Source organism: Oryx dammah, unplaced genomic scaffold, assembly GCF_014754425.2.
Source record: "Oryx dammah isolate SB20612 unplaced genomic scaffold, SCBI_Odam_1.1 HiC_scaffold_4, whole genome shotgun sequence".
Classification (NCBI taxonomy): Eukaryota; Metazoa; Chordata; class Mammalia; order Artiodactyla; family Bovidae; genus Oryx; species Oryx dammah.
The window spans coordinates 83,036,273-83,108,361 of record NW_024070188.1 but is presented as its reverse complement, the minus strand read 5'-3'; the positions used below and the strand labels follow the sequence as shown (position 1 = coordinate 83,108,361).

The following is a 72,089-nucleotide window of genomic DNA, read 5'->3' as shown; positions in this document are numbered from 1 at the left end:
GCAACTTTATTTAGACTGTAAAATACTGATCCCCTAAAAAAATGACTTTTAGAGATTACTTTTTTTTGGGGGGGTGGTTGTCAAACTTTTTTTTCCCCCAATAGATATCAGCTTTAATGCTGAATTTAGTAACTCTTTCAAAGGAGAACCTTCAAATATGCCCGAGAGAACCGGTCTCAGCAGGGTGAGTGGGTGTCAGCAGGGTGAGTGGGTCTCAGCAGGGTGGGTGGGGCCCAGCAGGGTGAGTGGGGCCCAGCAGGTGAGTGGGTCTCAGCAGGGTGAGTGGGGCCCAGCAGGGTCAGTGGGTCTCAGCAGGGTGGGTGGGTCTCAGCAGGGTGAGTGGGTCTCAGCAGGGTGGGTGGGTCTCAGCAGGGTGAGTGGGTCCCAGCAGGGTGAGTGGGTCCCAGCAGGGCGAGTGGGGCCCAGCTGTCCTCATCTACTGTTGGAAGGGTGTGGTCAGCAGCTGGTCAGATGCTGGGAACTCAGCTACCATCCCCACAGCACAGGGAAGCTAGGAACCCAGCCAGGAGGTTGCTCGTGACCCTTTTTCCCCCAGTCACAAGTCCAGATTCTGTGCGTTTCCACCAGCCCTGTTCATCAGGTGCTCCACCCTCACTGGAGAGCTTGCTGAGTCAAACTTTTAAGTTAAATCCTTGCATGAGTGCTCAGGCGCTTCAGTCGTGTCTAGCTCTTCACAACCCTATGGACTGTAGCTCATCAGGCCGCTCTGTCCATGGGACTCTCCAGGCAAGAACACTGGAGTGGGGTGCCATGCCCTCCTCCAGATAATCTTCCCAACCTGGGGATAGAACTCACTTGTGCCTGGGTCTCCTGCACTGCAGTCAGAGTCTTTACGCACTGAACCACCTGGGAAGCCCAGATAAATCCTTAGGAGCCCACAAGACACGGGGCTGCTCAGCTGGCCAACATTTAGTCAGCTTGTGCCTTGACGGGAAGAGAAAACACAAAGGAAGCCTCCTCCCCTCTTCCCGAGGGTGCAATATTGCTCACCCCACCCACGTGATGGGAAAGCTAGATTGGTTGAATTTGCAAATACCAAAATTAGGAGGAAGATTTTGCTTGAGCACTCACATTCCCTGAAGAGCCCCAGGATGGTGTGAAGGAGTTCCAGGAGATGAGGCCCTTGTGATGTCCAAAAACAATGGAACAAAGCCGCTCCTCCTCTGCCCCCACCAGCTGGGCTCCATCCATGAACAGTGTGGTCTGACCCCTAGGGAGCCGCCATCTGGTAGGAACGGCAGGAAACCCCAAGCCCTCTTCCCAGCCTGAGATCAGATGCTGAGACGTGTGATAGGTTTCTGGCACTAAGAGCTGCAGGGACTTGAGAAACACGAGGTGCCAGGCACCTGGCTGGCTGTTCCGAGGGCAGGCGATAAGTGTGGCTGTAGCAGCCGGGGAAGGCTTCATGCTGCAGGCAGAAGCCGCTCTTCGAAAGGTGGCTTTTCCGCAGGGGAAGGAGCACAGGCAGGGCAGAGTCTGCTGCATTTGGGGGCGCTGGGAGGAACTGGGCTGGCAGGATGAGCTATAGGAGGAGGTGGGGGCCCTGATCCCCAGTGGAGAGGGTGTACTCTGGGCACACTCCTGGTCACCTGTTTCCTTCGTGGGACACACCCTGGCTCTCCTCTGCCCGGCTGGCACCTTCCTGATCTCCGAGACTAGGGTCACTCCCCTGGGAAGCCCTCACCACCCCCCTTGACCTCCTCTGCGTCTGAGCTGCCTGTCCCGTGTCACCAGGGCCCCCAGCTCAGGGGGTGACAAGGACTGGCTTTCTGGTCAACCTCCCCTATGTGCAGTCAGCAGAGCCAGGCTGCACCCCAGTGTCCAGCAGAGAGTCAGCTTTCAAGTCCGCAGAACGTGGAGCTGGGTGAGGAGGGAAGGGTAGTCTGGGCAGTCTGGCAGCTGGGGGGATGGGGGTTCACTCGGCCCCTGATGGGGACCCACAGGATTGAAAGGGAGTTTCTTGGCTGGCACGGCTACTGGAGAACATGACATCATCTCCCCACTTATGCAACTGCAAGCAGGCTCAGCTGAACCCCACCGGGGCGCAAGGGCTACCAAAGATGCCAGATACCATGTGAAGAAACTAACACTCAGCCTCTCAGCCACAATTAAATAATTAATTTTCAATTACTTAATATATGATTATATATAATTAAAATTAATAAATTTATTTAATAAATTTAAAATTATTTAGTAGATTATTTAATAAATTTAAAATTATTAATAAATTTAATAAAATCAATGGTTTTATGTATTAAAATGTTTAAAGAACAGTATGTGTCAAGTGATAAATGCAAAATATTTTAAGCTGAAATGTACATTATTGCTTTAGTTTCTGGGCACTTAAACTTGTGCTATAAGCAAACAAGGGAAAAAGCCTACCTAAATGAAGTACAGTAAATGTGTATTTAAAAAAAAATCCCCCAGTGCTGCGATTCATGGGTCACAAAGAGTCGGACACGACTGAGCGACTGAACTGAACTGAACTGAACTGAATATTCACAATATTTTAACTGCAGACTGTGAACGGCTGATTGTGTAAAACTGCTTAATAAAATTTGTTTTTGAAATACAAATAAAAGTCAGATATAATTAAAACCTTTACCTTTGACCCAGTAATCCCACCCTTTGGAATCTGTCCCATAGAAATAAAAGTAAAACCCAGTGTATATGCAAGGATGTTTACTGCAGCTTGTTTGTGACAGCAAAATATCAAAGAAGGAAATGGCAACCCAGTCCAGCGCTCTTGCCTGGAAAATCCCATGGACAGAAGAGCCTGGCCAGCTACAGTCCATGGGGTCGCAAAGAGTTGGACACAAATGAGCAATTGAGCAACTGAGCATATACCCTGAGAAAACCATAATTTGAAAAGACACATGGACCCTGATGTTCACTGCAGCACTGTTTACGACTGCCAGAACATGGCCATTGACAGATGAGTGGATAGAGAAGATATAGTACAGATATACAGTAGACTATTACTTAGCCGTAAAGAGGAATGAATTTGAGTCAATTGAACTGAGGTGGATGAACCTAGAAGCTGTAACGTGGAGTGAAGTAAGTCACAAAGAGAAAAACACTGTATATTAACACGTATATATGGAATCGAGATGCATATATATGGAATCTAGAGAAATGGTACGGACTGATCTATTTGTAGGGCAGGAATAGACACAGACGTGGAGAGCAGACTTGGGACACATCAGGGGACAGAGAGAGTGGGACGAGTTGAGACAGCAGCACTGACAGATACACACGGCCGTGTGTGAAACAGAAGCTCGTGGGGAGCTGCTGTGCAGCCCAGGGGGCCAGCCTGGGGATCGGTGACAGCACAGAGGGGTGGGACGGTGGGGAGAGGTGAGCAGGCTCCAGGGAGGGAATATATGTACACGGATGGCTGACTCACGTTGTACAGCAGACATCAACATCACATTATATTAAAATTTAAATTATTAAAATTAAAAATAAATAAAGGTTTTTGCTCTATGGCTCCGGAAACTCAAACAGAGACTCCAATTAAAAATAAATAAAGATACTTGCTGTACGGCTCAGAGAACTCATACAGGGGCTCTGTATCAACCTAGAGGAGTGGAGTGGGGCGGGAGATGGGGGGAGGGCTCAGAAGGGAGGGGATATATGTATACCTATGGCTGATTCATGTTGAGCTTTGACAGAAAACAGCAAAATTCTGTAAAGCAATTATCCTTCAACAAAAAAATAAAAGAATCAAAAATAAATAAATAAAAGTAAATTTTAAAAAATGGAAACAAACAGACGCCAACGAGGGGCCTGTCGGCTGATATAACACACGCACAGTGTGAGGCAGAATGCCCACCTCCACGAAGAGACGTGGAGTGATTTGCCAGGGGTCCTGCCCATGAGGGTAGCACAGGTGGTCCTCCCTTCCCTCGCCCATTCTCTTCCTTTCCAGAACAACTTCGTGCGCAGGGCAGGCAGCCATACCCAGGCTGCTGGGGCTGGTCAGGGTGAGGAGAGGGCCTTGCTGGCCAAGTCAGGTTCCTAGCAGAGTGTGGATGGTGAGGTGTAGGAGGAGGCCGAGGGGAGGCACAGGGCCAGGGAGAGTGAGGAGGGGTCACTTAGGGGGGCTGCCCGACAAGGGGTGTTGGAGGCCCTGTGGAAAGGAGGATCCGTCGAGGGGCCCTGGCTTGGGGCTCAGAGCCCCAAAGGGTGAGCCAAGAAGTCCTGGAGGACTGAAGGGAACTCTGCCCCGGGATCAGCCCAGGCGGCTCACTGTCAGAGACGGGAGGTTTTGATAAGGACAATTCAAACTTGAGTAAACCCTGTGGCGTTAAATGGAAGTGGGGGTATGGGTATGAATTCACGGTTTTCAGTAAACCTAAGAAGTATAATTCAGACGTATGATGCATAGATGCATGTGTACATGTGTGTGAATGTGTGTGTGTGTGTGTGTGTGTTCAGTCACTCAGTTGTATTCCGCTCTTTGTAACCCCATGGCCTGTAACCCACCAGGCTCCTCTCTCCATGGAATTTTCCAGGCAAGATACTGGAGTGGGTTGCCCTTTCCTACTCCAGGGGATCTTCCCGACCCAAGGAAGTGTCTCTTGCATCTCTGCATTGGTAGGTGGATTCTTTACCACCGCACCACCTACACAGGTGTATATAAATATATATGTGTGTGCATGTGTGAGTACATAGATAGATATATGTGTATGTCTATACGGACTTCTCTGGTGCTTCAGCTGATACAGAATATGCCTGCAATGCTGGAGACCTGGGTTCGATCCCTGGGTTGGGAAGATCTCCTGCAGAAGGGAATGGCTACCCACTCCAGTCCTCTTGCCTGGAGAATTCCATGCATAGAGGAGCCTGGTGGGCTATAGTCCATGCGGTCCAAAGAGTTGGATACAACTGAGTGACTAACACATTCACTTTTCATATATCTAAATAATCTCTAACTCTAGGGAGCCGTGTCCCCCATAGTGATGAGTCTCTTCACTTCTGGAGGTCCAATTTAGAAGGCCAAGATCAAGGCATGGGCAGGGTCAGTTTCACTCTGATGGAACTGTGGTGTTGGAGAAGACTCTTGAGAGTTCCTTGGACTAGAAAGAGATGAAATCAGTCAATCGTAAAGGGGATCAGTCCTGAATAGTCATTGGAAGGACTGATGATGAAGCTGAAGCGCCAATACTTTGGCCACTTGATGCGAAGAGCTGACTCATTGGAAAAGACCCTGATGCTGGGAAAGATTGAAGGCAGGAGGAGAAGGGGGTGACAGAGAATAAGATGGTTGGATGGCATCACTGACTCGACGGACATGAGTTTGAGCAAGCTCTGGGAGTTGGTGGAGGACAGGGAGGCCTGGCATGCTGCAGTCCATGGGGTTGCAAAGAGTCAGACATGACTGAGTGACTGAACTGACCTTCTCCTTGGGCCTTCCCTCGGTGGTCTTCTCTCAGTGCACACACGTGCGTATCCCTGGAGCTTCTTTGTCCAAATTTCCTCTTCTCTGGTCACACTGGATTAGGGACCACCGAAACAGCCTCATTTTAGCTTAATTCCTTCTATACAGGCTCCATCTCTAAACACAGTCACATTCTGAGGGACTAAGGGTTAGGAACTGGGAGGGACATGATCCAGCCTGTATCCGTGTGAATGTATGTGTGTACACGTATGTATATGTATGTATATGTATGCATATATGTTTGTGGATGTAAATGTAAAAGCCTTGACTGATCATCCCGTGTCATCCCAATTGTAGCAAACATCCGCTATGACTTGTTCTGCCCTTCTTGTTGAAGGACTTTTGGTGACTTTTGCTCTTTAAAAAAATATTTTTATAGGATTGTGTTTCCTGAGTTCTCTTAACTCCCAAAGCAACAGCAATTCTATTGCTTCATTTTAGGTTAACCCAGTTTGAGGAAATGATGTGGGTTCGGGTAATCCTCTCTGATAACAGGATGTTGATGAAACATTATATACAGTCCTCTTCCACTAGGGGTCAAATGATCAGAGATCAAACTGGCTTCTCATGACAGCTCCGCTTCTCAGGAAGTGTCTACAGTTGTCCCTGTGGTTTATCTTATATGACTCTCTGTGGCCTTGTCAAGACATTTCGTTCCCCTCTCCCCAGCTTAATTTTCTTTCCCCTACGCTTTTTGGTTTCAGCTAATTCAGTCTGTGCATTTGGAATTGTCTTCTCCCGTAAAAGAAAGTCTCAGATACCCATATTGAAAGGACAGTCCAATACGACCTCAAGAAAGGAAAGACACACCAGCTCCAATGCCTGATTTAGAAAAAGAAGAGTGTGTGTTTTCTTTGGAACACTCTTTGCACATTTGCTGCTGCGGCTTCTCAATTCCTGTGTGATCAGGCCCACAGAGATGTGGGAAGTGTTTTGCTTGCTCTAGAAATGCCTCGAATAAACCTTCAGATCTCTTCTTTTTCTAATCGCTCTAAATAAGCTGCCAAACCATAAAGTGGCCCTGCATGGCCTGCTAGATGGAGCAAGCTGTACCAGATACGTGTTGTCTTTGTCGTTATTTAGTCACTAAGTCGTGTCTGACTCTTCGCCACCCCCAAGGACTGTAGCCCACCAGGCCCCTCTGTCCATGGGATTTCCCAGGCAAGAATACTGCAGTGGGCTGCCATTTCCTTCTCCAGGGGATCTTCCTGACCCAGGGAAGATCTTTACCACTAGCACCACCTGGGAAGCCCCAGTTACATGCGTACATCAGTCCTCAAATCAAACACTGAGGTTACAAGACAGCACGGATGATGGATTCTGAGAGCTTAGTCTCTGTTGGGGGTGCAGCGCACACTGCCTTGGGCTGGTCCCACTCCACTGGTCACTGCCGGGGTGAACTCACCCGTCTGCCTTCCCATGGACAAGGGCACTCCTCATCTGTCCTCACTGGATGGCCAGCTAGGTTCCAGTTCACACACGAGTGTGCCCTTTAAGTGGTAGAGCCCCGTGTACACGGAAGCTACGAGGCAGCGTGGGCATAGCAGAGATGGGAGGTTAGCTGGGAGGTGGGAGACCGGGGTAAGACGTCTCCCTTGAAAGTTCCCTCTACACGTTCCCTCAGACCACCCACTGGGAAAACAGAGGTCCAAGAGCCAACCCCACAGCTGGCTAGTCATAGCTGGACCATTCAGGGGCATGTGGATAGCGTTTTCCCAGAATGCGTTATTACTATGTTTCAGTGAGTAAGACAGCTGTCTCCCTGGGGATGCCGCTCTCTAGGGTGGGATCAGGGGAGAAGAGCCCACCTCTCCTGGGAGTTTTGGAGCCCACAGTTTTGGAGCTTCTCGGAGTCACCCAGCCCCCAGCCTCTCTTTGGGAGTCTTCCTCCTCACGAGATCCAAACGTGAGGGGCCAGCCACAGGCACTGGCTTCTCCTGGCTTCGATCAGGTAGGTGAGGTCTCTGCAGACACCACCAGGTGGAGTCCACGCCTCAGTCTCCCTCAGGGAGAGGCTAGCTCCAGAGCTCTGCCCCTGAGCTGAGTGCCATCTCCCTGCCAAGTGTGATTCTCTCGCTCCAGCACACTCCAGAAAGCAGGGGCAGGGAGCCCTGTCCCACCAGCCCATCGGCGCCGATCCAAGTGTGCAAAGCTACGGTAGCCAGCAGGGCACTGTCTCCACCAGCTCCCAGGGGACAGGGCGGGAGCCGTGAATTTCCTCAATGTCCTTCTCATGCTGGGAATTCGCTCACTCAGTCATTCAGACTTTGACTGAGACCTCTCCTCTTCACTCACTCACTCACTCACTCACTCTCCTCGTCCCAGAGCAGCGCTGGGGACTGAGCTACATATAAGACACCTGCCTTGCCCTCAGGGTATCTGCGGTCTAGTGAGAGGTAAGCACACAGGGCCCTGAATACATACTTGATTGCTGTGTGAATATAAGATCACACTTTGCATACCGCCCCCGCTTAGCATGAAATATCGACATATTCACTAAAAAAAATTAGAGGTTACAAACTGTAGCTATAGAATAATCCATTCCAACGGACCTAAATGAGGAGTTGATCCTTGACCTTGATCCCTTGAGTCCAAGGTTTCTGATCATCCATGAGACAAATTACTAAAACTTTAAAACTTGTAGGTAGAAGGGCTGAATATGGATTGTGACTAAAAATCACACTTCAACTTCATTTTTCTTATGGGAAAGTATTCCCTTCTCCCCTGTTCCACAGTTGAAGCCAGTGATGGCACAGGAGACCACACGTCTGTGTAGCTTTACGGGGCATCTGTATGTTTGATGCCTATGTATGAAATCCATTACCAGGACACCACCTCCACCTTGGAGTGCCGAGGGCTTACTCTGCTACCCAAAAAGGAGACTGAAAGGCTCCTGGTAAGAGTCTATGTCTCAGGGTTTCTACTGTCTCTGTCCCCTTTTGGCTATGCCAACAACCACTTCTTCCAGGAAGTCTCCCTGGGTCATTGTACTTATGTAACCCATCGGGGCCTTGTGGCATATACGCACCTGGTTTACATGTGTTATGAGTGTTCAAAATCATGTGAGTGGCAAGAACAGAGATTCCAGGTGTTCTGGAATATCCCATTCTTGGTGTTTTGATATATCCCATTATTTTTTGCCTCTTTATAACTTCATGATATATACAAAGGCTACTATACGCATTATAATATACTCCTCTCAAACTACTCTACTTACATCATATCCAGCACAGTGCTTGATGCTTGCGAGTGAAAATAGCAAAGGCTGTCATTGAAGTGAGTCTCTCCCAACCTGCTGTCCACACTTAGATGATGAACGGCCCCCCTCACCCTGAAGCTGAGACCTTCTGCAACCTTTGTAACTTGAAGTCTTGGACACACAACTAATTCACTCTGCATTTGTTGAATAAGTTCATGAGTGTTTTCTGTGAAGGTGAAGATATGGTCCCCATTTCCTTTTATGTGAGCTTTGGAGATGATGCTGCAAAATAAATGGGTTGTCCTCAGCCGTCTTGGGAACTTGGCTGCACTTGACCTTGATGTCAGGCTCATTTCTTCCCCACCCAGGAACTGCTCTCAGGGGGCTTTCGAGCCATGACAAGAGCAAAGATGGCAAGAAGAGGGGCAGGATTATTCCAGGCTGGTGGCAAATGATGAGAAAGGTCTGTGTTATCTGTCTCTGATCTCAGCCACTTTGCAAGGCTGGCTCCTCCAGGAGATTTGGATAAGGGCCCATCTTCCAAGGCAAATAAATGGGATGTGCTTGCAGAGTTCTTTAAAGCATTTTTTGGTGGCTTTAAGCATACATGTTCCCACCAGGGTCCATCTCCACGGAGCTGCTCTGAGTTCCAGGCACCCACTGTGTCCCCCTACACACACGGGACTCTAGAGCAGCAGGTTACCTCTTGGAGGTTCATGGTTTGTTTGTATTGTCCATTCAGACCTCCTGCGATGCGGCCAGTCCCAGGGCTCTCCCCACAGCTTGCTGTGTGCTTAGAAACCAGCTTCAAAAAACAGCCTGGGGGAGCAGGTGGAACCTTCTTTTCTGCCTCTGTTCTGATACAAAATGTGCCATTTTATACAAAAGGGGGCAGTGTTGATAGCCTTTATGAGGAAAATTACAGGTAATGAAAGTGTCGCGTTACCAGGGTACTGAGACTGGTGGTTGCTCCTTATAATATGGTCACTAACGTTTCTTTCCCCTCTCTGCCAGTATCTAACATCGCAACAGCGACAGAGCAGACACTGTTTTATTCTCTGTAAGTGAAAGAATTAGACTGATTATACCTAAAGATTTACTCATCTCTAAGGATTTCTAGAATTTTATAACAAAAGACATCACATACTGAGGATATTCTAGAAGTCTAGGGTTAGTATTCTCTCTTCTCCAACTCAGCATTTCATAGAGCTTCCTGGTATTCATTAAACAGAATTATAATCAAGAGAATATTAAGAGTTTCAAGTGACCCATTGATTCAAAAAAAAAGCAAAACCCACTGAAAACTACAGGATATATTTAAAGGAGACCAATGGAAAATGCAGAGACATCAATACCTTTTCTATCAACCAGCAAAAATCGGTTATAAAGTCCAGTGTTCGCACCCACAATAGCAATAATAACAAAAGGAAATAATGAGGGAAATCTTATTTAAAATACACAGGGAATATATGTCTATCTTACTAAATATTTACATATTTACCAAGTGACATAATTGAGTTGTATAAATTGACAGAGAAAATATTTCTGATGGATAAGATTAAGGAGATTGAAGTATTATCAAAACAGCAGTTATTCTCCCAAAGAGCTGAGATGTTCTATTTGATCTCAAAGAAAATTTTAATGGTTTTTCTGAACTTGAAAAAGTTGGCATAAAGCCTCTTGATGAAAGTAAAAGCGGAGAGCAAAAAAGTTGGCTTAAAGCTCAGCATTCAGAAAATGAAGATCATGGCATCTGGTCCCATCACTTCTTGGGAAATAGATGGAGAAACAGTGGAAACAGTGTCAGACTTTATTTTTTTGGGCTCCAAAATCACTGCAGATGGTGATTGCAGCCATGAAATTAAAAAACGCTTACTCCTTGGAAGAAAAGTTATGACCAACCTAGATAGCATAGTCAAAAGCAGAGACATTACTTTGCTAAGGTCCATCTAGTCAAGGCTATGGTTTTTCCAGTAGTCATGTGTGGATGTGAGAGTTGGACTGTGAAGAAGGCTGAGTGCCGAAGAATTGATGCTTTTGAACTGTGGTGTTGGAGAAGACTCCTGAGAGTCCCTTGGACTGCAAGGAGATCCAACCAGTCCATTCTGAAGGAGATCAACCCTGGGGTTTCTTTGGAAGTAATGATGCTAAAGCTGAAGCTCCAGTACTTTATCCACCTCATGCGAAGAGTTGACTCATTGGAAAAGACTCTGATACTGGGAGGGATTGGGGGCAGGAGAAGAAGGGGACAACCGAGGATGAGATGCCTGGATGGCATCACTGACTCAATGGACGTGAGTCTGAGTGAACTCCAGGAGATGGTGATGGACAGGGAGGCCTGGCGTTCTGCGATTCATGGGGTCGAAAAGAGTCAGACACGACTGAGCGACTGAATTGAACTGAACTGAAATGAAAGCTTATCTGGAACATGGATTGAATAAAAAAGAACATTCAGTGAACAAGAATAGTGTGGGTCTTATCTACAGAAGACCCTGTCTATGATTCAGAGTAGCGTTATAGAAGTATAAACAGAAAAATAAGCACAAGAGAACTAAGAATCCATCAACAAATCTTAGTACCCATAAAAACTATATATTTTATACATATGGAATCACAAATAAATGGTGATGGGTATTTTTTAAAGTAATAGCACTGGCAAAATTTTTTGACATTTTGGAAAAAATGTTTGGCTTCTTATCTCACATCCCTAATAAATTTCATAAGAATTAAATAATGATACAGGGGAAATAACCCCATAAAATAACATGTTAAAACGTTATGCCCTCTCATAATGCAAGTAAAGGTATAAAAGTAATGGAAGAAGTAAGAGAAAAAAAATGTAAATTTTGAACACCTTTGTAAGGTTAAAACTCTTTAAAATAAAAAGGCCAAAAATAAGCTGGGAAAGAATTGTTGGCACAAATGTCCAGCTTCTTAAAATGTACTGGCTTAACCTTGGCTCTCCATTCCAAGAGAGAACAGGCTATTTCTGTGTTGGTGTGGGTTGTCCTGTTCTTATTCCTGCTTTGAAGACTCCCATCCGTCCATCAGAGACATGGGAGCACCTCGTGTGGAAATTCCACCACTTACTTTCTGAACATCTATGGAAAATATCTAAGTATTTCCATGCTTAAGAAACTCACTATGGGAAGTATATTCTTAGAAGGGCTCTACTTCAGATTTCAATTTTAAAGCTAGAAAAGTGACAGCCCCATTAAGAGAAATCTGTTCATAAAATTCTCAGAAAGGCAAAAACTGGAATTTGAAAGAGTGAACTTCCCCAAATTTCCAGTGGATACTTGATGGGAGCAAAGAGCTTCACTGGGGAGGGATATGACTCCCTTGATCTGGAAGAAGTCCCTGAATGCACGTTAGTGACAGGAAGACAAGTGAGGGCAGGATTCTCTAACTTCATTAGTACCTGGCAGGTATGGTTTACCTAGCAAACAAAATCTATTTATTATTCATCTATTCAGCTCCAATATAAAACTAGGATCAATTGTACTTACAGCAAATATTTATTAGATGTGTGCAATATATTAATAAAATCATAGCCACATGCATACATGCTTGTTAGGAGGAAATAAACCTAGTTAATTTGCAACCTCTGCTTCTGATCAAGATGGAGTAACAGAAACCAGACTTACCCTCTTGCCCAAAACAATTGTAAAAACCCAATGAAACATATCAAACAGCTGTTTTCAAGGCACTGGACACCAGGTAATGGAGAACAGTACTCCTAAGGGCTTGGGAATAGACAAAGTGAGCTTTGTAATGACCCCAGCTTACTTCCATGAGAGAGTTTCCAGGCCATGGTTCGGAGACTGTGAATCCAGGTGGTACCCAGTGGACCTCCATAGTCAACAGAGCTCTATTGAATTAATAGAGCTGAGAGTATGGGCAAATGGGGTGCCTAGAGTTTGCAGAATTAAAGACCAGGGAGGAAAGTTGCAAGGAGAGAGAGTTCCTTAGATCTATGGAGAGGCTCCCTCAAGAATTCAGCAGAGTACTGCTAGGCACAGGCTTCCCTAATGGCTCAGTGGTATAGAATCCGCCTGTCAAGCAGGAGAGGAGGGTCCGATCCCTGGGTTGGGAAGATCCCCTGGAGAAGGAACCTACTTTAGTACTCTTGCCTGGGAAATCCCATGGACAGAGGAGCCTGGTGTGCTGCTGTCCGTGGAGTCTCAAAGAATTGAACACAACTTAGAAACTAAACAACATCAACTGCTAGGCAGATGCATGTGAGGAACCTGTGAGGCTGGGTAAAGACCTGCCTGAGAGGGTGAGTTACTCACACAGGGCCAGGGAAAGTGCCTGTCCCCACAGCAAGACATCATAATGTGTGGGTCATTGGGCAGAGCACTCAAAGGCATGTTTTGTTCGTAATGTGGAATAATTCACCTGAGACTAAATGCGGCTCTGTTTCAACCAAATTCTTAAAAGCAAGACCCAAAGCAATCAAACTTTTTCCGAGTAATTTAACTGCATCCCAAAACAAAGCTCAAGAATATTTAGAAGTAGAAAAATATTCAGCACCAGAGTAAAATTCACCAAGCCAGAAAGAAACAACAAAATAATTATAAGGAGAAAAATCAACCATTCAAAACCAACACAGAACCGATTAAATGTTAGAATTGGCAAATAAGGACATAAAACAGTTATAACTGTACAACTGTATTCTAGATGTTCAAGAAGTATCATAACTGTATAACTGTGTCCTAGATGTCCAAATCAGACATTTAGAGATGAAAACTACAAATTTCAGATAAAAATTTTTAACTGCAGAGAAAAATGTATTTTTAACTACAGATAGTTTCTATAAAGAAAGCTGAGCACCAAAGAATTGATGCTTTTGAACTGTGATGTTGGAGAAGACTCTTGAGAGTCCCTGGGACTCCAAGGAGATCCAACCAATCACTCCTAAAGGAGATCAGTCCTGAGTGTTCATTGGAAGGACTGATGCTGAAGCTGAAACTCCAATACTTTGGCCACCTAATCTGAAGAACTGACTCATCTGAAAAGACTCCAATGCTGGGAAAGACTGAAGGCAGGAGGACAAGGGGACGACAGAGGATGAGATGGTTGGATGGCATCACTAACTCGATGGACATGAGATTGAGCAAGCTCTGGGAGTTGGTGATGGACTGGGAAGCCTGGAGTGCTGCAGTCCAGGGGGTCGCAAAGAGTTGGATACGACTGAGTGACTGGACTGAACTGAACTGTAGATAAAAATATCCTGGATGTGATTAACAACAAGGAAGACATTGCAGAATATAAGATAGTGACTTTAAAAATAGAGCAATAAAAACTATCCAAAATAAAATATATTTTTAAAAAAGAACTTAAAAAGATGACAAAATCATCAGCAAACTTTTGGACAACTTCAAATGACCTAATATATTTGTATTTAGAGTCCCTGAAGGAAAACATAGAGGGATACATCAGGACAACTATTTAAAGAAATAATGGGGGCTCACCTGGTGGCTCAGTGGTGAAGAATCCACCTGCCAATGCAGGCGACACAGGTTCGATCCCTGGTCTGGGAAGATCCCACGTGCTGCAGAGCAGCTAAGCTCTTGCGCCACAAGCACCAGAGCCCACGTGCCCTAGAGCCTGTGGTCTTCAGCAAGAAAAACCACCACAGTGACAAGCCCACGCGCTGCTACTGGAGAGTGTTCCCTGCTCACTGCAGCTAGAAAAAAGCTGCGCAGCAACGAAGACTCAGCACAGCCAGCAATAAACTTAAAAAATTTTATAAAAAAGAAATAATGAAAAATTTCCAAATTTGGTGAAGAATACAAACTCATGGGGGTGGCAGAGGATGAAATGGTTAGAGAGCATCACTGACTCAATGGACATGAGTCTGAACAAACTCCGGGAGATGGTAAAGGACAGGGAAGCCTGGCGTGCTGCCGTCCATGGGGTTGCAAAGAGACAGACATGACTTAGCAACTGAAAAACAGCAACAACATAAACCCATATATCCAAAATGTTTATCTAACCCTGAGCTCAAAAGGATCACACCAAATTCAGCTCAGTTCAGTCACACTTGGTCATTAAATTTCACAAGCCACTGACTAAGAAAAAAATCAGAAAAACAGCTGAGGAAAAAAAGACATATATAGAGAGGAACAAAGATAAGGCTAATAACAGATTTTGCACTAAATAGCAAAACAAAAAGCTTTAGCTAATAAGTCAATAAAAGGGACTTGATGGAATAATAACAAACAATTAATGGAAAAGAAGGGTGAACAGAGGAAAAATGGAACAAAAAGCCAATGGGATAAATAGTAAGATGCTAGATAACTATAGTTATATAAATTGTCACATTAAATGTAAATTAACTAAAAAGTGAAAGTGGTAGTTGCTTAGTCGTGTCCAACTCTTTGCGACCCCATGGACTGTAGCCCACCAGGCTCCTCTGTTCATGAAATGCTCAGCTAAAAGAGTTAAAAGTTTCAGCTTGGCAGAGCACATAAACAAAGCAAAATCCAATTAAATGCTGCTTATTAAAACACATTTTTATATAAACAATCAAATAACTTAAAAGGGAAAAAATGGGTGATTTGCTAACCCTGGTTAAAAAAAAAAACAACTCCGAAGTAGATATTAATATCAAAGTAAGTTATAGAGCATATATATACCACCAGAGGTGAAATGGTTATTTCAGTAAGATAAAGAGCTAACTTATCAAGAGGACAATCCTAAAAGTTTGTATATCTAACAAGAGAACTTCCAAAAAAAAAAAAAAGCAAAAAATTATATATGTGAAACAAGAAATTTAAAAAGCTTACAGTAAATGAGATTTAAATACTACTTTCTCAATAACTGATCAAATGAGTAGCAACTAAATTATATCATTTAAGAACTATAGTCTTTCATTACAAACAGCAGTAGCAACCAACTGACCTAGTTGTCATTTATTGAACACTCTATCCACTCTACCCCAAAATAGCAGACTACACATTCCTGTCAAGTATATACAAAGCATTTATCAAGAGAGTTACATTCTTTACTATAAAATATATCTTGGTAAAGCTAAAAGCAAGTCACACAAAGTAGTTCTCTGACCACAATGAAATTAAATTAGAAATCAATAACAGAAAGAGCATTGGAAAATCCCCAAAATGTTTAGAAACTAAATAACACATTTCTAAATAATCCAGGAATCAACGAAAAAGAAACTGAAAGGAAGATTAAGGATTATTTTGAACTGAATGAAAATGAAAGCACAATAGTTCACATTCGTGCGGCGACACTAAAGCTGTAATTCTGGGAAAATTTACGGCACTAAATGCCTGAATTTAAAAGGACATACGGTCTCAAATCAATAACCTCAGATCTGAGGACTTCCCCTGAGGTCCAGTGGCTAAGAATCCGCCTTCCAATGCAGGAGATGTGGGTTCAGTCCCTGGCCTAGGAACTAAGATCCCACACACTGTGCAGTGTGGCCAAAGGATCAAAATAAATAAATAAAATGAATACGAGGAAGAAGGCTTTTAAAAAAAGAGCTGTTGTTCAGTCACTAAGTCATGGGCAGAGTATCCCCTCCACCCTACCCCCCAATAAAAGATTACATTGAACCCTTTGGTTGGTTTTTCAGCCAAGGCAAGGTCCTGCAAGAGGCGCCAGAGAGCAGGAGGTAGGTGAAACTGTGGGTGTTGGGTACCGGGACAGGGGAGACCCTGAGGATCTTATCCCAGACCAAGAAAGAGCACCATGCTGATTCACGTTGATGTATTGCAGAAAGCAACACGGTATTGTAAAGCAATTATTGTGTCTCCGATTGTGTCTGCTCAGTAGCTCAGTCGTGTCTGACTCTGCGGCCCCGTGAACTGTAGCCCACCAGGCTCTTTTGTCCATGGAATTTTCCAAGTAAAAATACTGAAGCAGGTTGCCATTTCTTCCTCCAGGGAATCTTCCCGACCCAGGAACTGAATCCATGTCTCTTGTATCTCCTGCATTGGCAGGAAGAATCTTTACCTTTTGCACCACCTGGGAAGGCCCTATCTTTTGATTAAAAATAAATAAATGCTTAAACAATAATTGAAAAAGAGAAAGAGAGCCATGGAGGAGGAACGGGACCCCTTTGTTTGCCAGATTAAAAACAGCAGATGGCAAAGGGCCTGGGGGAGTAGGGAGACCGAGTGGAGGTGCCTTGCCACGCCCCACCACCCCCCACCACCCCAAGACCGCACGGTGGCTTAGGCCAGGACTTCGGCAGGGGAGGTGCTGAGAAGAGTCCACCTCTGCGTATTTTGCAATTGGTTACCTGTGTGTGCAAGACAAATAGGGGTCAGGACTGACATTAAGTTTGGGGCCTGAACAACAGGAAAAATGGACTCGCATTAACCCACAGTTCAGAGGTCTTAACTTGCATGTGCTTTGCTTAGTCGCTCAGTTGTGGGGATTCTTTGCAACCCCATACACCGTAGCCCGCCAGGCTCCTCTGTCCATGGGATTTTCCGGCAAGAATACTGCAGTGGGTTGCTATGCCCTCCTCCAGGGGGTCTTCCCGACCCAGGGATCAAACCTGGGTCTCCTGCATTGCAGGCAGATTGTTAACTGTCTGAGCCACCAGGGAAGCCCCTTAACTTGCAAACTTGCTTCAAAATTCCTTTCAAAAAGTTGAAACTCTGAACCTGTTTTAAAAAGCCAGTTAATGGAGATATTTTGAGTTTTAAAATAAATGACTTCATTTGCTACTTGATTTTGTCTCCTTAAAAATTGGCAGTGGACAAAGAAACCTGTGGACAATAGCAGGGTGCCCTCTGCTCCTGGGCAGCCTCCAACATCTGCTCCAGCCTTCCGCAGACCCCCTTCCTGGAGACTCCAGCAGGGCCTCTGCTTCAGCCCCCCAGAGTGCAGGCTGACCAACGTCCACTGGCTGGTGAAAGTTTACACACTCAACAAGGAGCAGCCATGGCACAGCCAGGGCACCGGGCATGTCAGCCAGCTACGCTGAGTGGCTGAAGGGCACACCCCTGCTAGTCACGGCCTGGCGAAACATGGTCCATCAAAGAAAGGAATGGCAAAGCACTTCAGTATTCTTTCCTTGAGAAACCCACGTACGAAAAGGCAAAAAGATATGACACTGAAAGATGAACCCCCACCCACCCACGTCAGTAGGTGTCCAATGTGCTACTGGGGAAAGGCAGAGAAATAGCTCCAGAAAGAATGAAGAGGCTGAGCCAAAGCGGAAATGGCACCCAGCTGTGGATGTGACTGGTAGTGAAAGTAAAGTCCGATGCTATAAAGGACAATGTTGCTAGGAACCTGGAATGTTAGGTCCATGAATTAAGGTAAATTGGATGTGATCAAACTGGAGATGGCAAGAGTGAACATCGACATTTTAGGAATCAGTGAACTAAAATGGACCGGAGCAGGCAAATTTAATTCAGATGACCATTATGTCTACTACTGTGGCCAAGAATCGTTAGATGGAATGGAGTAGCCCTCATAGTCAACAAAAGAGTCTGAAATGCAGTACTTGGGTGCAGTCTCAAAAACAACAGAATGATCTCTGTTCATTTCCAAGGCAAACCATTTAACATCACCATAATCCAAATCTATGCCCCAACCACGAATGCCAAAGAAGATAAAGTTGAACAGTTCTATGAAGACCTACAAGACCTCCTAGAATTAACACCAAGAAAGATGTCCTTTTCATCTTAGGGCTCTGGAATATGAAAGTAGGAAGTCAAGAGATACCTGGAGTAACAGGCAAGTTTGGCTTTGTAGTACAGAATGAAGCAGGGCAAAGGCTAACAGAGTTTTGCCGAGAGAATGCACTGGTCATAGCAAACATGCTCTCCCAACAACACGAGAGATGACTCTACACATGGACATCACCAGATGGTCAACACCGAAATCAGATTGATTATATTCTTTGCAGACAAATATAAAGAAGCTTTATACACTCAGCAAAACAAGACCAGAGGCTGACTGTGACTCAGATCATCAGCTTCTAATTGCAAAATTCAGGCTCAGATTGAAGAAAATAGGGAAAACCACTAGGCTATTAAGGCATGACCTAAACCAAATCCCTTATGATTATACAGCGGAAGTGACAAATAAATTCAAGGGATTAGATCTGGTAGACAGAGTGCCTGAAGAACTATGGGTGGAGGTTCGTGACATTGTACAGGACGAGGTGATTAAAATCATCCCCAAGAAAAAGAAATGCAGGAAGGCAAAGTGCTTGTCTGAGAAGGCCTTACAAATAATTGAGAAAAGAAGAGGGGAAAGGCAAAGCAGAAAGATATACCCAACTGAATGCAGAGTTCCAGAGAATAGCAAGGAAAGATAAGAAAAGCTTCTTAAGTAAACAATGCAAAGAAATAGAGGAAAACAATAGAATGGGAAAGACTAGAGATCTCTTCAAGAAAATTAGAGATACCAAGGGAATATTTCATGCAAAGATGGGCTCAATAAAGGACAGAAATGGCAAGGACCTAACAGAAGCAGAGGAGACAGAGAAGAGGTGGCAAGAATCCACAGAAGAACTGTACAAGAAAAGTTCTTAAACCCGGATAACCACGATAGTGTGTTCACTCACCTAGAGCCAGACATCCTGGAATGTGAAGTCAAGTGGGCCTTAGGAAGCATCACTACAAACAAAGCTAGTGGAGGTGATGGAATTTCAGCCAAGCTATTTCTAATCCTAAAAGATGATGCTGTGAAAGTGCTTCACTCAATATGCCAGCAAATTTGGAAAACTCAGCAGTAGCCACAGAACTGCTGCTGCTGCTGCTGCTGCTAAGTCACTTCAGTCGTGTCCAACTCTGTGCGACCCCATAGACAGCAGCCCACCAGGCTCCCCCCGTCCCTGGGATTCTCCAGGCAAGAACACTGGAGTGGGTTGCCATTTCCTTCTCTAATGCATGAAAGTGAAAAGTGAAAGTGAAGTCGCTCAGCCGTGTCTGACTCTTAACGACCCCATGGACTGCAGCCCACCAGGCTCCTCCATCCATGGGATTCTCCAGGCAAGAGTACTGGAGCGGGATGCCATTGCCTTCTCCAGCCACGGAACTAGAAAAGGTCAATTTTCGTTCCAATCCCAAAGAATGTTCAAACTACCGCACAATTGCACTCATTTCACATGCTAGCAAAGTAATGCTCAAAGTCCTTCAAACTAGGCTTCAACAATACATGAACCTAGAACTTCCAGATGTACAAGTTGGATTTAGAAAAAGCAGAAGAACTAGAGATCAAATTGCCAACATCCACTGGATCATAGAAAAGGCAAGAGAATTAAAAAAAAAAATCTACTTCTGCTTCATTGACTACACTAAAGCCTTTGAGTGTGTGGATCTCAACAAACTTGAAAATTCTTAAAGAGATGGGAATACCAGACCACCTGACCTGCCTCTTGAGAAAACTGTATGCAGGTCAGGAAGCAACAGTTAGAACTGGACATGGAACAACAGCCTGGTTCCAAATTAGGAAAGGAATATGTCAAGGCAGTACATTGTCACCCTGCTTATTTAATTCATATGTAGAATACATCATGTGAAATGCCAGGCTGGGTGAAGCACAAGCTAGAGTCAAGATTGTCTGGAGAAATATCAACAATCTCAGGTATGCAGATGATACCACACTAATGGCAGAAAGTGAAGAGGAGCTAAAGAGCCTCTTGATGAAGGTGAAAGAGGAGAGTGAAAAAGTTGGCTTAAAACAACATTCAAAAACTAAGATCATAGCATCCAGTCCCAACACTTCATGTCAAATAGATGGGGAAATAGTGGAAATGGTGACAGATTTCATTTTCTTGGGCTTCAAAATCACTTTAGATGTTAAATGCCCCCATGAAATTAAAAGATGCTTGCTCCTTGGAAGAAAGCCATGACAAACCTAGACAGCATATTAAAAAGCAGAGACGTCACTTTGCCAACAAAGATCTGTATCGTCAAAGCTATAGGTTTTCCAGTAGTCATAAACGGACGTGAGAGTTGGACCATAAAGAAGGCTAAGCACTGAAGAATTGATGCTTTTGAACTGTGGAGAAGACTCACGAGAGTCCCTTGGACAGCAAAGAGATTAAACCAGTCAATCCTAAGGGAAATCAACCCTGAATATTTGTTGGAAAGACAGATGCTGAAGCTCCAATACTTTGGCCACCTGATGCAACTCATTGGAAAAGACCCTGATGCTGGGAAAGATGGAGGGCAAGAGGAGAAGGGAAGAACGGGAGATGAGATGGTTGGATGGCATCACTGAGTCAATGGACATGAGATAGAGCAAACTCAGGGAGATAGTGAAGGACCGGGAACCCTGGCGCGCTGTAGTCCATGGGATCACAAAGAGTCAGACACAATTTAGTGACTAAGCAACAATAAAGAAATCTAAGGGAAAAAATTGCTAGAGAAAAAATTTGAAAACAAGCATCTCTTGTCTGATTAACAACAGGGAGAGTCTGGCCTTAGCTGCAGCTAAAATGGATCCAGTTTGGGCAAAGACATTGCTTTCCAGGGAATATACTTGGAGAAGATCTGCGTTTGTATAATTTCATGTTAGTGCACTCATGGGTTCTGCTGCCCATGTAAAACTGATAAGCAGAGCAATAGGGAAAAATAAGTTGGACCATCTCCGGTCCTGACAAGAGTAGCTAAGAGAGGCAGCGTCAGGGTGAGCGAGCAGCCTTCGAGGGAGAAGCTGTCTAAGCAGCAGAGAGCTTGGTCAGGGGCTACAGAGCTGCTGATTGCCATGTAGGCAGAGCTGGAGGGGGCTCTCTGTAAGGTGTGGAAGGGAAAGAGGTACGGGAGCAAACTGTGCCGGTCAAGAATGCGTAAGAGGTGACGAGCTTTGCTGTCCGCCTGCCCCTCCCCCAGCTCCCAGGCAACTTGTTGCTGTTGTTGTTTAGTCGCCAAGTCCTGTCCAACTCTTTGTGACCCCAGGGACTGTAGCCCGCCAGGCTCCTCTGTCCATGGGATTTCCCAGGCAAGAATTCTGGAGTGGGTTGCCATTTCCTTCTCCAGGGTATCTTCTGATCCTGGGATGGAACCCGGGTCTCCTGCATTGGCAGGCGGATTCTTCACCACTCAGCCAGCAAGGAAGCCCATGAGCTACTTACCCGAACTTATCAAACTGTCAGGGGATGAATGGACTCCAGATCTTGAGACCCGCCTTTGCCAGTGCTCTTTTGGCTATGATGTACTGCCACATCTGACGCTGTGCTGTGTTTGAATAGGGACCAGGAAAGCGTCCTTGCCCACCTGGACTTAATTACAGCATGGCTGAGTTCACAACACAGAAGATGTGTTAATAGTAACTCAGGGGACAGAGATCAGTGGTCTGCGGGGCCTCCAGACGTCCTGACCCTGCAGAACTGACCTGATTTTTTTCCCCACCCCCAGTTTCCAATTTGACTGGATATTTCTAGGTTCTGCACAAAGCCAGGTTAAAATTCGTCATCTGGCACCATGACGTCATCTGGTCCCAATACGGAAACATAGCTGCCTGCCCTGACTGGCAGGGTGGTAGCGTAAGCAGGTAGGGGTGCTGAGCGCTTGGGTGGCGTCAGCAGCATTCCTGAGTCATCTCTCAGAGCTGCGGGCATTTCAACAACGAGCACGAAGCAGCACCTGCTGTGGCTGCTGGCACCGGCTGTCGGCAAGGATTTGCCCCATCAGATGGCCAGCAATGAATATCGTCACCGGCACAGTGACATAAATTGGAATTGGGCTTGCATGTCACTGGCCATTTGCTGGCTCGGGTGGTCTTTTCCAACTGCAGGCTGCTAGACTTCAAAGACAACAGCTCTGCAGGGTCAGAATCTAAGTCAGGCCTGTGTCACTAGACGCCCAGTGACCCCGAGCAACCTGTGAGCAAGGGAGCATCTCACTAACCAGGAAGGGCCGGGTCACGGTGGTACAGCTCCCAGGGAAGGGCACTCTGCGGCCTGGTTTCTCCCACCCTCCACCGTCTCTCTTACTTAAATGTCAGCATGGTGAGTAAAAGGCCAACAACAGGACCGCAGGGTTTCAAAGTGTGAGTTATCAGGTTTTTTCCTCCAGGTGTTAGAATATACTGACCAGAAGGAAAGATCCCAGATAAAAACGGATGTTTTCATGGAGTAAGCCTTAACTTTGTATATATCACACCCAGTTATCAGATGAACAAAAGCTGTGGACGGATTTATTCACCATTTGGCAAGCGTTCCGCCACCCAATAACCGGCACCGTGGAAAAGAACCAAGCGCACAATCCCCTGGGCCTGGCTCGAGGCATTTATTTTTTTCACAAGTGAAGGAGATGGAGAGAGAAACCGATACTTTCTCAAAAAATAGAAAATGTGAGCTTGGAAGGAACTTTTTGGTTACTGAGAGCGAATTCAATGAGTATCATTGAAATTTCACAAAAATCTTGGTACTGAAGTACTATGTTGGAGACAACTCGAAGAGTACAAGCTTGCCAAGCCTGAGTTTGTCAATAGAAGCTACATTATGTTGAGGGTCTGAGCCCAGGCCTGTGCTGCAAATCAGACTGAGCAGTTAACTAATACTAGCCTGGAGGCTGTATTGTAGTTTCTGGGGAAAGTGCCTGAGAAGAGGTGGCAGGAGACCAGGGACGCTCTTGCAGGAACGGCCTCTAATTACCCGTGTCTGGTGACATGGTCCATTCTCTGGGCTTCCACTCCTCATCTCTGAGAGAAAGGATGTGGACCACGAGCTCTCATCCAGGACATTTAGCAACATCTGGGTCCTTTGGTCATGGCTTGGAGTGGGGGTTGCGTTGGTGGCATCTAGTGAGTAGAGACCAGGGATGCTGCTAAGTGGGAAACCTGGTTTCAGCTAGATCAGACTAGATTTCCAACAAGGTAATATACAGTTCAAGGCTTCCCTGGTGGCTCAGTGGTAAAGAATCCGCCATTCGCCATCTGCAATTGCAGGAGACTCAGATTGCATGCCTGGGTCAAGAAGACCCCTAGAGGAGGGCATGGCAACCCACTCCAATGTTCTTGCCTGGAGAATCCCGTGGAGAGGAGCCTGGCGGGCTGCAGTCCGTGGGGTTGCAAAGAGTCGTCAGACATGACTTAGTGACTAAACAACAATATGCAGCTCAAGCATCCTATGGATCTACAGATAGTTCGCTTTTTTTTTTCCATTTCAGATCCCTTATTTCCAAATTGCCCCAGACTATTTATCTTCAATATAAGCAATAATTTTCATATATTGCAAGCAATATGTGGATTAATAGCACTTTTAATTAAAAAAATAAAATAAAGCTGCCTAAATCATTGGAAACAGCCTCTTAACAAATATTTATGATGCCAGTTGGCAGTGATTCCAAGTCTTCTGGGGTATAATCTATATCCCAGCAGTAAAATTAATCTTTTGAGAAACTGCCTTAGTAGCTGTTTGGATGATGTTTGCTGAATAAATGATTCATCAAACAATGTCTTTGGTGTTGAAAGAAAAATAAAGCTTGTGGGAAAGTCCTAGACTGTGGGAACTAGCGAGGCACGGACTTCCATGTGTGATTGTGATTGCTGGGTCCATGAGTAGCTTTTTAAAATAAAATAAAGCCAAAAACCTTTTCCCCAGAAAGTGCTCTATTACATCCGTCTTTTCCAATATAGTCTTTGTTTAGAAGAACATGCATTTTCTTCGCTGACCCTCACCCTCCCCTTAAAGCCAGAGTCAGATGCCCCCAACTTGGTGCTTCTATAGAATTCTATGCAGCATTGAACTTCTCGTATTTTAATATAAATGTTTCATTTGTCTGTCTGGCCTTCTGGACTCTAAGTTCCCTGAAGTAAAGGTCTGAGTCTTATTCATTTCTCATCCTCAGCACCTAGTCGTGTATACAATAGGCACATCATAAATATTAGTTGATGCTGGTCAATATGGCAGACTTACAGATCTCGTCTGCCATGCTCTTCACATGGGAAAATGCTGGAGAGAACCGTTGTTGGACGGAGAGCCAAGCTCGAGAGCAAGAGAAGGATTTCCCTAGAGGCTAGAGTCATAGAAGAAACTCGAAATCAGAGAGGTCGTTCTTGAGTTTCGACATGAGTTGCAAAGAGAGGACCGTAAATCCCTTGGCGCTGCAGTCTAACACTAAAGAAGCACAGAAGTCATGGATTCAAGCCCTGTAGGTGATGAGCAGCTAACACTGAATTCCTCAAATCAAGCTAAGGGTTAGAAAACTGACTTCCAGAAACACATACACAAAAACGAAATCCAAAAGATATTTTTATTTATTTACTTTTAACCTTCTTTTTAATTGAAGTATAGTTGCTTTACAATGTTGTGTTAATTTTAGGTCTACAGCAAAGTGAATTAGTTACACAGGCTGCAGTCCATGGGGTTGCAAAGAGTCGGACACAGCTGAGCGACTTCACTTTCACTTTTCACTTTCATGCATTGGAGAAGGAAATGGCAACCCACTCCAGTGCTCTTGCCTGGAGAATCCCAGGGACAGGGGAGCCTGGTGGGCTGCCGTCTATGGGGTCACACAGAGTCGGACATGACTGAAGCGACTTAGCAGCAGCAGCATATATGCATATATACATATATCCATTTAAAAGATATTTTAAAATGAATAGGTTTTAAAAGTTCGAAGTATGGCAAGGAAGTATTTGAATGTGTGGTGTAAGAATACAAAATTACAATGAGGAAAAAATAAACAAACAAGGAGACTGAAAAAGCACCAAATAGAAATTTAGCCATTAAAGTAAAATGCTATAGACAAATTGCTGTCCCTTGATAGATGCCATTGATGATAAGATACACCCTGATACCAGAGGTCAGAATAGAGGAAAAATGTATATATTAGAATCTATAAAAAAATTACTTGTTTGAATGAGTGAAGTAGGAAGGAGTCATCTCCCATGACCTCAGAGTTTCTAACTTGATTCAAAGAATGATTATAAATACAGAATACAAGAGAAAGAATAAGATTGATAGAGGAAAGGATTCCTCCTCACATTTGTGTAACTTGTGTGGCAGAAGCAAGAAAAATCTTGCAAGAAGGGGGAAGAAACATATGAGACATATGAGCTATCTAGTCTGAGACCTAGAGTCTATTCCTGAAGTCATCCACATTTTAACACTCTTATTACTAGGCCACTTTGTCTCTGAGCGTAAACACATCTCCAGATTTCTCAATTACTGTATGATCCTTGAATTAATCCTTGAATTGCTTGTATTTCTTACTGCTAAGTCGCTTCAGTTGTGTCCGACTCTGTGCGACCCCATAGACGGCAGCCCACCAGACTCCCCTGTCCCTGGGATTCTCCAAGCAAGAACACTTGGACTGGGTTGCCATTTCCTTCTCCAGTGCATAAAAGTGAAAAGTGAAAGTGAAGTTGCTCAGTCGTGTCCGACTCTTTGTGACCCCATGGACCACAGCCTACCAGGCTCCTCCGTCCATGGGATTTTCCAGGCAAAAGTACTGGAGTGGGGTGCCATTTCCTTCACCAGGGGATCTTCCCAATCCAGGGATCAAATGGTCTCCCGCGTTTCGGGCAGACGCTTTTACCATCTGAGCCACCAGGGAAGTAAGCAGAGGACCGATGCATATGGGCATATAACATAAGCCTCAACACAGAGAAAGAGAGATGGAGAATAGGCGGAGGTTGAAAGAAATGGAGGAAGGAATGAAAAACCCCAGCTTCTTTATGAGAATTCCACTTGAGAGAGTCAAGAGAATGGACTAGAAATATAACTGAAGGGAAAATAGAGAATTTTCTAGAAGAATTCCTACCAGACATCTCACCTCACATTGACAGAACTGTTGCTCTCTGATCCGCCAGGTAAGCCTGATTGCTGATGTCACTGTTACTGCTATCTCAGAGACCCAGTCTGGGAGATTCCAGAAGAAAGTTTCCCACAGGCAAATTCTCTCTGCTCTTGAGACTACACTCCCAAACATGATATCATGTCTTATCATCCCATCACATTGCTATGTTTCTAATCATTTCTGGTTTGGTTTCTTTTCAGAGAGTAGTTCAAGCTTTTCCTAACAAATCACTAGCTTATGAGAGATGGAACTTACAAACAGTAATGACCAGGTTGGGTATAAAGATAGAACTTCTGCAGCCATCAGTCCAGAAAGCCAAACAATAGCCTTCAGCAATCACTTTGCCAACAAAGGTCCATATGTTCAAAGCTATGGTTTTTCCAGTAGTCATGTATGGATGTGAGAGGTGGACCATAAAGAAGCCTGAGGGCCAAAGAATTCACATTTTCGAATTGTGAAGCTGAGGAAGACTCTTAAGAGTCCCTTGGACAGCAAAGAGATCAAACAAGTCAATTCTAAAGGAAATCAACCCTGAATATTCATTAGAAGGACTGATGCTAAAGCTGGAGCTCTAATACTTTGGCCACCTGATGTGAAGAGTTGACTCACTTGAAAAGACCCTGATGCTGGCAAAGATTGAAGGCAGAAGGAGAAGGGGATGACAGAGGATGAGATGGTTGAATGGCATCATCAACTCACTGGACATGAGTTTGAGCAAACTCTGGCAGATGGTGAAGGACGGCGAAGTCTGGTGTGTTGCAGTCCATGGGGTCACAAAGAGTTGGACATAACTGAGCGACTAAACAACAACAATTGAACCAAAATGGCCAGGACTTGATTAATAAGTGACAGCATCTCTAATTTTTGCCCTGGCTTCTAATTTAGGATCCACCATAGAAAACAAGGGGTTTCCCTTGTGGCTCAGCTCATAAAGAATCCACCTGCAATGTGGGAAACCTGGGTTCAATCCCTGGGTTGGGAAGATCCCCTGGAGAAGGGAAAAGCTACCCACTCCAGTATTCTGGCCTGGAGAATTCCATGGACTATAGTCCATGGGGTTGCAAAGAGTTGGACACGACTGAGCAACTTTCACTTCTATAGAAAACAAAATATGCACCCAAAACCAGTCACAGGGATGCTCTGCTTCCGTTCAGCCGCCTCCAGCTTCCCCACGCCCCCAGCCTCCATCAGGACACACCTGGAGCCATGCCTTTCTCCACTAAGAAGCCCCCCAGCACTCCTCTGCCTACCCTGGAGTCTCTGCCAGAACGCAGGTGGTAGTGGCTGACTCCGTTGCTACAGCAAGCTCTGAATAGAGAGCCTTTGCTTGTCCTCACCTGGGCTTCCCAGGGGTTGCACTGGTAAAGAATCTGCCTGCCGATGCGGGAGATGTGGGTTTGATCCCTGGGTTGGCAAGATTTCCTGAAGCAGGAGATGGCAACCCACTCCAGCATTCTTGCCTGGGAAATCCCATGGACTGAGGAGCCTGGAAGGCTACAGTCCAGGGGGTTGCAAAGATTTGGACAGGACTGAGTGACTGAGCGCACACATACACTTGTCCTCAATTGCATCATTTTGTTCATTTCCATATTGCTTATTTTAGCTTTTAAAAAATGAATTTTTTCCCTCTAAAACTGAACTATTTCATCCTCTAAAAATAATATGAAGAAAATATGTAAATTTTAAATTTTAATTCTTGGTTATAGACAATTTTCTTCACACTGCATTCTTTTTTTGCTTGCCCTGGGTACATAAATTTGGCTTGTAGGTCCACCAACTTGCTTCTAGTCCTATGAAAACCATGACCTGCTTGTTATTTTTATTCCTGAATCAGAGAAACCTAAGTTCTGAGACTCTGTCTTAAGGAAATCTCATCTATAAACAAGGCATCTTGATCACTTGCCATCATCTCTCGTTTCAGCCAGAAGTTGACAGGCCTTTCCTTCAACTTCCAAATGAAGTTGTCTTTGTGGGAAGGTGAAGAATTTTTAGAGGAATTAATTCTGTTGGTCATATACTCGACACTTTTTCTCTTTATTAAATGAGAGTGTAATACAAAGAGATGAAAAGCTAGTAGCTGACCCAGGAACCACACACTTCACACAGCCCAGCTTGGCTCTGCCTGTATTAAAGTGGAAGTCTGAGAGAAAGACAGGAGAGTTTATATGTATTTTTGCTGTGACTCGTTGGAAAAGACCCCGATGCTGGGAGAGATTGAAGGCAAAAGGAGAAGTGGGTAGAAGAGGATGAGATGGTTAGATAGCATCACCGACTCAATGGGCATGAACTTGAGCAAACTCTGGGAGATAGTGAAGGACAGAGGAGCCTGGGATCCTACAGTCCACAGGGTCACACAGAGTCAGACAAGACTTAGCGACTGAACAAAAACAATGTGCTGTGATGATACAGCTGTATTAATGGCACACTAAGCGTTACGTGGGTCTCTGTGCATGGCACAGAGGACTTTGGATTTACCACTAGCAAATCACCGAGTCCTTAAACTATGACGTCCAGTTCAGTTCAGTTCAGTTCAGTCGCACAGTCGTGTCCAACTCTTTGCAATCCCAGGAACTGCAGCACGCCGGGCCAGGAGCCTGGTGGGCTGCCGTCTATGGGGACACACAGAGTCGGACATGACTGAAGTGACTTAGCAGCAGCAGCAGGCCTCCCTGTCCATCACCAACTCCCGGAGTTCACTCAAACTCACATCTATCGAGTCAGTGATGCCATCCAGCCATCTCATCCTCAGTTGCCCCCTTCTCCTCCTGCCCTCAATCCCTCCCAGCATCGGAGTCTTTTCCAATGAGTCAACTCTTCGCATGAGGTGGCCAAAGTACTGGAGTTTCAGCTTTAGCATCATTCCTTCCAAAGAACACCCAGGATTCCCTAAAGGTTTAGTCTGCTCCCTATAGATGGGGGGAGAAGGCAATGGCACCCCACTCCAGTACTCTTGCCTGGAAAATCCCATGGATGGAGGAACCTGGTAGGCTGTAGTCCATGGGATCGTGAAGAGTCGGACACGACTGAGCGACTTCACTTTCACTTTTCACTTTCATGCTTTGGAGAAGGAAATGGCAACCCACTCCAGTGTTCTTGCCTGGAGAATCCCAGGGACGGGGAAGCCTGGTGGGCTGCCATCTATGGGGTCGCACAGAGTCAGATACGACTGAAGTGACTTAGCAGCAGCAGCAGCTGCAGCAGCTATAGATGGGGGCGTCTAGGTGGTGGCAGCCTGACGTCCCCTCTCCCCGCCCACAGAACCAATGTAAAACTCCTTATCACCATTGCGCCTAATAAATTTAGTGTCTGTTGAAGATTAATGCCCAGATTCAAAAAATCATTATAAAGTAACTGATTTCTTAAGACATACACATTTCAACCCATTTTGGTTATTATTCTTTTTGGTGCCCAAATTGTCCTGTTTTAGGCCAATATGGGAGCGCCTTTGGGGGCCTCTTTGCCCTTTCAGCATGACCAGCACTCTGTATTTTCTGACCTGGCAGGATGTCCCGGTGCCTCATCTGAATTTACTCCCCCTGATCTGAAATCAGTGGTCTTTCTCCCAAGGAGACGCCTCTCCCTTTTAAATACTGCACCCTGGCCCTGAGCCGAAGTCCCAGGAAAGTTAAGATGTCCTGGCCCTTTCTCTTTAACCAGAACTCTTTGAACCTCGGGCATAACACTTTGAACTGGAAAGTTTAGCTTTGCTGTGAACCACAAGCTCTATTTCTGACACCTTTTTTTTTTTTAATTGGCTTGGGATTAATTGATATTTGCATGATTTATTCCCTCTGAGCCTGGCACACATATCTGTGTAGAAATCCCTGCCTAAGAATCAGATGAAGAGGATTAACAGGCAGCCTTGTCCTCAGAGCTCTGGATAAACAGTCTGAAGAAATAATAACTTGGTGAGATGAGGAGGAAATTGATCACTAATCCAACCCTTAAGAAAAAAAAAGTGAACGCTAAGAATAATGGAAATGAAAATCTTAAAGATTCCTCTCTTCTCATTTTCCAGGGGCACCCAGGTAACATTAAAGGGTATCCCTTCTGGCCAGACCAGACTCATGCTCTCTTTGAAGAGAGCAGTCCATTCTTAACTGACTCATTCCGGGGGTTTAGTTAAGTGCCCATGAAAGTTTGATCGTATCCGGGCATTAGTAAGGCGTGTGTTTTGGCAAACAATACCTCGTGAAGGCTGATCTGCCCGATCACTCTCTGATCAGGCCTGTCTGAGCCTCAGGTTCAGCCTGACACAGAAGCCAAAGGCCAAAACCGAATTCTCCGCACTATTTACATAACAAATAGTACAGCTTTGAAAACAAGTGTTGTCCCTGAGAAAGACTGTGAGATTAACTGTCCGGTGTTTTAAAAATTACGTTTCCCTGCAGCTCTTTAAAGGAAGCCGGAGAAGTCAGCCAGGCTGTCTTGAGATTTGCTGTCAGGCAGGTGTCTTGCAGTTTAACACTCAAGGTCCAGGCTTTATGTAGCCCCCAGAGCTGCACCCCTCTCACCCAATCCTAGGTGTGGAAGCTGAACTAAGAGGAAAGAGAAGGTGTTGTAGGCAGGAGGGACCCCCGAAACCTCAGCCACCTCCTCGTTCCTGCCCCTCCTAAGAAGGCACCCTGATCTGATGGCCAGTCTGAGCCCACCTTCCTGGAGTTGAAGGAAATAAGCACAGAGCATCCTTTCGTGGGGGAAACAGACCCAATAAAGATAAACAAAATCAGAGACTTCCTCAACGCAGGAAGCCCAAGGAGAGGACCCGTCAGCCCTCCCTTGGCAGGAGGGTTGACAGAGGAGTTGCCCGCCTGCTGGGGTCGGCCCACTCCTGCTTGAGCAGGCAGCACCCAGCTCTCCAGCACCCCAGGGACCCCACTCAGAGTGGTGTGCCAGGCCCTGGACTCTGCAAGTTAAGGGAAGAGAGAAACCAGAGCTCACCTTAGGGCTGTTCCCGGTAGTGAGGAGAATAGACCCCCTGCCACCAGGGATTGGGGATGTTTACTCTGGAAAAGAGAATATTCTGAGGTCAAAGAAAGCCCTCTTCCAATACGGGAAGTTCTGCATAAGAAAGTTTTAACCTAACCTATCTGACCCCAAAGGAAAGAACAATGAATGTCAAAGCATGTGGAAGGTTCTGGAAGATGACTCCTGATGCTGGATGAGGAAGATCTTTCCAGCAGTTGTTAAGGCCCAAACGCACGGTGGGCTCACCTGTACATGAAGGGAACCGGGCAGGACAAACATTTCTGAGGAACTGACATATCAGACGGTGCTGTTTCGATGTCCTCTCAGGTCCTTCCTTCCAGAGGGCCTGAAAGATAAAGTGTTAGTCACTCAGTCGTGTCCGACCTCATAGACTGTAGCCCACCAGGCCCCCCTGTCCATGGGATTCTCCAGGCAAGAATACGGGAATGGGTAGCTATTCCCTTCTCCAGAGGATCTTCTAGACCCAGGGATTGAACCCGGGTCTCCTGAATTGCAGGTGGATTCTGTATCAGCTGAGCCACCAGGGAAGCCCCCTGGGTCAGGGTTGGTCTCCTACCACTGTGGCCCATGTCTGCAGGTGGGCAGCCAGGCAGTGAAGAGGGGCAAGGCATGTTCAGGACCGGGAGGGGATGGTGGGGAGGGGGAAGGCAGAAGGGAGGGGTGAAGCACATCTTGTGGGTGAGGCTGATGGCAGAGGCCACGGCACTGGGGGGTCCCGAGTGGTCCTGCTCAAGAGCTCTCTGACTCAGGCATAGTCACCAGACTACAAGTTAGGAACTGTTGGGACCTAACAGACGCCATGATAGGCTTTAGGGACTAAGGTAGGACTCACGGGAAAAGCTGAATCATTGCCCAGTGAGGTCATCCCCATGGATGCCAGGACTTGTCTAATCAGCATACTCCCCGTAACCTGGTTTGAGTTTATCAGGACGTAAAAGACATCCCTCTGCAGCCAATAGCCAATTAGTAAATACCAGGAAACCCCTGCAGCCAGTAAAGATTAGCCAAGTAGTAAATACTAGGAAACTCCTGCAGCCAATCAGCCCTTGCCAACTCTCTGTCTTTGTTCTAAAACCTATAAATACTGCTGTAAATCTGGGCTCGGGGCTCTTGCTCCACTCCACTGCGTTGGATGTGGTGGGAGCCCTAGCTCGAGCTAGAAATAAAACCCCTTCATGCTTTTGCATTGCTGTGGACGTCTTATTCTCTCAGTTTTGGGGACTCGGACTCTGGGCATAACAGAACCAGCCCACAGACATGGGTGCTCGAGGGCAAGGATGGGCACGGTCTGGAAGTGTGGACTCCCCTTCCGGTCCTGCCTGGTCTGGTGCCATCATTACCCCTGTGACCCGCCTGGAGAACACACAGCCCTCATCACCCCAAGATGACCTGCCTCCAATCTTCCTGGTCTCGGGTGGGCTCCAACTTACCTAGGGGGCACCACTGGCTGGAGGCCACATCGCCCTTTTTCTCTCTGCCAGGAGTCTACTGCCTATACTCTGGCTTGTCCCTGGGTAGGACTCACACCTCCAGGTGCCCACTGGTGCTCTGGTGGGGAGAGCTCAGAAGTCAGCCTGGGTGCACCTAGCCTTCCTGGGTGCTGTCAGAAGACAGCATCTGGGGACAGTGTTTATTTACATTTCAAAAGAGCCTGATAAAAGATCGAGAAATACTTCCGACTCAATACAATGACTCATCCGATTATACGGATTAAGTGATCCTTCAGCATGGGATCGTGTTAGCCTCGTGCCCCACTCCTGGGTGTGTAGGCACCCCCAGAAAGGAAGTGGTGGGGACCCAAGAGACTCAGGCAGTAAGCGGGGAGTTACCCCATCGCCCTGTTCCCCCCCGCACTGTGACTTTCCTGCTCAGGGCCCGTGTGGCTTTGCTGTAGGGTCCGTCTGTCCCCCTAGAGGATGGGTTTTACAGTGGCCATGCTGTGGGCTTTGCTCCTGTGCCAGTCCTTCAGTGGAAAAGCGTCACATGGCCAAGCTGTAAGTGATCTGAGGTCCTGCCTTCTCCTTATCTGGTCGTGTACTGTAAGTAATTCACAGCGAGTTTCAACATCTTTTCTCCGAGGCAAGCAACCTTCTGGCCCCTCACCTGGTGCCCTCTGGCTCATGGCGTGAAGATCTGGTCTCTTGAAGTGGACTGTGTCAAACAGTCAAATCCAGGGTGCAGGGGTTTGTAAGAGGCGGTCAGGACCACCTCTGGGTCCCTGGGGGTAGAGTTGAGTTTTAGGACCTTGCTCACTTTTGAATTCACCCGTTCTCATGTCACTGGGCATCCCTGGTGGCTTAGCTGGTGAAGAATCCGCCTGCAATGTGGGAGACCTGGGTCCAATCCCTGGTTTGGGAAGATCCCCTGGAGAAGGGAAAGGCTACCCACTCCAGTATTCTAGTCTGGAGAATCCCATGGCTGTATAGTCCATGGGGTTGCAAAGAGTCAGACACGACTGAGTGACTATCACTTCACTTCACTTCACTTCATGTCACTTCCAGCAAATGACAGAAGGCAGGGGAGATGTGGGGACATCTTTGCCTTGGGTCTGATTCATCCTTAATTTACTGGCTGACATTTAGGAAGTCTGTAAACCGCTCTGACCCTCAGTGTCTTCTTCTGTAAATCAGGGGCACTCACACCCTGTGGAAATGATCTCCTTATTACAGGAAAGACTTGGCTCCTCAGAGGCTGCCTGGAGCAGAGCACACGCTCAGCAGACCCGAGGGTCCTTCTTTCCTCCCTTCCTCCCCATCACACTCTCTGCCACCTGATGGTCCTCCTCTAGTTTCCACCATCGGCACCTGGGGTGAGAGAAGAGGCTGGATGTGGAGGAGCAAGACCAAAGCCCCAGCTGGCCCTGCTGGACTCCTGCCAGCCGCTCCGGCCTCCCTGAGTCACTCTCGGCAATGCACAGACTTCGATGGTAGGATGGAGGGGTCCCCTCAGGGAAGTGGAGTCTTGTTCTGGTAGTTCTGGAGGCGAGAACCAGGCTAGTAGGTAGAGAACATGTGGACAGGCACGGTGAAGATGGATCTGCCCATCAGTAGCGAGTGTTGGGCAGTGAAGGTGGCAGCTTCCAAGGTCCACTGGCTGTGTGTTGAGGATCCTGTTGAGAGATCCACAAGTTTAACAGTGGTGAGGCAAGGCAATCGCTGGTCCCTGCTAATTATTCTCAGCCGGGGAACCACGTCCAGGGTGCTCAGCATCCTTGTTCAGAGGACAAGATCACACCGCAGAACTGCAGACTGCAACTCTTAAAGCGGTGCTTCATCTTAATGGAGTTCTGGGATTGCTTAAGAGACAATGTGATCTCCTATATATAGATGTCCATTGCAGTCATGATAAAGCTCCAACTTACTCCCAGGAATCTAGAGAGAGCAGGCCTGTGTTGGGGCTTCGCATGGTACTGGGTTGGGACCACTGGTATTTCTGGCTTGTTGCTTCTCCAGCACCCGGTCTGGGCCCATGTCACTTTCTGGGCCCAGAGGTGCCCTCCGGGTCTGCCTCCTCTCCAGTGTACAGCGACTCCTGGTGATTGTTTTACATAAATTGTCCATGGGTTTTTGTTGTACTCAGTGGGAAGAAAAAGGCTATCTACTGCATTTTCTTGGAAATGGAAGTTCAAGCCTTGTTTTTCTTGCCCAGGATCACCTTATCTTTTCGCTGGTTGGCATTATTTTTCTGCTGTTTATGTTATTCATGACTTTCTCATCTTTGAAAAATCCCTTCGCCTCTGGAGATCTCCTGAGCAAAGAGCTGGAACTCGTCTCCAGATTCAGGCAACTGGCTGTGGCCTCATCTCCCTGGAAATCCTTCCCATCATCTATTATCCAAGACGGATGCAGATCAAGCCGTGGCCTTGCGGGGCTGGTGCTTTTAGGTCATGACAATTTATTCCCTCAGAAGCCGAGACCCCTGCTCAGCATGGTCCAGTCTTGGCCTTGGCCACTTCGGGTACAGCCAGCAACTCAATTCAAGTCTCACTTCTTCTGTTCTCTTTTTTTCTTTGAATGGGCTTCCCTGGTGGCTCAGTGATAAATAATCCACCTGCCAATGCAGGAGACATGGGTTCCTTCCCTGGGTCAGGAAAATCCCCTGGAGGAAGAAATGACAACCCACTCCAGTACTCTTGCCTGGAAAAGTCCATGGACAGAGGAGGCTGGCAGGCTACAGTCCATGGGGTCGCAAAAGAGTCGGACAAGATTGAGTGACTGAGCACATCAAACAGTCAGTGGGTAGAGCTGCATGGATAAGCTTTGTGCTACAACTTTGTGCCAGAAATACTGCCAGTTCTTGGTTCTAGAGTCTGAATCCACTCACTTAAATGGGGGTCAGTGATGGCAGGAGCCCCACCCCCAGCCCATGACCATCAAGCAGAGCCCCTCCAGGAGCCCGGCAGGACCCAGAGGAGGCAGACAGGGACCCCACAGGCACCCGGGTTCTTGCTTTGTTTAAATAAAGATGTTTGCAGCTGCTTTGAGGAGAAGGACTTCTATGAGTCACTACTTTTAGACACATGCTGCTCTAGCCACAGGAAAACAGACCCTAACAGAAAAAGAAGAAGAAAGTAAACAGGATTAGATTTATGGTGTTCTAATAGGCAGATATATCAAGAAGTCACCTTCCTAAAGTGGCAGCTGCCCACCTTGGTGAGGATCCTTCCACCCCCACCCAGGAAAGATGTCTGCCTGCTTCCCTTGCCCTTGGATGCGGCCAATGCCATCCTAAAGAGTACCCTCCACACCAATCACAGGCAGAAATAACAAATAAGACAAAAAGGCAGCAGAACAAGACCACCCCTGCCTGCATCTCCACTTGACCTACATGTGGAGAGGACGTATTATTCTTTCCTCACAATCGGGTCAAGCAGTTGCAGGGTTCAAAGGCAGGAATGCCAAATTGTCCTTGAAAGAGCAAGATGGGGAAATCCGGGGAAATCAACTGGGACTGGCAGCCCCAGCTGGTGCCAAGTCACGGGCTGTGGTTGGTAGTGGGAGTCCAGCGATCCAGTTTGCGGACCCCCCAAATCCAGACAAGAACTCTGGTCGGAGACTGTGATTCACACCGCACCCGGGGAACATGGCCAAAATCCAGTTCGTTTCCCTGCAACACCTTAGTGAAAAGGTCGGCTGTGTGGGTGAGATATGAATGTATTAATTTCCTGGATGCTCGGTTTACTAAGAGAAAGATTAACAGGGCTGTGATACGTGAAAGCTCTTGGATTTCTCCCCGTGGGGGACATAGGAAGGATCGTTGGTGGGGCTGGGTGAGGGAGCGACCCACACACACGGGAGGGATGCGATAGTAAACACAGCATCTCACCCTGGGATTCTTCCGGGTAGCAGCAGGGTTCAGGGGCCAGGGAAGCGCCTGGCTGGGAGCTGGTCCCACCAGCAGAGGTCTGGACCAGAGGCTGGTCCCCTTTCTAGAGTACACTCACCCTTTGACTTTTGGTCGGGGCTTTGCTGAGCTGGCTGCAGCCTCGCTCAGTGACAACGCAGCAGCGCAGGAAAGAACCTCGGGATCTCTCTGCCGGAATAATGCCGACGGTGGACGACATCCTAGAGCACATCGGGGAATTCAACTTTTTCCAGAAGCAAACGTTCTTCCTCCTCTGTCTGCTCTCGGCCGCCTTCACCCCCATCTATGTGGGCATCGTCTTCCTGGGCTTCACCCCAGACCACCGCTGCCAGAGCCCCGGGGTGGCGGAGCTGAGCCGGCGATGCGGCTGGAGCCTGGAGGAGGAGCTCAACTACACGGTGCCGGGCCCGGGGCCCGAGGGCCAGTGCCTCCGCTACGAGGTGGACTGGAACCAGAGCGCACTCAGCTGCCTGGCCCCACTGGCAGGCCTGGCCACCAACGGCAGCCCCCTGCTCCTGGGCCCCTGCGAGCAGGGCTGGGTGTACGACACGTCCGGCTCCTCCATTGTGACCGAGGTAGGTGACCGGGGGACTTAGAAGAGATAAACAGTGCAGCTTTCCTTAAGGAAGAACCCGGGGAAGCCCAGACGTGGAATCAGAGGATCTCATAAAATCCTCGTTTCCAACCAAAACATACCGCCTCTTACTTGTCTAGAGTGTGAGTTAGTTGAAACTTCAAATTATGGCCATAATGATTCTAGTGTATGAAAGTCTCAGTATAAGAAATAAAGAAAAACATATCAGAATTGCTGGAAATAATGCCAGGAAAGGGGAAATTTCCAAGCCTCAGGCTGAATTTCTGGAAGCTGTATCCTCCACCTGAGGTCATATGAATGGACAGACAGCCGACAGCTCCTAGAACTCACCTGATTGGTGCCTTACAATGTACTGTTCTCTCAATGGTTAACTTTCTTCTCTTTAGTTTGCTCAAAGGATATATGTCAAACTATCTGGGGTTGGAGCTTTTGCTATGGTACTATTAGTTTATTAAAAACCACACTTGACATTCCTACACTTGTCCGTTCCTGGTGGCTCAGAGGGTAAAGAATCTGCCTGAAGTACAGGAGACCTGGATTCGAGCCCTGGTTTGGGAAGATCCCCTGGAGAAGGAAACGGCAACCCACTCTAGTATTCTTGCTTAGAGAATTCCATGGACAGAGGAGACTGGCAGGCTACAGTCCATGGAGTCGCAAAAAGTTGGACACAAATGAGCAACATTAACACACACAGTTGACATACATATGATTGCGAGGCCTCTTTTCCATTAAAAGGAAAACAATGGAGGCTTGCTGTTTAAAAAAATTTTTATTGGAGTAGAGCCGATTTACAATACTGCGTCAGTTTCAAGTGTGCAGCAAAGTAAATCACTTATACATATTCATACATTCACTCTTTAGATTTTTTTCCCACATAGACTATTGCATAATATTGAGTAGAGTTCCCTGTGCTCTATAGTAGGTCCCTGCTAGTTATCTGTTTTATATACAATAGTGAGACATGATTTTATTGGAGGCAAAGCAAAATAGGGGGACAAGATTATCCTACAAAGAAAGCCAGGTGCTTGGCTTAACTTAAAAGGACCACTTGGACGATGTGAAGATACTCTGTCTGAACAGACATTTAGGTAGAAGAGCCTTTTCTAAGGATCTAAAGTGGTCTGACAGTTACATGAAACGTGAAGGATTGAAGATTTAACACCGTACAATTTTTAAGAGGCTTTACAACTTGGCTCATCTCACTCATTCATACAGAGATGAGGAAACTGAGGTCCAGGGCAGAGAAAAATTTTATCCCAGACAGTGAGAAGGCCTTCCCAAGTGGCTCAGTGGTAAAGACTGTGCCTCCCAATGCAGGAGATACAAGGGATATGGGTTCAATCCCTGGGCAAGGAAGATCCCCTGGAGGAGGGAATGGCAACCCACTCCAGTATTCTTGCCTGGGAAATCCCACAGACAGAAGAGCCTGGAGGGCTACAGTCCATAAGTTTGCAAAGAGCTGGATGCGACCAAGCCACTGAGCACACAACACACGCACAGAGAGAAACTTAGTTTTAAGCCCTAGAAACCGGATCTCCCAAACTCCGGGCCGGCACCGGCGACTCCTACAACACTGCCTCTTGTTCCAAATGCGAGCAAAGGCCACAGCCACGCGCAAGATGCTAATTCCCCTAATTTAAAGAGACACCAAACTTCCCAACTTCCTTGAGGCAGCACTTGTAACATGTCCACAGACCTATTTGCCTCTGTGCATTGAAATTAGAAAGAGGAATGGTTTGTGCACAAGTAATTACCTAATTTCAGCTGATTTAGCCAAAATAGAGTTTAGCCTGATGACATACCACCAGGTAGAATGCTAAACAGACTGCGGGTCAAATCTTCAGATTGTGTAAAGAAAATTAACACAAGCAAGGAGAGGGTTGGGTTATTGTCATCCAGCCACTCAGTGCGATACAAGGAGTGCCTCCCAGTTCCCCTGGGCTGAGTCGTGTCTAACAGGACTTTGTTTTCTTTCTCTCCCAACTCGGGACCCCTGCGGCCCCTCACAGTTTAACCTAGTGTGTGCCGACTCCTGGATGCTGGACCTGTTTCAGTCGGTGGTGAATGTAGGATTTTTTATTGGTTCTATGAGTATTGGCTACATAGCAGACAGGTAGGTGTGCCACAGAAGTGGTGGGATTGAAACCGTCGGAGGAGAGCACCCGCCCCTGCCTGAATGCCCTCCTACCCCACAGCACACCGGCCACACTTCCCTGGATGGTCATGACAGTCTTAGACTTCTCCCTGCTCTGTCTGTACTTTCTCATTCTCGGGGCTCTTCGAGGGGTGTTTCAGCATCGGGTGGAAGTGTTTCCTTGTGGGTCGTCCAGAAGCTGAGGGTGAGACGGGAGAGATGACAGATGAAAGATGACTGGGTCCCTTTCATAATCCTGATTCTTCATTTGGCTTCCTGCCATCCCCCCTGTCATCCACATTTGGGGCCTCTTCCCTCTCAAGTGCCAAAGCCGGGTAGAATCTCACTATTGTTCTTACCTGAGCCTAAGGGGGTGCAGGATTCCTGAATCGGGGCCCCAGAGCCAGATGGAATTGTTGAGTTGGCCAGAAAGTTCCTTTGTGTTTTCCCTTATGATCTTACAGAAAACTCTGAATGAACCTTTTGGTTAACCCAATATATGTGTGGAAGGTACAATATAACAGGGAAAAGGAAGCAGAGTCTCCACACTGACAGAGGTAAATATTTGATTCCATAATGTCACGTCCCAAGAGATAAATGAAGGGAGATTTCTCCAGGTGGGACGGTGGTCTTCTCACTTGGGTCTGAATCTTCAGGACCTTGTTTTCAGTGGCTCGTACCAATCCAGCTCTTCCTGGGTCTCTCATTTATCCATCGTTTTGTAATCCCACGTTCACTGTGCTGAAAGTTCCTCATAATGTGCATCTTCACTCATTGATCTGATTGATCAATGATCAATTAGACATTATTAAGAGTCCCCTAACGAGAAAGGGAAAGGAGGGCTTCCCTGGTGGCTCAGGCAGTAGAGAATCTACCTGCAATGTAGGAGACCCAGGTTTGATCCCTGGGTCAGGAAGATCCCCTGGAGAAGGACATGGCAACCCACTCCAGTATTCTTGCCTGGAGAATCCCACGGACAGAGGAGCCTGGCGGGCTACAGTCTATGGGGTCACAAAGAGTTGAACATTACTGAGTGACTAACAAAGGGAGAGGAATAGAAAAATCGGCTCTATACTTGGTAAGCACCTTAGCTAATTTGGCCATCAGAGCTATCATATCCACTGTTTACTGGCTGTGTTTTCTATGCCAGGCAGTGTGAGCAACATTTTAAACAGTATCATCCTCTTAAACTGTTAGTCACCTAGTGAGATGGTGCTGCGTGACTGAGCAATGAATATATAGTCTCATAACTTGTTATAAACTACACATGTTTAATTCTGAAATAAATGGTAAATATGCCTGCTGCCTTCTCCAACTCTATCTTTGGTACAGATAAACCCATACCTGTGAGCTTAATATGAAACGCAGGTGGAACATTTTGTCTGATGATACTGCGTTGTCTGTCTGGATTAAAACCGGCAAATGTGTTAAAGATGAATAAGGCTGGCTGAGTCAGTCACACCTCAGGGGCATCTGAATGTTCATGGCCAGGACTCCCTGTGGCAAAAGGCAGGAGGGGACTGAGAGGGGGCGCTAGGTCTGAGGCAGCCCTGGGCCTCATGCCTCTTCTGTAACTGCCTGTGCACCTTCTTTCAGAGGCTCTTCTTGAGACTCTGTGTGGCGAAGAGGCTGGTGAGGTGCAAGGGGAGGGTGTTTGCTTTCACTAGTATTGCTACTGAACTGAGGGCAGTGGTTTGGAGATGACCCTTTAAGAAGGGAGAAGCACCCTAACAAGGGCGGTCCAGAGTCCACCCTGCTCCAGCATGTGGCTGCTCGGGCCCCTGGCCCCTGGCTCCCTCTGCACTCTCACCCTCACTGGAAAGAGCAGACTCTAACACTCAACTCGCCAGCACGGAAGTGAACAAATAGGTGACCGAGCTTCACAGTTGGTTAAATAAATGAGTTAATTATTCCCATCCCACTCAGAGAGTAGGAAACGGGTTATAGTTCTCTCCTGACGGTGCATTCCTGACTTACAATCCCCGGGCGGTTATCCACCTTCTTAAATGACCTCATCATTTTGTTCCCTTTGTTGAAATCTCCTGTGGAAAGCTGATGAGTCATCATTTTGCCCCCCACAAGCTGTGCACATCCCTCTATTTCTTTTTCTTAAACTGTCTGAAGTCTGGTTGGTTATTACCCCCTTTCTCTTCTGCTGTGTGCAGATAAGGGTATGGAATAAGATGACTGCCAGAGGGGTCCAATAAGGACGCTTTATCTTTTGCACACTCAACAGCTGTTTCTGAACAACTCTCAGGTTTTATACAATGGGACAAGAATCTCATGGGAACCCATTTGATGCTACAGATTAAACAAAATAGATTGCTATAAGGAATTTTCAAAATATGACCTAACAGCTGAAGGGTTGAGGAGTCTTTTAAGAGCTGAAGTGTCTTTTAGAAGAAAGCCAGGAACACCAAGCCAGACTTCTGAGGGTCAGCTTTGCAACCCTCAGGTGGGAGGGAGGGAAGATATATGCTAGAAAATTTGGAAATAAGCCTTTTATAAGATGTCTCATTTGCTTCATCCTCCAAACCGCCTGAAGAACGATCGTGAGAATCACCTCACACAAGAAAGTAATCGATCAATGACTCCAGGCTTTTTACGCCAATGATCAGTAATTTAATGTCAGGCTTGTAAATGTTTTATTTTATTTTATTTTGACCATGGGATCTTAGTCCCCTGACCAGGGGTCAACCCATGCCTCTTGCTTTGGAAGGCAGAGTCTTAACAACTAGATTATCAGAGAAGTCCCATCAGGCTTATGAATGTTTAACAACTGACTCTCTAAAGGAGAAAGCCCTGACTTGTAGAGTTTGCTGATCTCCATGCTGTTGATGCTTCCATAGAGGTCCATTTCAAGCTATCAAAGTGAGGTCATGAACACAGAGTTGGAGAAATATGTACCATCCTATGGCATTTCCACCATATAAATGTAACAAAAAGATGTGAAAGACCTCATGAGCATAGATGAATACTCAAACACAGTAAAATAATCAGGAAGAGTTGTTTTGCATATTTATTTCACTAGCTTTTAATGCAATTTACTTTAGAGTAAGTGTAAAGTTTCATTTTTCATAACGGTCCATTTAACACTCAGCTCACAAATTTTCTGAAAGTCTATCAGTCAGTTCTTGAGAGTCACCACTACGGTGTTCAGATTTCATAATGGAACCAGATCCAAACAGAATCAAAGTCCCAGTGGGTTGCAGTCAGGCTTACCCAACTCTGTGGAATCTTCCAAAGCAAGCTGTCCCCTACCTACTATGTGCCAGTCATTGTACTGGACATCATGGTGTGTTATATCTCACTAGGATCCTAACAGCCTTGAAGAGGAGAGTTACTATCCACAGTTTGCACAGGAGATTGAGGCTCAATGAAATGAAAGCAGTGCTTCCCAAATGTTAACGTGCATGTCAACCACCTGGGGGGTTTGTTAGAATTACGATTCTGATCCATTGGGTCTGGAGTGGGCCTGAGGATCTGCCTTTCAAACCACCTGCTGGCAATACTCGTATCTGTAGGCCACAGTCAGAGTGGCAGGTAGCTAAAGGATTTATGAAGCCAGCAGTACAGGAGTCCACCCACTCTCTTTGATTTTCTCTCTTTCTTTCATTTAACCACTTAAGTGGTTCTGTTGTAGGAGGGCAGGAAGGTGGGGATGTCTCAAACCAGTCTCCCGAACCTCCAGAATTCCTTCCAGCCCTGCCTTACTGTTTTAATTGCCTTGTGTCCATCTGTGAAATTGTCCCCTAGTGAACTGCATTCATAGATTCGAGTTTCTGAAGGTTCCCATGCTCTGAATTTCAAAAGGTGAATGCCCCCTCTCATCAGCCATGGGATTTTGTCACCCAGGGGAGCACAGTTGAGGTGCTTTGTGGTCACCCAAGTCAACTTTGGAAGTTGAAGAAATCTCATTTGAACGCATGCTTATAAATTCTTTGAGGATACGTGAAGGGGGTTGGGTAGGAGAACATGGAAAGAAAGGCTAAAACGTTGTGTCGAGTTGTGACTTTGGAAGGCTGTGGATAAAAGGCTAAGTGGGTATACATTTACAGTGGGGAATAGTTGACTGAGAATTCAAAAATGATGTAGTCAACACAGAGTTTTAAGAAGTTTGGCAATTTACATCGATTCCCAATGGGACTGCTTGATCCTTAAGTTTCACATTTAAAGCATTAATAATATCCATAAGACAGCTCACAGGGTAAGGCTCAGAATGTTATCTATAGCCCTTGAGAAAGAACTAAGGGTCTTGACTGTGCTTGATGACATTACTATTATTTAGTCTCCTTTGATTGCTGTGCTTTGTTTCCGCATTTCTCACTTCTCTGATTAAACTCATTCTTTGACTAAAGTTTTCTGCAGACAGAAGGCAGGCAGAGGGCATGGTGATGTGGGGTGGGGGCAGGAAGCATACGGTCCTGTTCTGTTTCCGTAAAGACAAGGTTACGCCCAGATTCCCACATTTTCCTCTACTCTGTGTACTGAGACACTCCCAGGTCCTTAAACCAATGAAACCCAAGTCTCCATAATAAAATATACAGGAGCTATCCTGCTAGGGCACTCCACGACAAAGGCCTAAGGGAGGGGAACACGTGAGGTGAGGGTACAAACAACCGTTTCCATGGAGACACGCAAATACAATGAAGTCCAAAGGCAGTGTTGAAATGGATAGGGAAATTCACTGAATGCTGAGTTTTGTTTGTTCTAAAGCAAAAGCTCCTGGGTGGGCCGTTGAGTCTGTTCATGGAGAGGCCCAGCTCATGTGATGATGGAAGGCTTAGATAGGCCCTTGGGGCATTCAGGACCGGGGAGTTCAAAGAATCTCCCCTCCCTGAGTACCCTCCACAGTGTGAGGCTGAGAGATTCTGCAGCCCAGAAAGGGTCTCGCTGTTTACACATCGGGCTAACGGAACAGACCCAAAGTCAGGGATTCTCTTGGAGGGAGTCAATCTGTACCCTTGAATTTCCATCCTTCAGAGTTGACCCCACTTTAGTTAGAGTTCCATAGCTTGTGTGAATTTTCTACAACTTTTGTGAATCTAATCTGATGCCATTCCCTCTCTTCGTTTTCTTTTCACAGGTTTGGCCGTAAGCTCTGCCTCTTGATTACAATCCTCATAAACGCTTCATCTGGAGTGCTCATGGCCATCTCCCCAAACTACACATGGATGCTAATTTTTCGCTTGATTCAAGGACTGGTCAGCAAAGCAGGCTGGTTAATAGGCTACATCCTGAGTAAGAACACTTGTGATTGTAGCTGTGGGAACAAAGGTTGGCTAGCAAAATACAGTCAGTCTGGTGGGGGAAGCTACACAGAAAACTGGACTCAGCTTCAAGACAATGTTGAAAGATTTTTCTTTCTATATCAAAAGAGTTTCTAAAATCTTTTCACTAGACTCATTCTACATTCCTCCTAGAAAGAAAACAATGAAACAGGATTGAGAGTAAACAGTGCGCCATCCAAATTCTTACATAACACTTTAGGAATTTTTGTTTTCTGTACCCTAGGGTGTTCCATAGAGAGAAAATCTAGCCTACCAGGCTCTTCTGAATGTTGTTCTGCCACTAAGTTGTGTCTGACTCTTTGCAACCCCATGGGCTGCAGCACGCCAGACTTCCCTGTCTCTCACTATCTCCTGGAGTTTGCTCAAACTCATGTCCATTGAGTTGGTAATGCCATCCAACCATCTCATCCTCTGTCGTCCCCTTCTCCTCTTGTCCTCAATCTTCCCCAGCATCAGGGTCTTTTCCATCAAGTTGGCTCTTCAAATCAGCTGGCTAAACAATTAGAGCTTTTGCTTTGGTCCTTCAAATGGATATTCAGAGTTGATTTCCTTTAGGACTGACTAGTTTGAACCCCATGAACTTTAGTACCAGGCTATACAGAGAGAACATTCAATGAGAAACATGCTAGATTTATAAGAGACTATTAGTTTGAGTACATCCACTCTAGCAAACCACAGTTATCCTCAAATTATATGCAAGGAAACTGAGGATACAAGTACTGTGGTCAATCTCGGGTCCTCAGCAAGCCACTTGTAGGACCAGGAAAACCATTTACATCCTACTCATTAGGAGCCAGAGTTATGCTTAAGCTCTATGGATTATAGGAGAATATTTATATTATAACAGCAGAGCATCTTTAAAGTGATATTAAGAAGAATTACCACCACACTTAGATTTTGGGAATTGACTGCATCATTGCTTTTCTTTTGGGTACATTCAAGTAGCATTCACACAAAGGGAAATGGACTCTGAAATTTAAATAATAATAATAATACATCTCTCATTTCACACAAGAGAACTAGAATATCTGTGCTTAAAAATTGGCCCAGGAAATTATATAATTAAAAAAAAAACTAAAAAAAAAAAATTATATAATTAAAAAAAAAAAAACTAATTTAAAAAAAAAAAAAAAGGCCCAGGAGAGGGGCCAGTAAATTTGGGGGATTCTATGAGATGAGGAGGAAATGGCACCTTCAATACTTTTCAGTGCCTGTCAGGGTAGTCCCCTGATCTATGTGAGAACAACAAAGAGATGAATGCATGCGGTTATCTGATGAGGAACATGGCCTCTGAAGACATGATATCGAAATATGTAGCTTTTGGATGTAGATTTCAGCCTCCTCTCAGTAATTTCTCCTCCAGTCCCTCCAGTGTCCTTATGGTGCCCTTGCCATGCACCCTTTTTCTACTTTTCTACTTGCTACCCCAAGACCTCATCTATGACCCCAACCACTTTGAAAGACAGATGTTTCCATTTATTATGTACACAATTTCATCTCTATTTGTAAGTACTCTTGGATAGTTCACAGTACTTCACAGAAATAATTTCAAAGAACATTTCTATTTGGTTTACAAATAGCTGAAATCTTTAACATGATAACCAAACATTTCAAGCAAAATTCTGTGGTTCATGAAATAGCTGGCATGTCAATTTTAGAATGTCTGTGACATAAAAATGACTATTTCCTAAAGCCATGTACCATGGACTTCATATAGCTGTCATGGTGTATGGCATAGGATAAGGCAATAATTATGCCACGTGCAGTGTTATGCCTTTAAACCAGTTCTTGGAGAATTAAATACCTGATTCATGGTGTTTTCCAATTTCTAAGTTGTGAATACTCACACCATGACTGATTTTAAGATGCCAATGGGTTAAAAATCAGCTTGCAAAATTCCTAAATTTTTAAAAATTAGTTCTTGCCAGCCAGTACTAGCTGACTTCAGTCAACTTGGAAACCCACCCCTTAGGTTTTCAAGCCATTTGCACACATTAACAGGATGGCCAAGAAAATGTTTAACTCATGTTAAGAGGACATGAGCTATTATACTGAGCTATTCATTTACGTGAAAATCATCTATGCTCTAAATTCAATGCTTATTCCATGTAATGTGGGATTATGAGATTTTATATTAACACAATAGCAATAATCATAACAGAATAGGTCCCAAAGGACATTTAAATGTTTTCTAAGAGCTGTATAGAAAATTCTGGAGCTTGGACCACATTTTCGAGGTTGGCATTCTAGTTGTCCTATTGTTGGATCGCCAGCTTACTGTCGTACTGACTGGTGCTGGCCCTTTGGGTTCTCTCCACAGTTACAGAATTTGTTGGGCTGAGATACCGGAGGACAGTGGGGATTGTCTACCAAGCGGCCTTCACGGTTGGACTCCTTGTGCTTGCTGGGGTGGCCTATGTGCTTCCGCACTGGAGGTGGCTTCAGTTCACCGTGACTCTGCCCAACTTCTGCTTCTTGCTCTATTACTGGTAAGTCCACGTGGAACAAAAAGGAAAGAAACTGGAATATTACATCTAACTAAAAAGGCTCTCTTCCCCCAATGCACACCATCCATCCAGCCTAAGCTGCCCTTCACTCTTGTTTCACGGGAAACCCAGGTCCATGTTTCAGGGCTGAAAATGACAAGTTTCCACCTGTCTCCCCCTCTGGAAACCAAATGTTCTTTCACTTTGAACAAAGAGCTTTATGACTTGGATCTCACATTTTCACATTATTTATGTGGTTTTAAAAATTAGCTTCTAGTGGCCGTAATACCATTTGAAGAGACTGAGAATAGTACTGTTCTTATTCTGCCTCTCCTCAGAAGAAACTCCAAGATGGAGAAGGTGAAGGGTGACGCTGTTGTCACCACTTGCCCTGCCAGGTCCGAAGCAGACATCCCCAGTCAATCACAGCAGTTTTTACCCCAGATTAGGCCAATGTGGCACCCCAGTCAGACCATACCAATCAATCAGAGTTAACAGAGCAAGTGAAATGTCAGTCATTCCTGCCCAAGGGAAACATGGAAATAGCAGAAACTCTCAAAAACTCCTAATGTGAGGTTATCTGAGATAAAGTAAAAAGGGTGCTGATTATCAACCAAATCTCCTTTGCAAAAACCCACTTATTTACTTCCTGGACATAGCCACCTGTTCTTCCCTTACGTGCCTTGTCTAAGGATTTAACATCTAAACCCTTTCCAGGAAGCCTGTTTCTCCTCCAAAAGCCAGTAATATTCTGAGGGTGATTCTTAGCTCCTTCCCTCTATCCTTTCTACCCCATTTCTATCTCAGAATCCACCCCCTTGTTTTTTCCTGTTCTCATCAGGAACTCATTATTTATTGCCTGGCTTTCTGGACAGATTCATAACTGGTCTCTTTGGCATCAGCTTTCCTATCCTCTAGTCCATGCTTCGCATTGCACTGAAAAAACCCAGGTCTACCTCATTAGTCTTCGCCTTAAGTATTTTTCAATAGTCTTATTCTCCCCAGAATGACCTAATGCTTTAGCATGACAGGAAAGGGCCAGGTATTATCCAAGTTCTGACCATCTCTGAAGCACTTCTTGCCACTTTTACTCAATTGAGTCAAATTTAGTTTTCTTACTATTTCACAGGCCCCACAATAGAGCTGCTTTTTCAAAAGATCACTCAAGATGAAGAGTAGAAAACAGGTATTTGGGCTGTTTTTTCTCTTCAGATAAATATTCAGAAGTGGGATTTCTGGATAATACAGTAGTTCAATTTCTAATATTATTCCATACCTTTCTCCATGGTGGCTGTACCAATGTACATGCCCACCAATAGTTCACCAGGATTCCCTTTTCTCCATATCCTCGCCAGTACTTGCTATTTCTTGTCTTTTTGATAACAGCCACTCTAACAGATTGAGGCGATATCTCAACTGTAGTTTTGATTTGCTTTTCCCTGATGATTAGTGATGTTGAGCATCTTTCCATGTCCTTAGTGGCCATCTGTATATCTTCTTTGGAAAAATGTCTGTTCCAATGCTCTGTTCATTTTTGTTTATTTTTAAAATTAAAAAAAGATTTGGCCGTGCTGCATGTTTGAGGCCGTGCGTGGGCTTTCTCTAGTTGCAGTGAGTGGAAGCCACGCTCTAGTGATCGTACACGGGCTTCTCATCGCAGTGGTGGCTTCTCCTGTTACACAGCACGGGCTCTAGAGTGCAGCCTCAGTCGTTGTGGTACACAGGCTTAGTTGCTCCAATGCATGTGGCATCTTCCCAGACCAGGGATCAAACCCTTGTCCCCTGCATTGGCAGGCCGATTCTTAACCCCTGGGGCCATCAGGGAAGTCCCATTCTGCTCATTTTTAAATCAAATTGTTTGGATTTTAGCTCTCAGGTCGAATGAGCTCTTTATATATTTTGGATATCCACCCCTTATTCGATATATAGCTAGCAAGTATTCTCTCCCATTCAGTAGGCTGTCTGTTCATTTTGTTGATGGTTTCCTTTACTGTGAAGTCTCCACACAATTTTACTTCCTCTGTAGATAACAACCAAACCTCTCTATGTAAGGCCCCTCCCAGAAATTGGCTTGTGACCACTGAGCAGGTGGAGGGCCAAGTAGGATTTTCCCCTCTACTTAACAGCACTGATGACACTTTTTCTGTGCCCCAGGTGTGTACCTGAGTCTCCTCGATGGCTGATCTCCCAGAACAAAAATGCAAAAGCCATGAAGATCATTAAGCATATTGCAAAGAAAAATGGAAAACCCTTGCCCGGATCTCTTCAGGTGAGCCAGCGGCTGAAGTAGCAAAGCAGGGAACTGTGAAAAGGAGGAAAAAGCGTGCACTGTCTCCACAGGGAGCCGCAGAAGGGGCCCACCTCCCATGCACAGCAGGATATTTCTGTTGTACTAAGCTCTGTGGTTCCCAGTAGAATATTTTAAGCAGATGGGAAACATCAAAGGAAACCAAAAGTCATTTGAAAGTCAAATGAGGAGCTTCTATCTTGTTCATCTCTTGACTGTGTTGGCCCTCAGCCCCAGTACAGAGGGAAGAATCTTCAAACACCAATAATTCCTTAGAATTTTTAAAATTTTAGATAAAAAATTATCCCAAAATATTTTAAACACCCCCCTGCCTTCTTGAATAGAACAAATCAAACTGTCCATTTTCCGTGCACTTAGCATTTCCCCTTTAGTAGACCTCATCACCTTTAATTTAAAACTTTTCACCTGACAGGACCTAGTAAAGAGAAAATCACGCTTACTAGGAATTTATATTGACATAATAGCAAGTCATTTTTGATGAAGCTCTAAAATGGGTGACCTGTACAAATCTGAGATTGACCTGACATTCACAGTGAGAGACTCAGAGGCCTTTTTTCTTCACTTCCTCTCTGGGTGGTTAGAGGACCTATTGTTTTTTCTGCATGAACAACTGGCATAGCACTGATTCTTAGAATTCAGATCCTCTTGGACACTGGCCAGGGAATAAAACACACGTGGGTCACTGTCTGCCCTCACAGTCAGAGTTCATGTGAGGACGCTAAGTCCGGTCATTGCTGGTTCCCTGGAGGCTTCTTCCAACACCAGCTTGTCCGGTCCAGCATCGACTGTGTCCTTCTAGAGTGGGCTTCTCAATTCACCAGGGGAACCTGTGAACGTGCATTTCCCTCTGGCTGGGCTGGGGCCAGAGATTTTTCGCTCTTTATTATTTTAATATTTTATTTTATTTATTCGTTTGGCTGCACCAGGTCTTAGTTGAGACATGCAGGATCTTTGATCTTCACTGCAGCATATGAAATTTGGCATGCAGGACCTGGTTCCCTGACCAGGGATCGAACCCAGGCCTCCTGCACTGAAGTCTTAGCCACTGAACCACCAGAGAAGTCCCCAGAGACCTTTCATTCTAACAAGCCCCAGGTGATGCCAACGCTGGTCTGAGTGCCAAGGTCCTTGAGCAGTCTCCTATTGGGCCTCACTCAGGTCTGGGTGTGCAGAGAGGTTGTGTAAATGCCCTCAGCCCTCAGGGTCACTGGAGGACCTCAGTGTTACCCCACCACACTTTACCAACAGCATCCCATAATATATATGCATGAATTACCCCGCTTCTCTGTAGCCCAGTATCCTCTTCTGTGAGACGCAGCGAAAAACATAAAATCTAACTTGTAGGGTGGTTATATTGATTAAATGAGTTAATGTGTGTGAAGGGCTTAGCTAGCTCTGAGCACATTAAAAGCATTTAGCAAGTCTAAGGTATTATATTCCCTGGGTGACCCTGGGACGCTGTAATGAAATATACAAAACTATTGCTATTGTTTATATTCTCAGAGCCTCAGACCTGATGAGGAAGTTGGCGAGAAGTTGAATCCTTCATTTCTTGACTTGGTCAGAACCCCTCAAATAAGGAAACACACCTTGATCTTGATGTACAACTGGTAAGGATTATTTTCCACTTTAAAATCTCCCCAAATCCTTTTAATCTCCAGCATCCACATAGAGGGAGGGACCAAGAGTACCTTCAAAACGTAGCCTAGGTCCAGTCAGCATCAGTGGTGGATTGCAAGTGGGCTCATTTATATTTTTGTCAGGCAGATGTTGAAATTAGCTTACAGACCCAACACATAGACCACTATATTCTCAACCTTGGCTTTACCTTAAGAATCTCCTGGGAGCTTATAAAATACCAAGGCCAGACTCCTCTCCCACCAAGACACGGACTTGATTGTCAAGGCAAGTAACCAGGAACCAATACTTTAAAAATCTTCCAAGGGATTCTAATGTCACACTGAGACAATTGGTATAGATTTTTAAAAAATTAAGTGTAATTGATTTACAATATGTTAGTTTCAGTTATACAGCACAGTGATTCAAATATATGTATATATGCTTCAAATTCTCTTCCCTTAGAGAAGCAGTAGAAGTGTTAGCCACTCAGCTGTGTCTGACTCTTTGTGATCCCATGGACTGCAGCCTGCCAGGCTCCTCTGGCAGGAGTCCATGAGAAGGAGAGGAGTTCATGAGAATTCTCCAGGCAAGAATACTGAAGTGGGCCGCCATTCCCTTCTCCAGGGGATCTTCCTGACCCAGGGATTGAACCTGGGTCTCCTGCATTGGCAGACAGATCAGATTCTTTGCCATCTGAGTAACCAGGGAAGCCCTGGCAGGTTGTTACTAAATACTGATAGAGTCCCCGGTGCTATACAGTAGGTCCTTGTTGCATAGATTAATTGATATGAGTATAGATCTCTACTGCAAGGCCTTTTCTTTTCCACCTGGAGAAAATGTAAATAAGTAAACTTCTCAAACAAGACTACCCGACAGGTATAACCGCTGACTCCACATCCAGTAGCAAGTCTGAGCATCCTCACTGCCTGCAGACTGCTCCAGAGCGCTGGGCCGCGGGCTCCACACCAGCCTCTGCACCACGCAGCACGCTTTCCCTTCACTGAGTGACATCACTGGGCACAGAGCAGCCAAATGATGCTTCACAGTCTCTGACAGAAGGGGACGTCCCTGGTGGTTCACGCTCCCACTGCAGGGAGCACGGGATTGATCCCTGGTCGGGGAACTAAGATCCTGAATGTCCTGCATGCCACACGGGACAGCTAAACAATAAAAGACTATCCACAGTCACTGACAAAAGCAAAGCTTACCAGGAGTTAATTTAGCAGCCTTCACAATATTGCATGCAAAATGCATCGGGAAACCCGGCCTCATTATCCTCATATTTTCCATTGCAGACATTCAACACTTTCAGTCAACAAAACCAAAAACATCATCGAAGTCTTGTTTGTGAATGGATAAACAACAGGGACCTACCATATAGCTCAGAGAACTAGATTCAGTATCCTATGATCAACTATAATGGAAAAGAATATTAAAAAAGAAAGCATATATGTATATAACTGAGCCACTTTGCTGTACAGCAGAGACTGGCACACATTATAAATCAACTATATTTCAATTTTAAAAATTAACTAATTTTAAAAATGTTGTCTGTATCATGTCAGAAGATAAATCATCAAAAGTGGGGCTGTATCCATTTGGGAATTTGGTTCCCACTTGGTCTTCCCACTGTGTTCCTAATGTGTGCATTAAGTAGTCATTAGAAGACCAGAATGGAGAAGGAAATGGCAATCCACTCCAGCACTCTTGCCTGGAAAATCCCATGGATGGAGGAGCCTGATAGGCTACAGTCTATGGGGTGGCAAAGAGTCGGACACGACTGAGCGACTTCACTTCACTTCAGAAGACCAGAAAGAGAAAAGATTAACAACCACTTAATAACCTGAAACAGTTTTACTAAATAAATCCTTCCACGAAGACATTGCTTCTCGCCTTTCAATTTGGCCAGGGAATGTTAGCCTAATTCTTTCCCTTTCTAGACTCTGCGGTTACAGCCAGTCACCATAATGGGTCAGATGGTGTAAAAGCAGTGGAATGGAGGGAAAAGCAATAAGATGACAAAGAAAGGTGTCCTACAGTCAAGCTTTTGGTGACTTGCTCACGGTGCTTGTCTTGATCTGAGCTCTCCTCTTTGCTCAGGTTCACGAGCTCTGTTCTCTACCAGGGCCTCATCATGCACATGGGCCTTGCGGGGAGCAACATCTACCTGGACTTCTTCTACTCTGCCCTGGTCGAGTTCCCTGCCGCCTTCCTCATCATCCTCACCATTGACCGCATAGGTCGCCGTTATCCATGGGCTATATCAAATATGGTGGCGGGGGCAGCCTGTCTAGCCTCGGTTTTTATCCCTGAGGGTAAGTGCCCAGCCAAGCTGGGGTCTTATCTGCCAAGGCCCTAAGAAGGGGCCAGGGGCGAGGGCAGGGGGAGGAAGCGGGAAGCATAGCCCTTTGATAGGAAGACCATGTTTTTCAGCATGGAAGTCTGTTTGGAAAGAATGAATGAAATATCTGGGACTTTCCTGAGTGAACGCATATGGCAACTCTGCCTATAAGAGCCATGGCACCCCTTGATGGCCTGATGTGACATAATCACCCCCACTGGCTCTCTGAGTTGGGCTTCCCTGGTGGCTCAGATGGTAAAGCATCTGCCTGTGATGCAGAAGACCTGGGTTTGATCCCTGGGTTGGGAAGTTCCCCTGGAGAAGGACGTAGCAACCCCCTCCAGTACTCTTGCCTGGAAAGTCCTACGGACGGAGGAGCCTGATAGGCTACAGTCCATGGGGTCGCAAAGAGTCGGTTCTCTGACGTAATACAACAAGAGAGGCTAGGAGGACCCATGCCTCAGGCCATCCAGCTGGGCCAGCACAGAGAGCAGGCTCTTTCTTCTGGGTCACCTCTGTAGACGAAAGTTGGTGGAACTTTGGAAGTGAGTGTCATTCTGGTGTCATTGACGACTGAGGTCTAAAGTGAGGAGTGTGTTAGAACCGTGAGGCTAACACAAGCAGACACTGCAGATTTTGCAGAGCCACCCCGAGTCTGCAGAAGCACCGACGGTGCACTCTTGTCCCGTTCTGGCAGATGCACCATCTCCTTGCCCCTCCCCTCTGCCCCCGAGCCCCTCTGGGCGACCCGGGAGCCTGCACAACACGCGTCAGCCATGTGTTTTTCCCTCAGATCTACACTGGCTAAGAGTTATGGCTGCTTGCCTGGGTCGGATGGGGATCACGATGGCCTATGAGATGGTCTGCCTGGTCAATGCGGAACTGTACCCCACGTTCATCAGGTGCGTACGTCCACCTCAGTGCGAGGAGGGCAGCTGGGACATCTGTTTACTGGTGAGAATGACCACAGGTGCCAACAGAGGACAACTCACCTTTTTTAAGAAATTTATTTTATTGATGTACAGTTGATTTACAGTGGTGTGTCAATTTCTACTGTACAGCAAAATGGTTCGGTTATACATACATATATACATTCTTTTACATATTCTTCTCCATTACAATTTATCACAGGATGTTTGATCCAGTTCGCTGTGCTATACAGTAGGACCTTGTGGTTGATCCATCCTGTATAGAATAGTTTTGCCTCTGCTAACCCCAAAGCCCCAATCCAACGCTCTCATGCCTTCCCATGCTCCTTGGCAACCGCAGTCTGGTATCTGTGTCTGTGAGTCTGCTTCTGTTTTGTAGATAAGCTCATTTGTATCATATTTTAGATTCCACATATAGGTGACATCATACGGTATTTGGCTTTCTCTTTCTGACCTCCTGCACTTGGTATCTCTAGGGAAGTCACCTTCCTTTTCGAGAGGATGGGACCATTTCAAGGCAGTAGGCAGGTCACACCTCACACTCCCCGGCTGGGGTAAAACGCAGGAACCACGTGGGGAGAACGGCAGCCATTGCATGGCGAGGGATGACCGAATGGCCACAGGCGGGAGAACAGCCCATGCAGGGTGGCAGAGCAGAGGGAGGGCAGACGGTGATGAAAGTACAAATCCAAAATTGCCCCCGCCCCCGGTGAGACATCTTCGAGAAAGTTAATGTAAAACAAGTACAGCAGAACACGAATGGAATTCTGTATCATTTCCGTGAAGACTTTCAGCTCGCACCTGGGTTAATGATTGGGGGAGGTATTTAAGGCAGGGGGTGGGCGATAACTACGGCCCTGTGATGAGCAGAAGGAAACACGGATGTCCCGCGTTTCAGGAACCTCGGGGTCCTAGTCTGCTCCTCCATGTGTGACATCGGGGGCATCCTCACCCCCTTCCTGGTCTACAGACTCACCGACATCTGGCACGAGCTCCCCCTGGTGGTTTTCGGTAAGAAACCCTCAGAGATGTCCGAAGGAAACCTGTCTTTTAGGGGTCTCCATGTTTCTACCTCCAAATTAGTGCTCTCCTTGCAGGTAACTAGTAAATGTGACTCGTCATTGGTACTACTGACAGTGTGGCAACACCAGTGTTACTAACAGCATTAGCAGCCGCTAGCACTCAAGTCTGGGAACCCAGGAGGACCCACACCCGTAGAGACGCAAAGTCCAGGGCGAGTGAGGTGGGGGTTTCCTTGAAAAAGACCCTCTCCCCTCACTGATATCTGCCTCCTTGTCCAGGAACTCATTCTTTCTATCTCCTCTAGGCCCAGACATTGGAAAATCCAAACTCTTTTTACTTTCTTACTTCAAAAGAAGCAGTTAAAATTTTGCCAAGGGCAATTTCAACACCCGGGGAACAAAGACCAAGACTGGGAAAAGCACACTTCCCTGGCGGCCCAGCGGTTAAGACTCCGCGCTCGAATCCAGGGGGCCCAGCTTTGATCCCCGATCAGGGAACTAGATCCCAAACGCTGCAACTGTAAGATCCTGCATACTGGCAATGAAGGCCCAGTGCAGCCAAATAAATACATTTTCTAAGAAAGAAAGAAAACGCGTTAGCATGACAGGAACACCTGTAGGGGTGCTGGCGCCCTGTCCTCAGGTTCCTCAGTGATTAGACTGAAGGAGCTAGGGCAGAGTCCTGCCGGCCGACCCTGAAGGAGGTATGGGTGCTGAGTCCACCCCTCCCAGACCAGCCGCAGGAGAGAACGGGAGGGATTAACCTAATCATCACCACGTCCTGAACCCTAAGTCTGCAGACTGAGAGGGGCTGGGATCCTGGGAGGTTCCATTCACCCAGTATCCACTGCCTCTTCCCCCAGCGGCAGACAGAGGGACAGGTGCCCTCCTGGGCATCCCGGCAGACACGGCTCCAGATCCACACACGTAATTTCACCCTCTCAATGTGTCAGCTCCCGGGGTCTCCATGCACCCGCTCCTGTCTTCTTTAAGACTCCTTTTGAGTCTTTGTTTTAATTTGACAGAAATGGAACGCTTTCCCCACAGGCATACAAGACAGTCTGGGGGAGGAAGGAGAAGACTATCTCAGACGACAGCAGGGGGACAGCAAATGGCTTTCCCCCAATCCTGCGTGTTGTCACACCCACGTGTCTCTGCTCATTCCTTCTGCTCGAGGGACTTGTGAGGGCAGAAGCTTCCACTGTTGTAGATTTATCAGCAAAAACTCCAGAGCATTGAGAAAACCCACCCTCGAAAGAGACCTGACGAGTGTTTCCATGTTCCAACTTAATAACAACAAGATGGCCAAGTTGATAGAACATGAGGTCTCTATCCCAAGGTAGGCAGAGTGGCTGAGAGCCCTGGGCCCAGACTCCTTCCTCCCCCAGTACTGGCTGAGGGGCCTGACCCCAGGACCCCCTTTCCATTTGGGGAGCACGTTCTGGTCTCTTCCTTACACTCCAACCTCGGCCACTCCCCTAGGTTGGCAATGAGTGGTCCACGTATCTGTGGGATATTTCTGGGTAGAAAATAGATACTCCTTAGTATCTATTTTGTTTCTGTTAGTACCACTTAACAACAAGAAAAATATGCAAAGTCCAGACCCAGAGGAACTCCCCAGATCTAGACCCTCCTTTGGGCCCTGCCTGTCAATCAAAAAGATAAAGGATTTTAACTGCATTTCAAATTTGAAGTAAGCAAAGTGTTAGTGGCTCAGTCGTGTCCAACTCGTTGTGACCCCATGAACTATATATAGCCTGCCAGGCTGCTCTGTCCAGGGGATTCTCCAGGTGAGACTACTGGAGTGGGTAGCCATCCCTTTCTCCAGGGTATCTTCCTGACCCAGGGATCGAACCCACATCTCTTGTGTCTCCTGCATTGGCAAGCGGGTTCTTTACCGCTAGAACCACCTGGGAAGGAGACAATTCCCGATTTTATTTTGCTGGTAGTTTCCTTCTCTCCCCAGCTTTTAATAGCTAGCAGGAAGCAAAGCGAGCAGTTTTACACTTTTTCTTTCTCTTTTCACACAATAATGGTGTGCAAATTGTGCTCTAGTAATAACCGGAAATGGTCATCTAGAAGCTTGAAAACCAACACACAAATACATTGGAAAAGTTCATGCCATGGGCCAGGCACTTTTCTAAGCACCTAACAAATATGAACTCATTTCAGCCTCATAACAAGCATTTGAGGTGGAGACACCATCCCACGTTCTGCAAAGGTGCCTGGAGTATTGGGAGATCTTAGAACTTCTCGGGGCTCTAAGACCAGTGCTCGGGGTGTCAGCACTCGGGGTGTCAGCACCCTGGTGCCCAGAGCTACAGCCGGTGCCCTGAACCACTGCGCACTGGAGGCCTATATTTCTATTTCAGTTTTAAGGCTGCAGAAAACGGAGTCCAGCAGGCATTTTTTTGAAACCCCCAAATAGTGAAAAACCCACATCCTACTTCTTGCATTCTATGATAGAAAATATATAAAGATGTACCCTGGTTCGATTCCTGGGTCAGGAAGCCTGGAGGAGGGATAGGCTACCCACGCCAATATTCATGGGCTTCCCTGGTGGCTCAGATCGTAAACAATCTGCCTGCAATGAGGGAGACCTGGGTTCAACCCCTGGTTTGGGAAGATCCCCTGGAGGAGGGCATGGCCACCCACTCCAGGATTCTTGCCTGGAGAATCCCGTGGACAGAAGAGCCTGGTGGGCTATAGTCCATGGGATCACAAAGAGTTGGACACAACTGAGTGACTAAGAACAGCATAGCACGTGTGTTTGTGTGTGTATGCATGTATATGTATATATTCTGTGTATATATATGTATTTGTGTGTATATATATTCTTTTTATGTATATTTAATTATATATGTATATATATGGTATTTTTATGTATATACACACATATGTACATCTATATACATTTAAAGTCTATATATAGATATACATAAAAAAATACATGCATATATACATAAAGATACTATATGTATATATATATAAAGACTATATATAAATGTATACATTTAAAAAGCTATATATATTAAAAATAATATATATTTATATGAATCACTTTGCTGTATGCCTGAAATTAATACAACATTGTAGATCAACTATACTTCAGTAAAATAAAAAATAAAAAGCAACAATAAATAAAAATAAAATAAAAAGCCTGGCTATACCATTTAATGCTGTTATGAAGTTATATGTGATTCATTACTTTTATTTGCTAGTAACAATCCAAGTTTCTAACTCATTTTCATTACTAAGTGCTTTATGTTGGCAGGGCTATATTCTTTCTTTTCTTAGCATTGTTTTTTTTTTTTCAGAGTTATTTTCTAACTCTAAAGTGTCTTAATATCATGGCAATGTCCTCTAGCCTAGAATAACTTTGACTCAAAATGCGAAGTATTTCATTTCCCTATAAGGAATTGTAATTCAGCGGAGTTTGGAACGGGCAAAATATTTATGATGGGGAACAGGGCAGTCTGAGATGGCAAAGGAATCTGTAAGTATAGGAAATCATCAAAAAAATTTTTTTAAGAAACGAGGGGAGCTCTAATTACAGAAAGGGCATGCATCAACCCTGAATGTGATCTTTGCCTGTTTGGTTTTCAGCTGTGGTTGGCCTGATTGCTGGAGGACTGGTGCTGTTGCTCCCAGAAACCAAAGGGAAGACTTTGCCTGAGACCATTGAAGAAGTTGAGAACATGAAGAGGTAGGGAGTTGAGATTTCTTCATGAACTATTCCATACTTGTTTGGGGAAAACTCTGTAGCCGGCTGGAAAGAAAGATGAGGTTGAATCTATCCCTCACACTGTACACTGAGATCAATTCAAATGAAATCAAAGATTAAAATGTACCAACAAAGAAACAGTAAAAAATAATGAAGATATTATAGGAGAAGACCTTTACCCTTTCACAGTGAGGAAAACTTTTAAAATCTGACCAAAAATATCCAGGACCCATTAGGAAAAAAAGTTCACCTTCAAAAAAATTCAAAACTGTGTTGAAAAACTTCCATAAGCTAAAAAAAGATAAGCAAACTTAGAGAAAATGTTTACTCCTCCAAAAAGGGCTAATTTTCCTAATGTATAAAGAGTACTAACAAATTCATACGAAAAATCACTCAGTAGGAGAAAATGGACAAAGGACTTGAATACATAATTTAGTGAAAAGAAGAAAAAAAACAGCTCTAAAATATATTAATATGCCCAATCTCCTTCATAGTAAGAGAACTGCAAAGTTACCCTGCACTATTATTCCCTGGGATTGTCAAAGATCAAACTGCTTGAAAACATCCAGTGGACCCTTGAACGGCACAGGAGTGAGGGGTGTCAACCTCCTATGCAATCAAAATCCACTTACTTTCAGTTCCCCCAAAACTTAACCGCTAATAAGTAAGTGTTAGTCACCCAGTCGTGCCCAACTCTTTGCGACCCCATGGACTGCAGCCCACCAGGCTCTTCTGTCCATGAGATTTTCCAGGCAAGAATACTGGAGTGGGTTGCCATTTCCTTCTCCAGAGGATCTTCCCGACCCAGGAATCAAACCCAGGTTTCCTGCACTGCAGGCAGATTCTTTACCGACTGAGCTACGAGGGAAGCCCCAACCGCTAATAATCAAAAGCTTATGAATCACATAGGGCAGTCCAGACATATCTCGTATGTTGTATGTATCATATACTGTGTTCCTACAGGAATCTATAGAAAAGAAAATGTTATTAAGAAAAGCATAAGGAAAATAAAATACATGTACAGTGCTATGCCGTGTTTTCAGGCTTCTTGGGTGGCATTAGTGGTAAAGAACACGCCTGCTAGTGCAGGAGACGTGAAAGATGCAGGTCCGATCCCTGGGCCTGGAAGATCCCCTGGAGGAGGGCATGGCAACCCACTCCGATAAGCTTGCCTGGAGAATCCCATGGACAGAGGAGCCTGGCAGGCTGCAGTCCATAGGGTCGCATAGAGTCAGAGACGACTGAAGCAGCTTAGCACCCACTTGTTTATCAATTCTGTAAATTTATAAATTTACATCATCTGTTTATAAGACAAATCATCTATCAGCACCTACATGAACATTTTCCTATATGATACAAAACACCGTAGGACTTCTCTGATGGCTCAGTGGTAAAGAATTGGCCTACCAATGCAGGAAACGTGGGTTCAATCCCTGATCTGGGAAGATGCCACAGGCCACAGGCCACAGGCCACCAAGCCCATGCGCCACGACTATTGAGCCTGTGCTCTAGAGCCTGGGGACCACGACTGCTGAGCCCACATGCCACAAATACTGAAGCCTGCAAGCCCTAGAGCCCGTGCTCCCCAGTGAGAGAAGTCACCGCAATGAGAAGCCCACGTACCACAATGGAGCGTAGTCCCTGCTGCTCGCCAAAGCTAGAGAAAAGCCCACGCAGCAAGGAAGACCCAGCACAGCCAAAACTAAATAAATAAAATTAAAAAGAAAACACTAGATTTTACGTGCATTAATAACAAGTGACATCAAAAAATGAAAAGATAATGTAAAAAAAGAAATCCATATTTATTTACACATATAGTGATTCACGGGCTTCCCAGGTGGCTCAGTGGTAAAAAAAAAAAAAAAAAAAATCCACCTGCCAATGCAGGAGACACAGGTGTGATCCCTGGGTCGGGAAGATCCGCTGGAGGAGGAAATGGCAACTCACTCCAGTATTCTTGCCGGGGAATTCCCATCGACAGAGGAGCCTGGCAGGGTTGCGAGTCAGACACGACTTAGCGACTGGATCTCGGCCACCATGCAGGGATTCAGGCACTGATACCGAAGCAGTATCTGTGGTGGCTTTATGGCTGCCTACTATAATCGGCTGATGCTATTGCCCTCCGCTGCTCACAGCAGCCTAGCCTATACACGAATGGATGCATTAATATGAAATTTCTGTGCCATACGTATTACAGTCATATTCATAATACAGTATTGGAAACATTTGTTACATTTTAAAAAAAAAAACACTTACCTGTGATGATAAGCAGTTTCTCCAGTACGATCGAGAGAGGCATAATGTAAGATAATGTAATTCTTTGAAAGCAAAATTATAAAACAATAAGAAAATGAATACATTATTAATTAATTTTGTATCAAATATCACTCACCTTATGCCTATGTAGGGATAGACTAAAGTCTGTGCGTACATGCGTGCTCAGTTGCCTCAGTCATGTGTGACTCCTTGCAACACTATGGACTGTATTTCTCCAGGCTCCTCTGTCCATGAGATTCTCCAGGCAGGAATACTGGAGTGGGTTTCCATGCCCTCCTCCAGGGCGTCTTCCCAGCCTAGGGATCAAACCAGCACCTCCTGCCCTGTAGATGGATTCTTTACTACTGAGCCACCAGGGAAGCCCAGACTAATGCCTGCATATACTTTATGCATTCATGATGTACTTAACTTTTTCTTAGTTTTTTCAAAATTTCTAGGCTACAGGTTTCATCTGAGAGTTTTTCAAATTGTCACCAATTGCCAAAAAATTTACAATTTTTTTTATAGAAAAAAATCCACATGTAAGTGGGTACATGCAGTTCAAACTTGTATGTTCAAGGATCAACTGTATTGTGTCGGTAAAAGATGTGGAGAGACAGGCAGTGTCCTTAAAATCTTTCTGATGGGCAGTATGACAATAGTATCAAAATTGTATATGTGTTTACTTTTGTATACAGCAATTCCATACTTGTAGAAATTTATGTGTGTAAAATGGTGTTTGTACAAGATTATTCATTAAAGCAATTTTTATGTATCAAAAGAGTGAGTACAACATAAATGTCGATCGACTGGGAGACCAATTAGGTAAATTATGGTATGTCATTCAGTAAAATTCTCCATGGTTATTAAAAAGAATGAGGCACCTTGATATATATACACTGATAAGGAAAATTTCCCAGATGTATTATTAATGGGGAAAAAAAGCAAAACATAGAAAGGTATATAATCATTTGTGTACAAAGAGCAAAATACATGTATGTGAAACTTAAATATATATTAAACATATATATAAATTATATATACAATTTACTTTATCTCTGGAAGCACATGCGTAACATTGATCATCTATGGAATTAGATGGCTATGGGATATAAGTGGAAGGGAGACTCTTCAGTGCATACTTTTTGCACTTTCTGAACGCATACAATTCTATTTTAAAAGTAAACCTTAAAAAATAAAAAATAGAGACTTCCCTTTTGGTTGGTACAGTGGATAAGAATCTGCCTGCCAACGCAAGGGACACAAGTTCAATCCCTGGTCCAGGAGCATTCCACTTGCCACAGAGCAACTAAGCCTGTGGGCCGAAACTACTGAAGATGCACACTCTAGAGCCAATGAGCCACAGCTACGGAGCCCGTGTACCACAGCTACGGAAGCCCCCATGCCCGAGAGCCAGGAAACCGCAACCACCGAAGCCTGCATGGAGCAGCTACTGAAGCCCATGGGCCTAGAGCCTGTGCTCCACAGCAAGATAAGCCCCCTCAGGGAGAAGCCCCATGGACCGCAACTAGAGAGCTGCCATCGCTGGCTGCAAGTGGAGAAAGCCCAAGCACAGCAACAAAGACCCAGTGCACTCAAAAATAAATAGATAAAACAATTTTTAAAAAATCTACATACAGAGAAACATATGTGACACACACCCCCATGAATCTGTTTATGTGACATGCTTAGCTATAACTGTGTTTTATCCATAGTCCATTTTCAGCCCGCTGATGCCATGAACTGAGCTGAATTGTACCCATGCTACAAACCCTTTACATTTCATATATTCAATACTTGGGCAAAGGTCACAGCAGAAGAGTCACAGTGGTCTGAGGCTTTTCCTAGCACTTGGAAGAGGCTTTGAATTCAGCCAGGGGTCATACCCTAGCAGTTGATGGGACACTGGGCTCTCAAGAGCCTTGCCTGGCCCACATAATTTTTTTAAGTGGGAAATTCCACATAAACTGAATTTCCAGAATCTGTTTCATTTTTTTAAATCAGAGAATTGGGAAACACTGAGCAGGCAGTTTCCTCCTGTTTACAGTTTGGAGGAGCTGAGTGGTGACAGCTCCACTCTTTAAAGGGCATGCCTGGGGAGCCAGCCACAGGCCTGCCTTCCCTATGCTTGGTGCCTAGAACACTTTTGTTTTCCATCTGGTGAATGTGGACCTTTGAGTTTGAGAGCCTTGATCTTGATCAACCAACCCCCACAGATCTTGTCCAATGCATCTTCCCGTGCACATGAGTGCCTCTCCTGGAGGATAGAAATTCTACATCGGTTATGGTCATGTCCCTAGAGCTAAGCATAGTCCCTGCACACAGAGAGCAGGCGCTCTTCAAATATTTGTGAAATAAATGCAGAGCTCCTTCTACAGCACCCGTATGTGGGGTGCCCCTAGGTTTTCCCCTGCCAGTTCCAGTGTCAGCAAGGCAGCAACATGTGATGGTGAGGAACAGGCCAGGGCTGATGCCAGAACCCAGCCTCTGTGCACTGACTCAATTGAATCTCAGAGACAGAGTTTTGGGGTAAAGTAGAAAAGAACAGCTTTTTTTGCAGGTGTCGAGCAAAGAGTCCAGGGCAGCTAGTGCTTAAAAGACCCAACCTTCCTAAAGATTTTCAAGGAAATGTTTATAAAACAAGGTGAGGGAAGGGGGTTATGGGGTGTGTGACCATCTCATAGACATTCTTCTGATTGGTTGGTGGTGAGGTATTTGGGAGTCAGCATCATCAACCTTCTGGTTCCAACCAGTCTGGGGTCTAGAGTTTATGGGCAGCATAGGTAGTTTCTTCCATCTGGTAGGGTTTCAGTATCTGCAAAACAGCTCAAAGGACATGGCTCAGAATATTATCTATAGCCCTTGACTTTATTTAATGGTTAAAGTATTATTTTGACTTGCTTGGCTGTTTTTCTTTTTTTTCTGCATTTTCTCACTTCTCTGATTAAATTTATTCTTTGACTAAAGTTTTTCTACAGACAAAGGCAAGTGGAGGTCATGGGTGGGTGTCTATTCTGGAAAGGCTTCATAGGGTCCTGCTGGGCTATGGGTCCTCATATTTCCTATCATGTTATCTTCTCTCTACTAGGGCTCAATTTTTCATCTGTCAATGGAACAAGAGTTCGTATTCATTGAATTTTTGTAATGATTAAATGGGACTTCCCTGATGGCTCAGCAGGTAAAAAAATCCACGTGCAACACAGAAGATGTGGGTTTGGTCCGTGAGTCGGGAAGATCCTCTGGAGAAGGAAATGGCAGCCCACTCCAGTATTCTTGCCTGGGAAATCACATGGACAGAGGAGCCTGGTGGGCGGATAATGCATGTAAAGCGCCTGGCTGTTAGTAAATGTTCAATAACCACCAAGACTATTCATAGAAGTTTTCACAGCTGTTTTACAAAACAATAAAATAGGTACTCAGATGGTTTATTGGAAATCAAATTTTTAAATATATACTGAATGGTTTTGAGACAGGGAAGTGAAGCTCAGTGATACACCCATATGCCTGTACTTGAAAGAATTTTTCTGTTTTTATCAGACTGGTTCAAAGTAGGCTAAAGAGATATTTTGCAATATTATTCCTATTGTTATTTTATGTTCTTGCTAACTATGCCATCTGCAAATACATCTATGAAGATTTGCACTTTTCTATCCTCTCTATTGTGTAACCCAGTTCACCTTTCAAAGACAGAAGAGAGATGAGTAGGGTTCAGAGCATGACAGGAGGAGCATGTGAGAAGATGGAGACTGAAGCCGAACTGGGTGGAGGCTCCCATGCAGAGAAAGATGAGGAGGGGCCAGCTGGCGGGAGGTAGAAGCACCCAGGAGAGGGGGCAGCTGTAGTTGGCACCTGGGGTCAGGCACGCTTCTCACTAGGTGTGGAGAGCCGACCCAGATAGAGTGTCCCAGGCACTGAGTGAGCATGGGCAAGACCAGGGAGGACAGGAACCCCACCACCACTCAAGTTATTCAGTCCCTGAGCCCATCCTAGATACAGAGAGCCTTCTGACTTACTAACATACACCTATTTCACCCCTTCAGCCTGTTTCCTTTCCTGTAAAATTGAGCTGCAATAGCTTACATGTCCTGAGAGCTTTCATCTAGTGCTTTGCAAGCCCTTCTCCTGTATCACCTCATTTAATCCTTGCAACAACCATAGGCAGTAGGTAGTATTATTAACCCCATTTGACAACAGAATAAAAAAGAGAGATTTGCCCAAAGTCAGTAAGTAACAAAGCCAAGGTTTTAATCCTGGCAGCCCAAGGTCAGGGTTCACGGACACACCTCACCCCAGAGGGCTGAGTTCACGAGAGGAATGAGGCGTGCAAGGTGCCCTGTGCAGGTCTGCCTTCAGTAACCAGCACCCTGGCTGTTCCTGCTGCTACTGCGATTGTTGTTGCTGCTTTGCTGCTATTGTTGTTGCAGCAACAACAGTTTCTGCTGCTGCTGTTGTTGCTGTTACTATTTCTGCTGCTGTTACTGCTGCTGTTGTTACTATTACTGCTGTTGCTATTGCTGTTGCTGTTATTTCTGTTGTTGCTGTTGTTACTGCTATTGCTGTTATTGTTGCTGTTGTTGCTTCTGTTTCTGCTATTGCTGCTGCTGTTGATGTTGCTGCTATTGCTATTGTTGCTGTTGTTTCTGTTACTGTTGCTGTTGTTACTGCTGTTGATGCTGTTGCTGATGTTGTTGCTGTTACTGCTGCTGCTGTTGGTGCTGTTGCTGCTGCTGTTGCTGTTGTTTGTCCTGCTGTTGTTGTCACTGTTGCTGTTGTTGCTTCTGTTGCTGTTGTTGCTGCTGTTGCTGTTGTTGCTGCTGCTGTTGTTGCTGCTACTGCTGCTGTTGTTGCTACTGCTGCTATTGCTGTTGCTGGTGGTGGTGGTGTTGCTGCTGATGTTGTTGCTGCTGTTTTTGTTGCTGCTGTTGCTGTTACTGCTGTTGCTGATGTGTTTGTTGCTGCTGTTTTTGTTACTGCTGTTGTTGCTGCTGTTGTTCCTGTTGTTACTGCTGCTGCTGTTGCTGTTGTTGCTGCTTCAGTTGCTATTGTTGCTGCTATTGTTTCTGTTACTGCTGTTGTTGCTGCTGTTGTTCCTGTTGTTACTGCTGCTGCTGTTGCTGTTGTTGCTGCTTCTGTTGCTATTGTTGCTGCTATTGTTTCTGTTACTGCTGCTGTTGCTTCTGTTGCTGCTGCAGCTATCATTTTGGTTGTTGCCACTGTTGACAAGGAGGCCCTTGGAGCTTGGTTGTTGAGCTTGGGCCCCTGCATCTGGAGTCTGAGAGGACTCCAGAGCCACCTGGATTCAGGCGAGCTTCTGCTCCTCTCTGTATCTCAGATGGATCTAGAGACTGAGGCAAGACTAAGCCCCTCCAGATGGGGGGCATTCTATGAGGAGCTGGGGGACTCAGGAGCAGCCCCAACCTGGGTTTCAGTATTATAAACACAAACATGCCAAGAGGGTGTGGCTGGGAACAGCAGAGTGAAGAAAGCAGCATTTTTACATCAATGTCAGCAAGATCCTCATATTCACAAAGACAAGATGACTGAGAAAAGTTGCAATTTGAAAAAATTTCTGAATTAATTTTTATTTGTTCCTTACTTTTACTGAAAAGTCAATAATCTTTGATAAAATGGTTTCTCAAGTCCTATTTGCAGAACAGATGATAACAGTGTCTATATTTTGCATTCATCTAAGTGATAGAAAATCAAATTTAGATATTTACTATGTTCTCTATTACAGAGAGGAGTGAAACACCTTGAATAAAGAATGTGGGCCAGTCCCACTCCTAAGAGAGCATTTTAGGAATGACTCTATCCACATCAGCTGCTCACAATGCTCTGTCCATCTTCTTTTTGAGCATCACCACAAGGAACACTTGGCAAGACTGATCCTGGACAAAGCTTATGCTCACTTGTTGCCCCATTTTTCCATTATCCACTTTACCTTGATTTTCAGTTCCTCATAATCTCTTTCTCCTCTCTCCTTTTTTGTTTTATTATTGCAGGTCAGGAAAAAACAAAGAAAAGATGATTTACATTGAAGTCAAGAAACTAGACACTCCACTAAATTAAGAAGAGAGAGCTGCTCTAGTTTGCTTTGATGATAACAAGGCAAGAATCAAAGATTTCTGCTCTCATCACAAAGCCTATACATGTCAACCTTACTTCTGTTTGGACACTATTAACCTTGACCTATAACCAAATGGAGTCTGTCGTACTGCTGTATGAAAATCCGCCTCTAGGATGAGGTCCTGCAATCTTCACTTGCTTGAACACTTCCAACAACCTCATCTTACATAGGTAGCTTAAGAGGGGATGCCAGTACTCCTCTGGACCAGATATTTCCAGAGTAGGTTCTCGAATATCTCAAGGGAGAAACAAAAAGTCTGTCTAGGAAAGAAATAGCTTACACATAAAAAGAATGTCAAGATTTTATCATTTAAATCAGCAGAAATCTGGCTACAAGTTTAGGAATGAATTGTAAAGATACAAGGCCCAGGAGGATGAAACATAATAATGAGTCAGGCAAGATTTACTGATATGAGTGCTCTTACCCAAGGTTCTAGACTTAATGTGCTGGCTGGAGCATCTAGCATCAGCTCCAACAGTTAGCAGAAAAAATATATTTCCACAATTTGAAATAAGGAGGACTTATTAGGCAAAAGCATAATCCAAGAGACATAAAGTGATTGATTGATGTGACGACACAAAACAAGGCTAAATTAAATGAGGCTAGCTGTTCACCACAGCCCCAAAAGTAAATTTAATGGATGAGTGACAGATTCGGGGAAATATCTGCCACATATAAAATATTAAAGGGCTAATATCCAAAATAAATAAAAAGCTACTAAAAGTCAATAAAGAAATGATAATCCTTTAGACAGACCATAGGAAAAAAAATAGTTCAAGAATACAAAGATATTTATAGAAATAGCTTTAAAAAATGGTTAGGTTATATATATATAAAGGTGTATATCCTCACTGTTAGGGAAATAATAATGAAATATTTTTACTCTTCAGATTAATTAATAAAATTAATAAAAAATAAAATTGAAAATATCAAGTATGGAGGAGGATATGAAAGAACTTTCTGCGTTGCTGGCATGCATGAGTGGATTGGTTTAGTCTTTAGAAAGCAGCTTAGCAGTGTCTGTGCACATATTAGAAATGTGCACATCTGGACCCAACAATTTCACCACTAGGTATCTATTTTTGAGAAACACTAAAGTGTATACAGATTCACCTCGGAGGTATTCATCATTTGTTGATGAGAGCAAAAATTGGCAATAACCAAAGTCCTTGTATGTGAGGAATGCTTAAATAAACTATGGTATATCAACTCATCAGTTGAAAAAGAGTGAAAATGATATATAGCTACTCCATATAAAGACCTTCATGGTGAAGGGCTAAGGTGAGTTTTGGAATAAGGATGTAGAAATAATAGGACATGCATCCGACTGATGATCTAGGGGGAGGGATGGGACTGGCAGTGCACAGGAACGACTAGAGAGATTTTACCTTTTCTGCAATTCTTGCATTTTTATTTTTTCATGTGCTGATCTGTGGCATGCTCTTGCTGGTTTAAAAAATAAATGATTAACTGGGAAATAGTTTGATGATTTCTTTAAAAACTAAACATGTACTTACAATATCACTCAGCAATTGCCCTCCTGGGTATTTATCCCAGAGAAAGGAAAACATACATCCACACAAAATGCCATACACAATTGCTCATGGCAGTTTTTGTCTCTAATTTAACAAAATCTGGAAATAATCAAAATGTCCCTCATACCAAGGAACACTCCTCAGCAAGAAAAAGGAACAAAGCAACAAGACACACACAGCTGGAATGGATCTCAAGGGTGCTAGGCTGACTGATAAAGGCCAATCTCCAAAGGTCACTCATGAAAGGAAAAACTACTGAGATGGAAAACAGATCAATAGTTAATTACGGTAGTGGTTACATAAATCCACACATGTGATAAAGTGACATGGGTCTATATTAACATAGAGCACCAATGTCAGTTTCCTGGTTTTGATATTTTCTATAATTATGTGAGATAGAACCATTGGGGAACACCAGGTGAAGGGGACCCAGAATCTCTCTGGATTACCTTTGTAAATTCCCGTAAATCTAGTTATTTCAAAATAAAAGATTAAAATTTTTTTAATTTTTTAAATTAAAAATTTTTTAAGTGAAATGCTATGGGGACCCAGAAGAGGCCACTTCTCTGTAACAATGTTTCTTAAAGTTAATGTTCAAAATGTCTTTGACACCCGAGGGAAACTATGGTTCCTCTGTCCAGAAAACTGCATACCCAAAATTTGCATATACTTTCACAGGCTTTTACCAATCTCTCCCTCAGTTAAGAACTCTTGCTGTTGACACAAGTTTCAGTCCATAAACCAAATCCAGCATGCTGCCTGTTTTTAAATAAAGTTTTATTGACACACAGCCACACCCATTGACTTCTACATTGTCTAAAGCAACTTTGCAGCCACTGCAGCAGAGTGAATGACTGCTGCAAAGATTCTTTGATGCACAAACCTCAAAATATTTCTATGTAGCCCTTTATGGGGTTTACCTGATAGCTCAGCTGGTAAAGAATCCACCTGCAATGTAGGAGACCCCAGTTCAATTCCTGGAAGATCCCTTGGAGAAGGGATAGGCTGCCCACATCAGTATTCGTGGGCTTCCCTGGTGGCTCAGGTGGTAAAGAATCCATCTGCCATTCAGGAGACCTGGGTTCAATCCCTGGGTTGGGAAGATTCCCTGGAGGAGGGCATGGCAACCCACTCCAGTATTCTTGCCTGGAGAATCCCCCTAGACAGAGGAGCCTGTTGGGCAACAGTTCATGGGGTTGCAAAGAGTCAGACATGACTGAGTGATTAAGCACAGCACAGCAGCCCTTTATGGGAGAAGTTTGCTGACCTCTGGATAGAATCCCACCTCTGTAAACTGAAAGAAAGGTTGGAATTTAAAAAAGCAATAAAACCACAGAGAAGGCAATACTATTGACATTCTAAAGTCTGTGTTCCTTCTTCTGTGTGCCTGGAACGCAACACCAGTTGTGTAAGCAAACAGGCAAGAAGTCAGGTAAGCAGGTGGCAGTTTGGAAAGAAGAGCTCACATTACGCCAGCACGCTTGTGCACAGGGCCCCTTGTGGCTTCCCTCCCTGTGCCCTGAGATGGGTTGGGCTGCCCCGTGGCCTCGGGGCGTGTTCTGGGTGTGGTGATTCCCCAAAGCCCCAGCACTCTTGAGGAAAAGAACTAGGTGGGCCGTGCAGATTGGGGTGGCCATGTAAACTGGGAGGGGCGACTTGGGAGGGGAAGAGTCAGGGACCACTCTATCCACGTTGTAAGATGTGCTCAGTAGAAGCCCCGTTATCTAAAAAGTCCCACTCATCAAAGACTATTATTTTCATTTAACCTAAAACAAAAAGAATGTATTTTTATTTCTTCAATAAAGGAGGAACATCTTTTCTCTAAGAATATGTCTCCTGTTAGGAGTTCTTCGGCTTTTTCTGGCATAAGCCACGTTCCTAATGCATTGTTGATCATTTGCAATTTGAGTCTCTTTAAAGTAGAACCAGAACTCAAAACACTGAAACAACCTGGATCCAAAATTCCAGATTTTTACCATATTTTTTTCCTTTAATATTTGACTTGTCCACATTTACATGACATTTTTAGTGACTCTATTGAATATCGAGAAAGAATTTAATTCAGGTGTCCCCAACCCCCAGGCCACAGACTGTAGCCTGTTAGAAACTGGGATGAACAGCAGGAGGTGAGCATTGGGCAGGCAAAACTCCACTCAGGCCAGTGGCAATATTGTCTTCCATGAAACCAGTCACTGGTGCCCAAATGTAGGGGATTGCTGATTTAACTTACTTTAATTGAATTGGGCATTAAAAATGCATTTTTACCTTTCTATTTCATCAGATTACATGATGTCATCAAATTAGGTAATCACAATATCGAGTTCAAAGAAAAAAAAAAACAGATTTAGGAGCAAATCTAATTGATCCCTGGTCCTCCTGTAGCTCAACTAAGAGACACAGATGGGTGGTCACATTAGAATGTGGCCACCTAGCCGAGCTGAGGGTTCTCCAGCTGGTTTTGCTACCCAATGCAAGTCTGTGTGCCCGACACACAGCGAGGCCAAACAAACTTAAATGTCAGAGTTTGGAGCCGAGAAAGGTTTATTGAAAACCCCAGAATCATGCAAGGAGAATGCGTGTCTCTTGCCCCCAAAACCCGTCAACTCCCTGAAGGAGTTCAGCAAAGCATTTTTAAAGACGGGGGTGGGAAGGACGGCAGGGTGTGTGATCAGTTCCTGTATCATTTCTGACTGGCTGATGGGAAGGTAACACGGCAATGTCACAGGGGTAAACCTGAGCAATCCTTAGGCTCCATTAGATCTGGGGGTTGCAGTGCTCAGTATCATCAAGCAGTCAATTTCTTCCCTTTGGTGGTAGCACCTGAAAAACTCAGGAAATAAGCATGAAATACCGTGATCTGTGCTTCAGGGAGGAGCTCCAGCAGAGGATGGGGGAAGGGGTCTGCCCTGGGAAGGTCCCACCGGGTTCTGATCTGTTACAGTTTCACAGACAGAAGGTGTG

The 72,089-nt window shown here is 45.2% G+C and overlaps 1 protein-coding gene across 1 annotated transcript; it reads left to right on the top strand.

Moving 5' to 3' along the window:
- The first annotated feature begins 36,589 nt into the window (after window positions 1-36,589).
- Window positions 36,590-68,806, top strand: SLC22A2 (solute carrier family 22 member 2). The gene is made up of 11 exons (XM_040238929.1): window positions 36,590-37,335; window positions 39,365-39,468; window positions 44,576-44,730; window positions 47,101-47,269; window positions 49,421-49,535; window positions 51,078-51,184; window positions 53,295-53,509; window positions 54,329-54,437; window positions 55,363-55,475; window positions 59,093-59,192; window positions 67,469-68,806. The coding sequence occupies exons 1-11, from the start codon at window positions 36,940-36,942 to the stop codon at window positions 67,533-67,535; spliced, it is 1,650 nt and encodes a 549-aa protein (XP_040094863.1). The 5' UTR covers window positions 36,590-36,939; the 3' UTR covers window positions 67,536-68,806.
- The last annotated feature ends 3,283 nt before the right edge of the window (window positions 68,807-72,089 follow it).

Coding starts and splice junctions, on each gene's coding strand:
- SLC22A2 (XM_040238929.1), top strand. CDS start 36,940: ATGCCGACGGTGGACGACATCCTAGAGCACATCGGGGAATTCAACTTT. Junction 51,185..53,294: donor TTGATCTTGATGTACAACTG/GTAAGGATTATT, acceptor CTCTTTGCTCAG/GTTCACGAGCTCTGTTCTCT. Junction 54,438..55,362: donor CTGTACCCCACGTTCATCAG/GTGCGTACGTCC, acceptor CCCGCGTTTCAG/GAACCTCGGGGTCCTAGTCT.